The 60,948-nt window shown below is 40.7% G+C and overlaps 1 protein-coding gene across 1 annotated transcript; it reads left to right on the top strand.

The window, feature by feature from the left end:
• Positions 1–1,403: 1,403 nt before the first annotated feature.
• On the top strand, positions 1,404–44,733 carry rragca (Ras-related GTP binding Ca). Its single transcript, XM_078237818.1, has 6 exons — positions 1,404–1,899; positions 26,563–26,762; positions 36,928–37,042; positions 38,547–38,689; positions 40,621–40,769; positions 41,788–44,733. Exons 1-6 carry the CDS (start codon positions 1,510–1,512, stop codon positions 41,937–41,939), a joined length of 1,149 nt encoding a protein of 382 aa, XP_078093944.1. The 5' UTR covers positions 1,404–1,509; the 3' UTR covers positions 41,940–44,733.
• The last annotated feature ends 16,215 nt before the right edge of the window (positions 44,734–60,948 follow it).

The following is a 60,948-nucleotide window of genomic DNA, read 5'->3' as shown; positions in this document are numbered from 1 at the left end:
ATTGCAGCAAGGAAGAACTGTTCTAGAGTCAGTTGGTACATGTTCTCAGACTTTTGTATCTTTTTCCTGATGGTAGAGGGTAGAAGAGAGTACGTCCAGGGTGCATGGGGTCCTTGATTATGCTGGCTGCTTTTTCGAGGCAGTGGGAAGTATAGATGGAGTCAATGGATGGGAGGCTGATTTGTGCGAGGGACTGGACTTTGTTCACCATCAGAGAAGCCGTGGCATTCAGCTATCTCACACAGTCAATTTACAGGCAGTTTATTGCCTGGATTTAGTTAAATGATCCAGGGGGATTGTTGTACATTACAATCTCATATCTGATTGTAAACAAATCTTTTCTACCAGTCACATGATGGAGCTTGTACTGTGGCCACTCTGATTGGAATACACGTGCTACTCTCTTTCAGCTTCTTCGGTCGGGAAAAAGATACAAAAGTCTGAGGTCACGTACTCAAGAGCAGCTTCTTTGCTGCTGCCATCAGACTTTTGAATGGATCTACCTAATATTAAGTTAATATTTCTCTACATGCTAGCTGTGGCTAATACACTCTGCACCCTCTCCTTTCTCTATGAACGGTGTGTTTTGTCTGTATAGTGCGCAAGAAACATTACTTTTCACTGTATCCCAATTAATGTGAGGGATTGATAAAGTAAATGTAGACCAAATGTTTGCTCTTATGGGGCAATCTCGAACAAGAAGCCACAGGTATAAGTTGACAAGCGATAGATTTAAAACTGAGATGAGGAGGAACTACTTCTCCCAGAGGGTGGTGAACTTGTGGAACTCGCTGCCCATAGCGCGGTGAAGTCTGAATCGTTGGATGGTTTCAAGGATATTTCTAATAAAAAAAGGGATAAGGGGAACAGGTGGGGAGGTGGATTTGAGACCAGGGAGAGATCAGCCATGATCAGAGCAGGCTCAAAGGGCAGAATTTGCCTACTTCTGCTCCTAATTCCTATGTGAATAATAAATCAAATCAAATCAAATCAAATTCAAAAATGTTAGGGACTGAATCAAATGCATTCTTAGAAATTCAACCACTCCGGGACATCTGTCTTAAATCTGCCACCCCTTATCCTACAAGACCTTAGGATTTAACCACACCCAGTTATCTCCTTCCCCCTCTCTAGAGGCATCAATACTGTGCCAATCTACCTGGCTCCTTGGCCCAGACGCTCCCTCCACCTGACTCCCCCTAGCTGCTGCTTTCCTGGCCCAGGAAGGGGAAGGGGGTCAAAGGTCGCCAGCGCCAGTCAGGTGACGTTAACACATGACGGCCTCAACCAAACCTGCTGGACGGCTCGAGCCCTGATGGACGTGCGGGCCGACCAATGGCAGCCTGGGCTGAGGGGGCGGGCGGCAGGCGGGCAGCCAATGAGCGGGGGAGAGGCCGCGGCGGGGCGGGTAGGTGAGCCAAGCTTGGTTGCACGGCGCAGGCAGGAGGCTCGAGCGGCGGCGGTGGCCGGGAGCTGAGTGGCGGCTTCCCCCTCACCCAGCCCCGCGACATGTCCATCCAGTACGGGGACGAGGAGCCGCTGGCCGGCAGCTACGGGGTGGTGGACTCCTTCCCCAAAGACTTCGGCTACGGGGTGGAGGAGGCCGACATGGAGGGCGGCGAGTCGCAGTCGGACAGCAAGCCCCGCATCCTGCTGATGGGCCTCAGGCGCAGCGGCAAGTCCTCCATCCAGAAGGTGGTCTTTCATAAGATGTCCCCCAACGAGACTCTCTTCTTGGAGAGCACCAACAAGATCTACAAGGACGACATCTCCAACAGCTCCTTCGTCAACTTCCAGATTTGGGATTTCCCCGGCCAGGTGGACTTCTTCGACCCCACCTTCGACTACGAGATGATCTTCAGGGGGACCGGGGCTCTCATCTTCGTCATCGACGCCCAGGTAAACGGACTGCAGCCCCAATGCTGAGAGAGGACCGACCCCATTGCACCCAGCCTCCGGAAAACCCATGATCTCATCTGCTTAAGATGGGCGGGAGAGAGCTGATAACTTGTCCAGGTTTTAATCTCTGTGGTCACTGCGCACAGCTCCTGAATCTCCAGGTTTTAATTCCTTCCCCTGTGGTTACCACACACAGCTCCTGAGCATTTTTAGTTTTAATCTCCCCACCTCTGTGGTCACTACACAGCTCTGAGTATTTTCAGGTTATAATCTCCCCCCTCCTGCCCTGTGGTCACTGCACAGCTGAGCATTTTCAGGTTTTAATTCTTTCTCCCTTCGCCCACCCTGTCACTGCACACAACTCCTGAGTCTTCAGGTTTTAATCTCACCCATCTCTGTGGTCACTGTACAGCTCTGAGCATTTTCAGATTTTAATTCCTTCCCCCGTAGTCACTGCACACAGCTCCTGGGTCTTCAGGTTTTAATCTCTCCCCTCCTGCCCAGTGGTCACTGCACAGCTCTCATCATTTTCGGATTTTAATCTCCGCATCTCTGGTCACTGCACACAGCTTTGAGCATTTCCAATCGGCTTGCACTATATTGTTTTTACAAAAACCTCCCTTCCCCTCAACCTGCTTGCCCAAGTCACCAAAACATAGGGGCATGTTTTTATAAACATCTTTTAGAATCATAGAATCCCTACAATGCAAAAGGAGGCCATTTGGCCCATTGAGTCTGCAGGACCTCTGGGGGGTATTTTACAGAAGCCTGATCCCTGTAACCCCACATCTATTTTGTTAATCCCCCTAACCTACACATCTTGGGACACTAAGGGGAATTTAGCATGGCCAATCCACCTAACCTGCACATCTTTGGACTGTGGGAGGAAACTGGAGCACCTGGAGGAAACCCACACAGACACTGGAGAACGTGCAAACTCCATGTAGACAGTCACCGAAAGCTGGGATTTAACCTGGGTCCCTGGTGCTGTGAGGCAGCAGTGCTAGCCACTGTACCGTGAAATGTTTCTCGATTACCTGACTAAATTGAGGGAGCTTTGCAGTAAGTGAGCCCTAAATCGATCTGTTTTTCACCCAATATGGCACCACATGCTAGATTTATACAGTTCTGGTCTCACCTGTTCTGTTCCATTTGCAAAGCTGATGCATATGTTTATCTCATGACTTGCATCAGCTTTTCACAGGGTTTAGCAATTTTATTTTGATGCGCAGAGAAGACAATAGACCAGATACACTGCATCTTTAGTGTGTGTGAACCAAATTCAGCTTTGCATTGCTGCAAATTGTATTGCAACACAAGTGTGCAATTGCCAGATTAGCTTTTTTATTCACATGATGTGGATGTCACTGACAATTTATTGCCCCATCCCTCATTTATGTCGAGGTGTAACTTAGCTGCTTCCTTGAGCTGCTACATTCCAAGGGATGAAGGCACTCCCATAATATTGTTAGATAGGGAGTTCCAGGATTTTAATCCAGTGATGATGGAGTAGCAGTATACTTCCAAGCAAAGGGTGTGCAACTTGAAGGTGATGGTCCTCCTGTGCGCATGCTGTCATTGTCCTTGGGTGGCAGAGGTCATTTGGCTTTGGGAGGTGTTATTGAAGAAGTCCAGATAAGTTGCTGCAGTGCATATTGTAGATGGTACTCACTGCTGTCTCTGTTTACCAGCATTGGAACCTCTGAAATTTGGTGCTTTTTGTCCATTTTGGACCATGGGGGGGGGAGGGGTTTGTCTGTTGGGACAATTACCTGGGCTATTTGTTTTTGTGCATGGGGGTATTCCAAGCTAATTTCCAATTGGGTAAATGCCAGTTTTGTAGGTGTATTGATACAGTTTGACTAGAAACTTGGCTTATTCTGAAGCATAGATCTTCAGTACGGCAGCCAAGATGGTGTTAGGGTCCATAGATTCTGCTGTAACCACCACACTTGTCTATTTCTTGATGTCGTGTGGGGTGAACTGAATTAGTTGATGACTCGCACCTTTGATGTGGGGACTTCAGGAGAAGAGAGAGATTATCCATTCGGCGCATCAGCAGAGGCGGTTGCAAACAATTCACGTACTGGATTCCTCATTGAGAACAGAGAGATTCATGGTGCCTCCCTTTCCATTCGTTGTTTAATTGTCCACCACTATTCATGACTGTAGAACTGCAGAGCTTTGATCTGATCCAATGGTTGTGTTTTTTTTTACCTCTGTCTCCATGCTGCTTCAACTGGCTAACATGCATGTAGTTTTGTTGTAGCTTCACCAGGTTGGCACTTTGTTTTTAGGTATGCTTAATGCTGTTCTTGGCACACATTGAACCAAAGTCAGTCTCCTGGTTTGATAGTAATGAGAAAGTGTGGGATTTGTCAGGTCATGAGGTTATGTATATTTATTTTTATATATTATACTGGGGGGAATACAATTCTGCTAGACCTGTTCAAAATCCATCCTATTTAGCACAATGGTAGTGCTACACCACACAATGGAGTATTTTCAGTTTGAAGAAGGAACTTTGTATCCACAAGGATTGTGTGGTGGTCAGTTCCACTGATTGTCATGGATCAATTCATTTGTCACAGACACATAAGGTCAAGTAAATTTTTGTCCTCTGTGTTGGTTCTCTAACCATCTGCAGCCTGGCAGCTATGTTCTTCTGGACTCTGTCAGTTTGATCAATAGTGGTGCCACCATGCCACTTTAGGCGATGCACCTTACTCAGAGTGCATTATGTGCTCTTGCTATCTTCAGTGTTTCTTCCAAGTGGAATTCAACATGGAGTATTGATTTTTATCAGCTGAGCCAGGGTGTTCAGTATGAGGCTTTCTAGCCCATGTTTTATTTGCTGCCATGAGACTTCATGCAGTCTGGGCTTGATGGGAACTCCTGAATGTATGCCACTCTTGCCAGTTGTGGTGGACCTGTTGTTATTGATGCTACAGGACGTATTATGGGATGGTGATGGGAGGGCATGGCTGGAAGTTGTGATTCAGTGAGGATGATTATGTCAGGCTGTTGCTTAACTAGTTTGTGAGAGAGCTCTCTCGGCTTTGGTACAAGTGCCCAGATGTTAGTGACAGCAGTCTGGGTGTGCCATGCCATTGTTGTGTCCAAAGCTATTCGCTAGGTCAAGATAAGTGGTGAAATATTCTCAAGCAGATACTGTTTGCTCTATAATTTGATCAAAGGAAATTTAATACATTACTTGTGAAATGTAAAATTGCAGAGATTTCCTCTCCTATCAGCTGTTTAATATTAAAACTGGGAGATTGAACACAGACAACTTATTTTTATATCGCATAGCACATTTAACTTGAGAGAATGTCCCAAGGTACTCCATATAAAATGTAAGGAGGTATTAGGCCAAATAACCAAAAGCTTTGTTAGAGGTAGATTTTTGAGGGTGTCTGATAGGGAGGCAGAAATGTTTAGGGAGGGAATTCCAGAGCTTGGGCCCTAAGCAGCTTAAAGCCAGCCACCGCTGGTGGAGCAGTTAAAATCGGGGCTGTTCAAGAGGGCTGATGTCTACTAGGGTTGTGGATCTGGAGGAGATTAGAGATAAGGAGGATTGTGGAGGCTGAAGGAGATTACAAAAATGGAGGGTTGTAGGGCTGGGTGAGATTACAAAGATAGTGAATGGCGAGGCCACGGTGCGATTTGAAAACAAGAGAATGTTAAGATCAAGAAGTTGACTGGGAGCCAGTATAGGTCATCAAGCATTGTTCAAAGGTGAACAAGACATAGCGTGTTAAGACACAGGCATTAGAATTTTGGATGAGCTCAAGTTTAAGGAGAGTAGAATGTGAGAGGCCAGCCATGGTTGCTTTAGAACAGTTAAGTCTGGAGATAATTTCATGTTTGCCTTTGTTATCAGCCAATGAAGATGTGGACTCGGGTTGCATGTTGTCTCGGCAAGAGTAATCTCATCGGTACTTGTAGTTTCATGTGCTGAGCTAAAATTGTATATCTGTATCATTCTTTTCATATTTGTTTGCATCATGGAAGCCCAGTTGCTCCAAAAATGTTAACTAATGTATTATGTAACTGAAATCTCACTGCTTTAAGTGATTCATGACTGGCCATAAGAGCAGACCAGAAACTGGGAATTCTGCAACAAGTAACTCACCACCTGACTCCCCAAAGCCTGCCCACCACCTAAAAGGCACAAGTCAGAGAGTAATGAAATACTTGTGTGGATGAGTGCATTCAAGAAGCTTGACACCATTTAGGACAAAGCAGCCCACATTTAATGGCCCATCCACCACTTTAAACATTCATTCCCTGCACCACCGATGCACTATCTACAAGATACATTGTAGCAACTCACCAAACCTCTTTTGACAGCACCTTCCAAACCCACAACCCCTAGCATCTAGAAAGATGAGGGCAGCAGATGCATGGGAACACCACCTACAAGTTTCCCCCCGAGCCCCACACTAAACTGCCTTGGAAGTGTATCGCCATCCCTTCGTGCTCACTGGGCCAAAATGCTGGAACTCTCTTCCTAATAGCACTGTGGGTGTACCTACACAACATTGACAGTAGCTGTTCAAGTAGGTGGCTCACCTCCACTTTCTTGAGGACAGTTAGGGATGAACAATCAATGCTGGCCTAGCCAGCGATGCCCACATTCCATAAAATTAGCAAAAAGTGCAATGCTGTTGGTTTTACTGAAGGCAAATTGCATATACACACTCGTCAGGTAGGATGTGCTCAGTCCAGAAATAACCAGAATATATCATTGTCTTGTCCTGACACATGTAATTTATTTTTATTACGAATAAACCACCTGTTTATGGCAATTTTATTCTTACGTGCATGTAACCATGGCATATTTCCCCAAGATAAGAATGTTGCAAGTTGGTGCAACAGATGGTAGATAAAAGGTTTCTGCAGCAATTTGTTGTTTTTTGCATATATCTTTGGATTACTCATGAAGTTCAGTTTTTCCACTTGGCTCTCATGTATTAATTATTTTGACCTTTTTGAAGCAATGCAGTTTCTGCTAGATTTTGTCCTTCTAAAACCTAAAATTTCTATTTAGTTAATTTTAAGGAATGGGACATTTTAGCCTTTTTAAAGAAAAAAATTAACAAATAACAGAAATTACATTTGATCTTTACATTGTCTCCTGGTTTCTTTTCAATAGTGATGTCATGTTGCCTTGGTAGCAAAAGCAACACATTAGTTTTCACTTGTGCTGATGACACCCCACTCTACCTTGCCACCATCTTTCTCGACTTCTCCGTTGCGAAATATCAGATTGCTAATCTGTCGTCCAATTTTGGATGATCAGAAAATTCCTCCAATTAAATATTGGGAAGATTGAAACCAAGCTCCAAACTCAATTCAATAGTCAGAGACTCCATCCCCCTCCTTGCAACAGTCTGAGATGAAACCAGTCTGTTTGCAACCTTAATGTCTTTGCTTGACCCCAAGATGAGCTTTTGATGGCATATTCACACGATTACTGAGATCGCCTAATTCCACCTCTAACTCCTAAATTTGTTCCTGTCTCTGCTCATTGCCTCTACACTTGACTATCTGACTGGTCTCCCACATTATATTCTCTGTAAATTTGAGGTCATCAAAAACTCTGCCGTGTCTTGATTCACCAAGTCCTGTTTACTTATCATCCTTTCATTCACTGACTTACATTGGCTCCTGGTTAAATGCCTTGATAATATTCTTGTCCTTATTTTCAGATCCCTCCATGGTCTGGCCCCTCCCTATCCTTATAATCTCCTCCAGCCCCTCAACACTTCCAGATACTTGCACTTGTCAATTCTGGCCTGTTGAGCTTCTCCAATTTTAATGGTTTGTCTGAACCTTATGCTTAGTTCGTAAGCTCTGGAATTCCCTCCCAAGCTCACTTTTCTCTTTAAGACACTCCTTAAAATGTGTCTCCTTGACCAAGTCTTTGGTCATCTGATTGAATATATTCTTATATGGCTCAGTGTCACATTTTGTTGTATAATACTCCTGTGAAGCACCTTGGGATATTTTATGATCAATAATATTTTTATATCAACTTTATGGTTTTCTCAGACTTTTTTATTTCTATAAGAGTGTAAATGATTGCTTCTGTTAACAATGATATTTGCACTGAATTTTCTGCAGTGAAGTGAGGGACTTGTACCTCATCATCAATACTCAGGCCACATTTGCTAGTCCTGTTAAGTTGCATCATTTAATATGTCACACATTTACCCTTTATCAAAGTCACAACTTGGTCTTGATGTGTCTCAGCATGTCATCAATATTTTCCCTTTTGTATTTATACTTCCTGCTTAGCTATGGTGCCCATCATCATGCAGCTGTGCAGGTAGGGGAATTCTTTCATCACTTTCAGATCCTCTCTTGGTTTTTAAAATTAAGGTAGTAAGAGCTGTGAGAAGTTGTTGTAAAACAGCTTTTGCTGAAACATGCAGTTGTTTTAACCGTTAAACATTTTCAACATGTGGGTCCAAGATTTGGAATATATTGGACTGTGTGATCTGTTCCTAATGGTACCCTAGGCCTCTGACCATATTCTGAATCTGAAGTGTAGATGGTAACATGAGTTACCAGGTCTCATTGCAACTGGACATTTCATCAGCTTTCTGATTGTTTGGGCCTAATATTGCACCAAAGTTCATATGTTAGCCATAAAATGTAGTATGGTCCAATTGCAAGTCATCTCGTACATCTAAGTAGTTTCTTTGTCCATAATTCAAATTATCCATCAATTTGAATGAATTGAAGTGAATAACACAGGAACTTGGGAACCTTGTGCTAAAATGAGTACTTGAATCAAGAGCAGATTATAATATTGTCAGTGTAAGTTTGACCCTTTTGTGTCTAGCTTTTATTTGTATTTGCTTGTACCACTATTCCATTCAGTCCCTTTTGAGACAAGCTAGCAATCAGAAGATACACTGGCTGCTTTAACTTCATACAAGGAGGTCAGTGATGTGAACAGCTATTATAAATGGTTGTCTGTCTCTTGCACTGCTTTGCAAATGGTGCCAGCGGTGGAATTGAACTGACAATGCCAATAACGGGGAATTGGAAAGGTGTGCCAGGACAGTGCATCCATCTGGAGGTTATATTGGAATTTTGTGATCTCTGATGACCACATTGAATAAACATATGTAGTTACACCTGGCTACGTCTATTCGCTGCTTTCACCGATTTGGCAAACGTTTCTTTGTATAATATCTTTTTAATCCACATTGTATTACATGTGAAACCTGAATAATTGATTCTAGCAGCAATAAATTACTTTATTCTTTTACTCTTTGATGTTGTTGCACTTGTTGCGTGAGTCAACATTATTCCAGTACTATGAATCTGAGTTTGTGGCTACAGGAATCTACCCTTCAGGGAGGATACTAATTTATTGAATGAGTTGATTCTTGTGTTTATCAAAAATTCATCATGCTGGTTTGTGTTGCTGCATGAAAGTTGCAGTATAACATTCCTGACTTTAGAAAGTAGTAGTGTGAGATCACTTACAAGAGGCAGTCACACAATTCCAATTGGGTTAAAACATTGTCTAACCAACTAGAGACCAGAGGCAACCTAAATGAGGGTAAATGTGTTATCTTATTCTATAAGGGCATAGTTCTGCTTTGTTGAATTGAAAAGCAGGAAAAACTGAAGTTATTATAATTATCAAAACCCCTCCCCCATCCACTTTGAATATTGTTTAAACTAGGAATGACATTTCAAGCAATACTTGTCTGGGTTATTGAGACAGATGATGTCATTGGGACATATGACTTGGGAGCAGGGGCAAGTCATTCAGCCCTTCAAACCTGCTCTGCCAGTCAATAAGATCGTGGCTGACCTGGTTGTGTCTCAACTCCACTTAGTCTGCTCTCCATGCTGAAGCCATGATGGGGTTTAAAAACAAGGATGAGAATTTAAAAATCAAGACGTTGCTTGACTGGGATTCAATCTAGATCATCAAGCATGGGTGGTAGGTGAAAGGGATTTGTTGCAAGTTTAGATGCAGGCAGCACACAGGTTTACGGAGGATAGAATTTGGGAGACCAGCCAGGAATACGATGAATAGTTAAGCCTAGAGGTAATAAAAACACACGAGGGTTCCAGCAGCCTATCAATTGCAACAGGTCCGAGTCAGCAATGTTGCAGGGGTGGAAATGAATATATGGTTAAAGCTCATCTCAGTGTCAAATATGAAAGTAATGTTGCAAGCAGAATGTTTAAGTCTTAGGCAGACTGCTGCCAGGGAGAGGGATGTAGTTGATAATTAGGGAAGAGTTAGGAGTGATGATTAATATCAGAGTTGTCCTAACAAGCAATTGGAGAAAATTTCTGCTTACCCAATACTGGATATCAGATGAGCAGTTTCATAATTCAGCAACAGTGGTGGAGTGTGACAGATGGTAGTGGGGTCAAGCTGGATGCCATCCGTGTACATGTGATAACTATAACCCTATGCTTTACGGTGGTGTTGCCGAGGAGTTGCATTTAGATTAGAAATAAGAGAGGTTGAAGACTAGATCCTTGGGGGACACCAGTGGTTATGGTGCATGAGGAGGAAGAGAAGCCATTTCAAGTGATTCTCTGGCTATGATTAGATAGATAAGAATGGAACCAGGTGAGAACAGTTCCACCCAGCTGTATGACTGAAGATGCAATGGAGAAGGATGATGTGGTCAATTGTGTCAAAGGCTGCAGAGAGGTCAACAAGGGTAAGGAGGGATTATACATCTTTTGAATCATGGGATATAATTTGTGACTTTGATAAAAGCTGTTTCTTTACTGTGACAGGAGGGGAAACCTGATTGGAGGCATTTTAAAAATGGGGTTTCAGAAAAGGTTAGCATTGACTTTGGTGTTAACAACATGTTCGAGGACTTTGGAGAGGAAGGGGAGATTGGAGGTGGGGTAGTAATTTGCAAAGACTGTGAACAGGAGTTTTTTTTGAGGAGAGGGGTGATGGCAACTTCTTTTAAAAGAGAGAGGAACCTCTCTCAGCACCTAAAGAGAATCTTTTACAATATCTGCTAACATCGGGACTGAGGGGAAGTTAGGTGGTCAGCAGTTCAATTGGGAATAGGGTCAAGGGGGCAGGAGTTTGGGTTTCTTGGATAGTGGATGTCTAAAGTAGTTGGTCGCCATATCCTTTCAAGTCTGCGGCCTTTGGATTTGCAGTAGTGGTGATGAGGGCTGTACCAGGGAAGAGGCCAGGGTGAGAGCACCAAAGAAAGCAGCTGCAGACTTGGTGCAAAATCTTAATCATATAAATGCACCTTTTGTGGGCTTGCAGCCTGCTCCTGGGCTTCTGTTTAATATCATTGTGTGCAAAATCATGAAGTTTTCTAGGTATTTGTAAATTTACAGTTTCACAACATCAGATGTATAACATTTCCAGAGCACAGTGTTGTATCTAAGTCAGTGTTGGAAAAATGCTTAGCTAACTGGAACTCGTTATCTGCCTATTAAGTCAGTCTTAATGGTGAGACTCTTGGAGTCGAAACCTTATTTGAGATTTCCTAAATTGAAAAGCAAACATTCTGTCCTACCTGCAGGCACAAAACTGAGCTAGTATGGAGATTTATGGCTGAACATCCTCCTGTTCTTTTTCTATATCCCTCCCACACTTGCGCTGAGCGCTTTATTTTTTTGCAGTGCAGTTTACAAAGAGTGAGGTGCAGTGAACTGCCTGGTATGGTTTTCTCTAAACTGGAAAGAATATAGAGGTCAGCATAATTAATACAAATGCTGAAGATTTGAAATGCACTAATTAGAAGCTCTTCAGATAAAGCGCATATTTGACTTGAAGCAGAAAATATTAATTGTTGCTATCTGTTTAGGTTTAGTAGTTAACTAGTTTAATTCATTTACAATTGTACTTGTATGAAAAATGACAATTTTCTTTATTGAGCAAGCTTTGTACTTCAGTACAATGCTGCTTTAAGTGAGAATTACAATGAATGTTAGCTGCACAGGTTGGCAGGATTTGCATCACTTGGGTGTTGAATAATCATATCCAAGAATCAAAATTTGTAAGTTGATGCTGTAAGTTTTATGGTGATAGTGGGCAGTTACTATGGGTATATATGCTGGTTTTTAATGTTTCTGTAGAACGTCTAAAATTTTAGCTTTATTCTATAGGCACTTGGGGTATCTAGAAAACATTTTAGCTCAAGGGTTGTAAAAGCAAGCTAATTGCTCATTTTTGGCTAGGAATTGGTTACTTTAGAGCTAATGAGATTTTATTTGCGCAGAAGATTCCTAGGGAAGTTGATTGAGGGGGTCATGCAATAATGTGATTAATGTGCAGAGTTGGGTCTGCAGCAGAGAAAGAAGCTTTTGCAGTTTAGAGTTGCAGGTGAAGGTCTGTTAAAGTCAGAGGCATGTGCAGACTGTTCCTGAGGAGTCTCTCTCCACAAAATCTCTCTGAAAGCTTTAAGACTGTTAACACAATTTAACAAGTATGCCCGGCTTTGCTAGCTATTTATTTAAAATGTGGCATCGATCTATGCATGAATGGGACTTATTTACATAGAACATAGAACATTACAGCGCAGTACAGGCCCTTCGGCCCTCGATGTTGCGCTGACCAGTGGAACCAATCTAAAGCACCTCTAATCTACACTATTCCAATATCATCCATATGTTTATCCAATAACCATTTGAATGCTCTTAATGTTGACGAGTCCACTACTGCTGCAGGCAGGGCATTCCACTCCCTTACTACTCTGAGTAAAGAACCTACCTCTATTGGAACTGAAACAGTCATAATCTAGAAAGTAAAGTTGCTTCCCCTCATTTTTAAATATTGTTCAACTGTTAACAAGCTGTTTCATTTTGTTAGTTATATTTAAACTGTTATTAAATAGAATTTGTTTTACTGTAAAAGATCCATACTTTTAGTGGAATCACTCTGTAAAACCTTCCAGCAAGCAGCAAGGGCAGGAGAGTTTTCTTACAGAAATATCCTATCCTAATATTTATGCCAAAAAGAGAAAAAATGTTGGTTGAGCCTGGCTTCCTAATATAACTTGGGGTTCTGGTCCAAGACCCTAACTTTTTTTGTTTCAAACTTATTTAGACCAATGTTGCTTCAATTAATGTATGGAACAAACATCCATTAACATCTTCAAAATGTTAATTCAATTTACATTTGACACTATTGGAAGGAAAATGTGGATCCAGTTTGTTCTTTGGGGAGGTGCTGTATGGAAGCAATTTAGCACAGATTTTGCTCTTGTGCTGCTGCTAGCTCCTCTTTCTCAACTCTCCCCTTCTTTACCCTGCTACCATGCCCTATGAAGACATTGGTGACCATTGACTTGTGCTGGATTGGCCCATAATTATGCTTGACAAGGTACTGCATAATTGCCTTTACCTTCTGCAGTATGGCTGACCAGAACACACACCTGCCCTTACTGCTTGCTGGAAGGATTTACAGGCTGGTATTTGACCTGTTGGTTATGTTAAGAATACATCATCCGTGGCCATCAAGCATGAAATGAAACTTGAACCCTAAGACTCTGCCCAGTGGTGGGGACGCTATAAACTGTGCCACAAGATCTCTGCCATTCATGCTCACACTACCAAATATACTGAGCTGTGAATGATTTTACTTAATATTGGTCCATATGGTGAGTTGTATAAATCTTGCACCGTGAGGAGCCAATTTTCAGAGTTGGTAATGAAATCCAAGTGAGAATCAGAACTGACGAAGAGCAAATGTGGCATTTTAAAGTTTATCTATAGAAATGGCAATTGTAGCCTTAAATTATGTTCTGACACCTTTTGAAGCTTTTTGTTTTCGGGTATCTATCATTTTTTGCCTGAACCATTAATTGGCCATGAGTGATTTATTCATACTTAGATTTTTGTAAATGTGGACACATTGGTATAATGTGTGTGTAACCAGAAGTAAACTAGTGATTTATTTTTACATTCTGGAAGTACTTGGTGTTACAGGACTCCATATAAATGCAATTAATTATTTTTAATAGCTGATTTGAACTTTATTCCAAAACCTGTAGCTCAGTAAGGGAAAAGTCTCCATCACCAAATCATATTTATTCTATTTAGCTGCAAAGCCAGCTGCTCCAGTTCCCAATTTCTTGTATCCTGAACTTGTGTACTGTATGAAACTTCCTAACCGCACTGTTTCTCATTGAAATAGGATTTTTGAGCTTTTTCCCCCAAATAATTGAGAACATGGAAAATTAATTTAAAAGCTTTCCAGTTTTATATTCATCTTATTAACTAAATTTATTTGATTTAGAACACGTGCTTTATTTTTTTTTCTCATTGGATGTGGGTGGTGCTGGCAAGGCCAGCATTTGTTGCCCATACCTGATTGCCCTTGAACCGAGGACAGTTAAGAGTCAAACATATTGCTGTGAGCCTGGAGTCGCATGTAGACCAAAAGGATATAAGTGGACCAGATGAGTTTTTCCAATCGATGATAGTTGCCATGGTCACCATTACTGAGACTAGTTTTATATTCCAGATTTATTATTGAATTTAAATTCTACCAGCTGCCATGGTGGGATTTGAACCTATATCCCCGGAGGATTAGGCTGTGTCTCCAGTTTATTGGTCCAGTGACATTACCACCACGCCACCATATCCCTCCTGAATTATTTATTATTTAATTCTTATTGTAGCTGATGTTTTTCTTAATGTTTTCCCAAATGATTTGAAAACAAGCTGGAAGGTAAATGCAAGAAACTTTTTGAACTAAAATTTCACGTTAAAGCTGTCATCACTCACATTTAAACTTCAGCAAGACAGTTAACGAATGGTTTCCTTTCTTTCTACTAAAAGTTCCAAGACGGTTATTGTTTTTGCTGTGCTACCTGAGGGTAATGTCAGTAAGTCATAAATAACAAAGAACAATTTTTTGTTCTCGCTTTTTGAACAGTGTGCCAACTTTTTCAAGCAGAATATCAAATGGGCTGCATGTGATGAATCACTTCGGGCAAACAATCGCAATTAAACACCGTGAATGACTGCATCTTTTTCTTTTCACTAAAACATTTGCATGTTTATTAAACAAACATCCACACATTCCTTTAGAATGTCACTTTAGATGCAAGTTTATGGCTTTATATTTGCAACAGCTATTTGTTTCATAACACCACTGGCCAGTTTCTTCGTCAGGAGTTTGCTTCTGCTTTTCCTAGTCTTTCATTATTGATGTCACCCTCACCAGTGATAACAAACATATCCTTGTCCTGCCAGATGTTACCAGGAATCTTAACACGTTAATTTGTACGAATAGTTACACACCTATGTGCTATCAAATAATTACATCACAGTTCCTGAAATTCCTCTCGGTAGCATCTTGGCATACCTATTTGAACTTGATCATTAACTCCTCCACACCATTTTATGTAGGGTACGGTAAATGCTAAAGGGAAAAAGGCTTCCAAGCACCCCCAACTGTGGCAGTCTGTTACAGAAGTCTTGATATTACCAGTAAAGTTCCATCCCTCATTGTTGGAAAGAAGTGGCTGCAATCTTGACCTCTGAATGACAGCACCTGAGGGGAAATGCACTAACTTGGCCATAAACCAGCTGGCTGTCAAACATCTAAAGCATGCTTTCTCAAGCACACACATGACTAAACACTTGTGTCAAACCTGGTCGACCTCTTGTTGAGACTAGTTGGTTAGTTGTGACGTGCATAATCTACCGGCCATATTTCATGTCAGCAGGGTCTTTTCCTCCTCTGAGTAGGTGTGCCTATTTAATGGCACAATGCAAACTGCACCTGAATACAGCACTGATCGAGGCGACATGCATAGCAGAGCCTCGTTTGTGCACTTCATTAAATTTCAAAACTGGCAATGGTCAACTCTCCTACTTGAAAGAAGGACCATATCATAAGACCATAAGACACATCCGTTGTTGATTCTGCTTGGGGTGTTGTGCAGTGGTGGTTGCTTGAGCTGGCTCTGTAAACTTGTAACACAAATGGGGCTATTTAATCTAGACACTTTCCATGGCAGCACAGAAATAACAGAAGTTAACTTGTTGATAGACATCATCTTTATAATTGCCTTAACTCTGTTCCCAAGTGTCAGTAGGAGTCAAACCAGTCGCTAGACTGTGAAATCTTCAAGCATTTAAATGTCTGCTTGAAGTGTGATGGATTACTTTTAATTGTTGAAATAATAAAAGTTATACCTTTTTTGTGGGTGCTGTATTTCTTACCATATGATTAAAGAACTCACTGGTTTGAAAGAGTGACCAGCTCTTTGAAAGATGACCAGTTGGAGAGTGTCCATATTTTTGCTGTTTTAATCAGGGTCGTCTTGAAACTGTTAAAATGATCTGAAACAGTTGGTGCATTTTCTCAATTGTGCTGAGAAAAATCTGTAAAAAGATACATAATTTATGGATAAATGTTTGCTACCGTGCACTGCTTAAAGCACTCATCTGAAAAGGGTTTCGCAACTATGTTTACTAAAGGAAGGCTGGATATTAACTTGTTTGTCTCCGCATTACTCTCGATAGAAAATATGATACTGTACTTAATGTTTTAATGTATTACTCATTCATAGCAGGAAAAGTTTCCTAAATGTGCCAAATCTTGCTTTGTGTCTGGTTTTGTAGTAGTGTTGCGTGTTATATTCTTTAATGTTGCCTTCTGACACAAACTGCGTGCAAAAGAACTGGCAGCTCTGTTCCACAAAATTATACTCATCTGTCTTTAAAAAAATGCAATCCTTAAAATCTTCTTTGCTTTTCTTGGAGCCTCTGCCAGGCTTTTAAATCTGACAAGATTTCAAAAAAGATTCTTTGGGTCCTTGGTAACAATCCTCTTTTTGGAGCTAAGATTTAGCAGCGCACAGTAAATAACCCTGCTATTTAAACATTACATAGTAACACAGATATTGTATGGCTTAGTATTAACATCACTTCTGATTTAGTGTCTAATGATTATTGGATTTTGTGTTGATATTCATATCATGAGAAATTTAAATGTAAAACTTTACATTTTTCCATTTCTCTTTTGTGAACAAAATATGTGCAAAAATCACAGCATGTGGGCGTGTTGGTGGTTCCTTGTGTTCTAACCTCTCTTTGCTCCTATACACTCTTATCCCACAGTACAATAAAAAATCCATCCTCCTTCACCACCCCTCCCCCCACCACCAAAAATCCAGACAAAGCCCTTGCACCTTAACTACCCCATTGCCCTTAGTTTGCTGGTCTGGCCTTCTGCCCTACTATTCATCGGCCTCTGGCTTTGTCTGGCCAACCAGCATCTTCTCCCTTCTGTGCACTTGCCCTCCCTGCTGTTGCTGCTTCACTAGCACCTGCCAGCACTGTTCAAAATCCAGAGCTCAAACTTCAGTAGCTGAAGATTCCAAACCCTGCTGAAGATAATATGAAAGCCAACAAGGAAGTAGCATTTTCTAATCCTTTAATGCCTGGCTAATTTAAGCATCAGACAAAATCTCTCCATTGTACGTTATATAAGATTGTTTGTTTCTTTCTCGATGACTACTGTTGTGCCAAGTTTGCTTATTCAATATTCATTGAATCAGCCCCATTTCTTTATTTGCTATTCTAAAACACAAGCACACTCGTATAGCTGCTTTGAATAAGGCAAATGCTACATTGTTTTTGGGACAATCAAAATACCTTGAAGCTTCAGCTTTCTTACACAATGAAACAATTTATTTGGGAATGTCCATGCCATAGTCAGCACAGTCACCACATTTGGAACAACATTAACACTTACCATTAATGACAGCATGGATTATCCTTTAGCATGTACTGCATTTGCTTCTTTTAATATACTTGTCTCGTTATATTGGTTCCTTGGGTGCTGCTATGGGTTAAATGTAATGGATGGATATTTTGGTATTGGTCAGTATTTTTTGGGTTCAGGGCATATGCAGAATCTGCCAATGGGAGGTCAAATGGGTAGTATAGAGGTCACACTAATTTAGACTTTGGTTTGCAGAAACAGTTTGGACTGAACAGGGCAAGTAATGGTTATGTCACGTGTGACATGATGGTTTTAGTTCCTTTGTTCTGCTGGTTCTGAAATAAGCCTTGAATTAGGCTTGTGAATAAAACCCATCCCATGATCCATTTCTGGATAAATCAAATTACCGAGATTCTTGAATTATAGCAACAGATAAGGTCCTGTCACTGATGGCTGTCCATAGTGTTAAGGATATCAGATTAGAATATTATGCAGTTGAGATTATTTCCAGGGTCAGGGTAATGCAAAGCAGAATCTATATTAAGAATCTGCCATCAGTACAACTCATTTCTGTTCTAAATTGATGTCCATGTTTGTAATGGAAACTGCTTATGCAAATTTGCCACACTGTAATTGTACCCTACCTCTGAAATGAATGCAGTGCCATCACTGACCAAGTATGATCATAGTATTTCAATTGTAAATATATATAATAGAAATATAAACATAAGAGCAGACTCATTGACTTTAAAATTGGGATTGAATAATATCTGTGCATCTTGGTTTAATTACCCCCATCCTGAATTCCCTGAATATAACACTTGGTCTTCACTCCCTCTGTATAAAATATTACAGCTTATCAGAATCATTGAAAAGCTGAAATTAGTGATTATGTTCTGATAAATTTAATTTATCAGTTATTAAATGTATGCAATTTATTGTCACTGACAAATGAATCCTACAGATTAATTGCATAATGCCTGAGGTGTTTGCCTATTGTCTTGAACACCAAAAGCCCAGAATTTGCTAGAGTGGGTATTTTGTGAGATGCCACACTTGTTAGATTCCTTCTTGTTAGTTAATAGTGTTGGATCCTGGTGAGTGAGTGGTTCAACAATATCTCAACTGGTGAGATTTAAAAATAGAGAAATGACGAGAAGGAAATGGGGTGAACATATGAATTAGGAGTAGGCCACTCGGCCCTTCGAGCCTGCTTGCCATTCAATAAGATCTGATTGTAAACTCAACTCTTCTTATCCCCGATAACTTCCATTCCCTTGCTCGTCAGCCAATCTCTCTGTCTTTGCCTTAAAAAAAATCAAAATATTTGGGTCATTGTACCTTTAAAAAAGGTTTTTTAAAAACCTGATTTCTGCAGCTCACAGCTTCAGTGATGTCTTTGTTGCTGGTTTGACTATGATGAGTCCTATTATTGCTGCTTAAGTAGTAAATGGGGATGTTTGTGTTTACTCTGGGATTAGCTTTACGATCTTGCATTGTTAGGAGGACGGCCATGTGTTTTTTGACAGGATTTGTTTTCCCCGGTGAGTTTCATTTTCAGTTCTGAGCTGCAGTAGGGTTTTAACAGGGATAGCAAGCTGAACAGAAGTCTCTCCGTTTTATTTGGAAATTCTGTTGGTAACCAAGGTTTTACCTTCCTGAAGGAAACAATTTGCTGTTAATTTGCCTAAAGTCCCTGATATTCTGGGTAACTGTCTTGGCTTCAAACTGTTCTGAGTCTCGAACATTTGTTTGCAGAATTCAACTAACCGCCTCAATCCCAGTATCAAGTGAGCATTAATCTGTGCTGTGTTAAACCTGTGAAAAGGTTATTTTTGTCTATGGGTTGGATTATACATATTGTGGTTGTTTTGTTTCTTGTTTGTATTTGATAAAAGTTCTTGCTAATTTTCTTACTATACATGTTAACTATGTTCTTAAATAAACTTTGTTGGATAAAAGCTCCCTAGTGGGTCATTTGAACCATACCTGAAATGAAGCATCCCATGCTTATCCTAGTGAAATTCCAGATGCAAAGCTTATGATTCAGGTGGCTTTCATAAAACACTTGGGAGTTTCTGACCTGAACCGTAACAGTGAAGTAGAGTTAAAACTCAGAAATTTAGACACAAAGATTGAATGAGAGGGAGAAAAGGCTTAAAAAGAAAGCTAGTTCACGTTTTAAAAAATCTCTAGAAATATATTAGTACCTGCAGGAATGAGACTGCACAGTTTCAATTGTGCTCTTTCTGTGCCAGGAGAGATTAAATCGGTATTGCAGGAACAAATCTTGTCATTAAGCACTTTAAGTACCAATTCTAACTTTGTGGTGAGTTTGATTTATTTTAAGTGCAAATGCAGCAAATTTCAAAGTCATGGGCAAATTGACAACCAGCTACTGTTTTGGCAAGGCCAAAGGCGGAACAGCACAAATCGTTCAGCAATTTGCAATTCTGTATCTCTTTGCCACAGATTTGCTTGAATTGCACATTAGTAATAACGTACATTTCAAACTCAGTTGTTTTCCTAACAGATTCTGGGTTTATATTTAAATTATTGCTCCTGCAATGTAGTTTCTCGATGCTGAACAGTCATTTGCAATTTAGCTTGTGGTAAATGACACTTGCAAGATTTGAATCTGATGATTAATTTTTAATACCTGGCTGTCCCTTCTGCTTTCCTGGAAAGTAATGGGCTTTAATAATCCTGTAGGCACAATTCTTTTGCCAAATAATTTGGCCTCCATTGGAAAAATGTGTACATTTTGTATTGCTATTTTTAATATACCTTTGCATCAAAGAACACGTCCACAAAACTAAATTATTTTGAAGTTTAGTGGATGACAAAGCATGTGTTAGAATGTGAAGTGTCCAAACTATGTTGAATTTCCCTTCTCACCTGATGTGGATGAGGTTAGTGACAAAATCATAGGTGCTGTTTCTGTACATTTGTCCTGTCTAATTAGGAAAGTAGTAAAAAGAATGGGATTCGGTGATACAATGGGATAGGGCATTGACACACCAAACTGTTATAGTGCAGAGTTCAGGATGTGCAAGCTGTTCCCACACATTATGCCAGCAGCTAGTTGTAGAGAAGTATTTGTAGAGACTTTAGAGAGAATCACCTGCCTGCTCTTTCAGTGAGCGAGGAATGTGTGTTGATAAAAAAACCTTAAGCAGATGGAGATTAAAAGGAGATAAGACTCTTAGAAAAGGTACAAAGTTGGTCGTACATTTGTTTAAAGGAGCAAATTCATCTTTGTATGTTTATAACATTCTTGTCTCGGTGATCAATCTATTATTGGATTAACAGATAGCACTTCAACCAAAAGCAGGAATCATTTTCATTTACAAGCTGATTAAATGCTGTATTCTCCTATTCTGAAAATGATTCTCTAGCAATGTTGAATACGGGTTTTTACTAAATGAGATTTCCACTCTTGTCAAATTCAAACCTGATCTATGAATACTTGTAAAGATGCATTAGTAGCATGGTGCTGCCAAATGAGAGGAACATTCGTTTACTTAAGAGTATTTTGGCTTCTCCATTTCCCTTCATATTCCTACCACTATTAGAAAGGCAGCACATGCAGCACAAAGATGAACATAGAACATAGAACAGTACAGCACAGAACAGGCCCTTCGGCCCACGATGTTGTGCCGAGCTTTATCTGAAACCAAATCAAGCTATCCCACTCCCTATCATCCTGGTGTGCTCCATGTGCCTATCCAATAACCGCTTAAATGTTCCTAAAGTGTCTGACTCCACTATCACTGCAGGCAGTCCATTCCACACCCCAACCACTCTCTGCGTAAAGAACCTACCTCTGATATCCTTCCTATATCTCCCACCACGAACCCTGTAGTTATGCCCCCTTGAAATAGCTCCATCCACCCGAGGAAGATGCTACAAAGTATAAACAAATGTGACATGTATACACCCAACCGGCATCGCTGAATACAAATACTTGAAGAACCCTAACTGTTCAACCTTTCTAGTTTGGTAGGGGCAGGGAAATTGAGGCTAATTCAAGGGAGATAGGATCTGCAAATTTGGAGATATTACATTTAGTTCCCTCATTATTAACGTATATTGTGAATAGCTGAGGTCCTAGCACTGATACCTGCGGTACCCCACTATCTGGGAAAAATACGCATTTATTCCTACTTTTTTTTCTGTCTGCCAACCAGTTTTCTATACATCTCAATATATTATCCCCCAATCCCATGTGCTTTAATTTTGCATGCTTATTTGGCACTTTGTCGAAAGCCATCTGAAAATCCAAATAAACCCTATTTACTGGCTCCCCCTCATCAAGTCTACTAGTTATATCCTCAAAGAATTCCTGTAGATTTGTCAAGCCTGATTTCCCTTTCATAAATCCATGCTGGGCAACTAGGGATGGGCAATAAATGCTGGCCAGCCATTGATGCCCATGTCCCACGAGTGAATTTAAAAAAAAAACCATGCTGACTCTGTCTGATCCTGCCACTGTTTACCAAGTGCTCTGCTATTAAATTGTAATGGACTCTAGCATTTTCCCACAACTGTTGTCAGGTTGACTGGTCTATAATTCTCTTGTTTTCTCTCTACCTCCCTTTTTAAGGGGTTATATTAGCTACCCTCCAATCTGTGGGAACTGTCCCAGAGTCTATAGAATCTTGGAAGATGAATACCAATGCATCCACTATTTTCAGGGCCACTTCCTTAAGTGCTCTTGGGATGTGGATTATTAGGTCCTTGGGATTTATTGGCCTTCAATCCCATCAATTTCCCAAACACACTTTTCCTACTAATACCAATTTCCTTCAGTTCCTCCCTCTCTCTAAACTCTGTTCCTCAACATTTTGCATTGGTCAACCATTTCTTTGTTCCTGATAAATTCCTTTGTTTTTGACTGTAAGAACCCACATTTGTCTTCACCAATCTTTTTTCTCTTCACTTACCTATATGAGCTTTTATAGTTTAAATGTTCTCCTGCAAGCTTACTCTTGTACTCTAATTTCCTCTTACACAATCCCTTTGTCCTCCTTTGCTGAATTCTAAACTGCCCTCAGTCCTCAGATCTGCTGATTTTTCTGGCCAATCTGTAAGCCTTTTCCTTGGGCCTAATACTATCTTTTCCTTTTAAGCCATGATTTGGCCACCTTTCTGGTTTTGTTTTTGCGCCACACAGGAATGAATCATTGTCACAGTTCACCTATGTGTGAATTTTTGTCTATCCGCTGTTATTCCTTTAGTAACATTGTTCAATCCATCATAGCCAACTCATACCTCAACATCATAGCTTCCTTTATTTGCATTCAGGAACCTCGTCTCAGGATCAACTACGTCACTTTACATCTTGATGAAGAATTCTATCATATTATGGTCACCCATCCCCTCGTGGTGTCTCTCAACTAGATTGCCAATTATTCCTTTCTCATTACGCAATATCCCATCTAGGATGGCCTGTTCTTTAGTTGGTTCCTCAACGTATTGATCCAGAAAACCATCCCATATACATTCCAGGGATTCCTCTGTTATTGTTATTAATTTGATTTGCCTAATCTATATGTAAAGTTGCCCATAATTACAGATGTTTTTTTTATCTCGCGTCTCAAATTTTCAGTTTAATGCCATTCCCAACATTACCACTACAGTTTAAGGGTCTTTATACAGCCCCACTAATGTTTTTTGCCCCTTGGTATTTCTGAGCTCTACCCATACAAATTCCACATCGGAGCTAATATTCTTCCTCACTATTGTGTTAATTTCCTCTTTAACCAGCAATGCAACCCCCACCACCTTTTCCTTTGTCTGTCTTTCCTAAACACTGAATACTCCTGGATGTTCAGTTCTCATCCCCGGTCCCCTTGCAGCCATCTCTACCTAATCCTGACTATATCACTCCTGTTTACATCTATTTGTGCGATTAATTCATCCACTTGATTGCGAATGCTCCCCATATTAAGGCATATGGTCTTGAGGCTTGTCTTTTTAACATTCCTGGTCGCGTTCCCATTATTTTTCACTGTGACCCTGTTTGATTCTGGTCTTTGATTTCTCTGTCTATCGCATCTCTCATTCTCCTTTCTGTTTTTTGTTTTTGTCTGTTTTCCCCCTCCTCCAACTCCTTGCATAAGTTCCCATCCCACTGCTATTTTAGTTTAAACCCTCCTCAACCACTCTAGCCAATACTCCCTCGGGGCATCAGTCCAAATCCTGCCCAGGTTGTAATGGTCCCACTTTCCCCAGAACCGGTCCCAATGTCTCAGGAAGCTGAAATCCACCCCCTCACACCAACTCTTCAGCCACATGTTTGTCTGATATATCCTGCCATTTCTGCTCTGACTACCATGTGACACTGGCAGTAAGTGCCTAAGATCACTACCTTTGCAATTCTACTTTTCAACTTAGTTCTTAACTTCCTATATTCTGCTTTTAGAACCTCATCCTTTTTTTACCTCCGTCCTTTGTACCAGTGTGTACCATGACCACTAGCTGTTCACTGATCTCCTCCAGAATGTCCTGTAGCTGCCCTGAGAAATCCTTGATCCAAGCGCTAGTGAGGCAATATACTATCCTGGAGTATCTTGCGGCCACAAAAATATGTACCTAATCTCCTGACAATTGAATCCCCTATAGCAATTGCATTCCCAGGGCCACTCGGCTTCTAACCTCACTGCATCCTTGGTTTAAACATGAACAAAAAATCAGAATTTCAAAGGTGAGATAAGAGTGACTGCCCTTAACATCTAGGCAACATTTGACAGAATATGGCATCAAGGAGCCCTAGCAAAACTGGAGTCAGTAGGAATCGGAAATCTTTCTGAAGGTTGGAGTCATACCTAGCACAAAGGAAGATGGTTGTGGTTGTTGGCGAGCAGTCATTTCAGCTCCAGGACATGACTGCAGGATTGTCAAAGGAGTGTCCTCATCTCTCCCATCTTCATGACCTTCCTTCCATCATAAGGTCAGAAGTGCGGATGTTCACTGATTGCACAATATTCACCATTTGCGATCTTCAGATGCTGAAGCAGTCCATGTCCAAAAGCAGCAAGACCTGGAAGCTATCCCGGCCTGGGCTGACAAGTGGCAAGTAACATTTGCGCAAAAGAAGTGCCAGGCAATGACCATTTCCAACAAGAGGGAATCTAACCATTGACCCTTGACATTCTTTGGGATTGCCACCACTGAATCTTCCATTATCAACGTCCAGAGGGTTACCATTGACCTGAAACTTAACTGGACTAGCCATACAAATACCATGGCTACAAGAGCAGGTCAGAGGCTAGGAATCTAGCAGTGGGTAACACTCTCCACCTGACTCCCCAAAGCTTGTCCACAGTCTATAAGGCAGAAGTCATGTGTATGATGGAATACTCTCCCCTTGCCTGGATGATTACAGCTCCAACAATACTGGGGAAGCTTCGCACCACCCAGGACACAGCTCATTTGCTTGGCACCCCTTCCACAAACATTCCCTCTCTCCATCACCGCACGGTAGCAGCAGTATGTACCATCTACAAGATGCACAGTGGTTAGCACTGCTGCTTCACGGTGCTAGGGACCTGAGTTTGATTCCCAGCTTGGGTCACTGTCTGTTTGCACATTCTCCCTGTGTCTGTGTGGGTTTCCTCCGGGTGCTGCGGTTTCCTCCCACAGTCCAAAGCTGTGCAGATTAGATGGATTGGTTGTGCTAAATTCTCCCTCAGTGTACCCGAGCAGGTGCCAGAGTGTGGCGACTAGGGGATTTTCACACTAACTCCATCGCAGTGTGAATGTAAGCCTACTTGTGACTAATAAACTTTACTTTAGGAATTCACCAAGGCTCTTCAAACCCAAAACCACTAACGTTTAGAAGAAGCATCTAATACATTGGAATACCACTACCTGGAAGTTCCCCTCCAAGTCACTCCCCATCCTGACTTGGAAATATATCGCCATTCCTTAGCTGTCGCTGGGTCAAAATCAAATGGGAAATTCCCTCCCTTAGCAGCACTGTCAGCGTACCTACACATGGACTGCAGTGGTTCAAGAAGGTAACTCACCACCACCTTGAGGGCAATTAGGAATGGGCTATAAAAGCTGGTGTAGCCAGCGAAGCCCACATCCTTTAATGAATAATTTTTAACAAGTTGAATAGCTCAGTGTAACTGAAATGGTCATTTGAGTGAGTGCTTTTCTATATGTGGAAATTAAAAGTGAGTGACTGCCTTTAGGGCAGAGCAGGAAAGGGGAGGAATATAATAAAGAATGCCCTTGAAATATTTTGTTTTGTTTCATATGTTTGTGTTGTATATTAAAAATACATGCAGTTTATCTGATGCAAATTTGATTCATGCTGTAACATTGTGATTTTCAAATCTGGTTAAGGGTACAACTTTAAGTGACTAAAAACATCTAAGCTTAGTTGAAAGTTCACTTTTCAACCAAAAGGAGAGACTGGTTATCAGATTGACAAAAGAGGAAGGGACAGCAAGTGCTGTCACCTTGAAATTAATTTAAATTGAGATTTTCTTACAATGCCAGGACCCATATGCTACCTCCAGCTGCAAAACAATAAATCTCAATTGCTGCTACTGCCAGAATTGGCATTTTAGTCTCTGGGAAAAACATTTTACCTGGTCTGAACATTGCATGAAATAGTTAATAATAAAATCAACCAGAATCTAAGCTGCTTTTCTTTCTCTTCCCCTACCACCACACCCCAGACCCTGCTCCCAAACAAGAAATGAAACAAAAATGTGTCATTAATAGCCACTTCAGTGATTGGAACTGTTGCCTGGTTAATTGACAGAAAAATCAGATGTTAAAAAATAACAGTACTATGAATGCTGTTTCACGAAAGCAAGCAAGTTTGTTCTTTATTGGTTTAAAAACCTTTTTTTGTTGCTGATGGTGTAATGTAGTTTGTGTTGTCCTCCTTGCTAATGTCCGCTTACTGGTGAATGTTGTGTCCTTGGCAGGATGATTATATGGAAGCTCTAGCAAGACTTCACCTGACAGTATCCAGAGCATACAAAGTCAATCCTGAAATCAATTTTGAAGTATTCATCCACAAAGTAGATGGTTTGTCAGATGACCACAAGATAGAAACCCAAAGAGACATTCACCAACGCGCCAATGATGACCTTGCTGATGCTGGTTTAGAGAAACTCCACCTGAGGTAAGCGTTGTAGATGCATTACTATCAGACTTGTTGAAAGATACGTTTCCCTTTAGGAAAAAAATGCATTTATATTGTAATTAACTATTGATATGAAAGAAAATAATTTGACCAATTATCACACTCTTGGTATTTTACTTCAGAATTGCTGCCTCCAGCTTTTGGCTGCTCTAAATCCTAAGGCATTTTTAATGTATTGTCAATCCACTCTGCTAACAATATGTAAATTGTCTAACAGGTTCTGGGGAGGATGAGCTAATGAGTTGCAACTTCCCAGAAACTTGCTGTTCCAAACTTGCCTCACCTTTACTGTGTTAAAAATGCAGTTAATTTAAGTCATAATTGTACCTTTTTAACAAGGCATGTAAACTACAGCTTCATTCCTACAGGTGGTAAATTGTTCTTAGTTTAATCCTTGCTAAGCCAGATATCCAATACTAATGTAAAAATGGGGAACAATACCCACCAGTGTCATGCAGAGAAACACATGACCTGAGACTAGAATCATCTGTGGAGTGTACAGAAACCGGTGTAGAAGCAAACGTGGACTTGGCTCATAACTTGGGCTATGTCCTGTATAATATAGTTACGTTTTATTAATAAACACTTAATGCTCAACTACACAAGACTCAGAACCTCTTTGTACGACATACTGAACATACAATGTACAACATGGTGGCAGCTTACAGAGAAACCCAGAACATCAAAGATGCTGGAGCAGAAATCCAAATGTTGGAAAACTAAAGGGACAGCATCCTGATCCGATTGAAAGCGGCTGAATGGAAGACATGGAGATCATCTGAAAAGAGCTCCTTTGCAGAATTGGAAGCAGAAAGGCAGAGAAAAAAAAACTCTCATGGAGATCCATTGTGAATGCCCACAGTGTGCAGAGTCAAAGGACCTAGCAGAAGTGACTATTTTTAAAATTGAAATTTTTGTTCAGTGCCATTTAAAAATTCAGAGTTGCCCATTTCCAAAATCACAGCCACAATTGGGGGATTATACCATAACCAAATGGCAGCTGAAACTGTAAGAGAAAATAAAAAGCAGAAGGTTTAAAAACTTAACCAAAGCTAGGATTCCATTGTAAAACACCCAAAAATCCTCCAATATTTGACACTAGGAAGTGCTATCCAAATAGTCACAATCTGAAATCCGCTAACAGCGCTGATCCATTTTGGGTAATGAAAGCAATCCACAGCATCGAATCACCATACTGTCCAGCTAGCAAAGCAACAAAAGGGCAGTGATACTCCAGATCAAAGAAGGCAATATACAAACTGACCACAGGGAGGGTGGGGTGACCCTTACAATGCTTCAGAGGCAAACTACCTTGCAGGCAAGAGCAATGTCCAGCAATCTGTGCAGTGGTTCAACTGTAACTGCCTGGGACACTGAAAGCTAGGCATAGCTAAGACACTCGGATGGGCAGAGGATCCAAAGACAATATTTTGAGATTGGGGTACCACGTCAGAAAGAGACTCTACCATGCTTTTTGGGTGAGGACAAGGACCCTGGATTTTCATGTTTGGAAATGTAGACATTCCCAAAAATGGTCACCTCACCAAATTCAAATTAGGCACGGGGGCAAGGTCCTCTTGAGAAAGGAACCATGGCTGTTGACACACCACCTGCTGCTACCCACAATACATCTCTACAGATGCCAAGCTCCCGGGGTTAAAGCTACATTGCAGGTGACACTCCAATACAAAGATAAGCATATACAAGTGATAGTATTTGTAATCCACAATCAAAAAATTTCCCTTTTGAGCAGAAAGGTCTACAAACATAAGAAATAGGTGCAGAAGTAGGCCATTCAGCCCCTCAAACCTGTTTTACTCTTCAATAAGATAATTGCTGATCCATTTGTGTTAAAAGTTCTACATTCCCATTTACCCGATAACCTTTAAATCCCTTGCCGAACAAGAATTTACCTACCTCTGCCTTTAAAAATATTCAGTGAGCCCACTTCCACTGCTTTCTGAGGCATTGTTCCAAAGTCACGCAATCTTCTGAGAAAGCATTTCCCCTCGTCTCTGCCTTAAAAAGGCGACTCCTAATTTTAAAACAATGCCCCCTGGTTTTGGACTTGCCCAAAAGAGGAAACATCCTTTCCACATCCACCTTGTCAAGGTCATTCAGGATAGATACTTCAATCAAATCACCTCTCTTCTAAACACCAGTAAAAACAATCCCAGCCTATCCAATTTATCCTTGTAAGACAAACCCGCTCATTCCAGGTATCAATCTAGAAATTCTCCGCTAAACCATCTCCAACGCGTTTATACCCTTCCTTAAATAAGGAAACTAAAATCTCTCCAATGCTCTGTACAACTGAAGCATAACATCTTTACTTTTAATATCCCAATATCCTCAGCTCTCAACACTGATTTCAGCAACTTTAGACTGACACCTCTCTCTCCTCCATCTTAAAACCACTTTTTTAATATCCTATACATTTATTGTCTTGGTGCAAAAGCCCCTGACTCTACCCCTAATGAGGCCATCTGTCACTTCTTAAGGTTGCTACATCTTGCTGCAATCTCTCCCAGCTGCTGTTTAATATCCAACGCATGTTCCACCTTTAGTTCTGATGAAAAGTCAAATGGACTTAAAACGTTAACTGTGTTTTCTCCCGACAGATGCTCCAAGACCTGCTGAGTTTTTCCAGTTCTTGCATTCTCTTGATTCAAATTCTAGTATCCCAGTGTTTTGCTTATTTTAATTTTATGTTCAATTCCCCTCATAATAAAGAACAGCATTCCATTAACTGTCTTGATTACATGCTGAACCTGCATAGTAACTTTTTATGACTCGTGCACACGAGCGCCTAGATCCCTCTACAGCTCAGAATTCTGTAGTCATTCTCTGCTTAATGATACTCTGCTGTTTTTATTCTTCCTGCCACGTTTTCCCAAATTCTATTCCCATGTGCCAGATTTTTGCCCACTCAATCTACCTACATCTATCCACAAATTCACTGTCTTCAGCAGACTTTCCAACTATTTTTGTATTATTGGCAAATTTGGCTACCATGCCTTTGCTCCCCTCATCTAAGTCATTGATGTAAATTGTAAAATGTTGAAGCCCCTGCAGGACTCCACTCATCACTTTATACCAATCAAACAAAGACCAATTTATGAATACTCTGTTTTCTGCAATAATATCTGATGTGGCACCCGATCAAATGCCTTTTGGAAATTTTAAGTACAGTATGTCTATAAGATATGTTACGCCTTCGAAAAAAACTTCAATAAATTGGTTAAACCTGATTTCCCTTTCACATGCTGACTTCCTGATTTTACCTTGGGTTTTTGTAAGTGCCCATATGACAGACATCAAGCTAACTGGCCTATGTTTCCTGCCTCCCTTCTTGAAATAAGCGGTTATATCTGCTACTGTGGCGACTTCAATCTCCTTTAGAAAATTGAAGTCAACTAGCAAGGGTCTGGTTCCAAATTTAAAAATGTTTCCCAAACTTTGGTTTGGGGTGACTGAGGACTGCATTCAGTATTACATTTAATGGAGGATACCAAACCTGTGTGCCTGTTCACACCACAGAAAATACCGTACCTGCTCACGAGGCAAGTGTGGCAACAATCTCTTCCATCACTTAGCCGACCAAATGGTGCTCTGGCATGGTCCCAATTCCAAAGTCAAATGGGTCTATCTGTATCTCTGTCAACCTGACACAATTCAGCAAGGCAGTAACAAGAGAAGCCTGCTCAGTGTTCTCGGTAGACAACAGCTTGACCAAGCTCTCCAAAAACAGCATTTAACAGCGACTTCTGGCATCTTCCACTAGATGAGGAATCTCAATTGCAGAGTACGTTTATTACCCCTTTTGGCAGATTCTGTTTCAACCACCTGCCATTCAGCATTACTTCAGTACCGAGATTTTTCAAGGCACGATGTTGGTCATTTTGCAATGCCTGGACGGTTTCATCTGCCATAACGGTGATGCTTTGGTCCACAGGATCATGACAGAAGGCTCATGTGTAGTCTAGCATGCTTCCACGAAGCAGGTTGACCCTAAACAAGAAATTAGTTCTCCATGACCTCTATTTGGTGTTTAGGACAAATTGTATTGCAAACGCCAGAACAAAACAAAAGCTATTGGTGATTTCCCAATTCCATCTATTCCAGACCTCCAGAGATTCCTGGGCATGGTGAAGCAATTAGCAAAATTTTTATCTAACTTTGCAGAAATACTGCAACACCTTGTCACAAAAGGCCAGGCATGGTGCTGGGACGTGCACCAGAAGCAAGTGTTTCAGCACATCAAAATGATGCTGCTTTCATCTGATTATACTGGCTCATTCTGACCCATCCCTGCCCACTACTACAAGAGGCCTAGGGTTAGTTTTATTTCCAGAGCAACCAGGTGGATGTTGCTAACCGGTATGTTAGGCATCCGGAGGACTGTCAACCAAAGTGTATGCTGTCAAAAAAGAAGCTCTCGCATTTACATGATCTTGAGGTGTTCTCTAATTAACTCATCTGCCTGAAAGTCACCATTGAAGCAGATCATAAACCATTGGTCTCACTACTAGACATTGAGGAACTTGTACAGATGCCCCTCAGAATTCAGAGATTCTATTTGTATGTCGGCGATTTGCATAAGAGATGGTGTATGCTCAAGGGAAATGTCAAATTACTGCAAGCACACAATCCATGGCCATGTTTGACCTTCCTGCAACACATGATGCCAACCTGGTTTAAGGAGCTCGAGTCATACTCCCAGTTGGTGAGGAGACAACTGCCGGCATCTCAGAGAAACCAGTAAATCCACCAGAAGAAGTTGCAATGTGTGAGGAGTGAGCATCCACCATTGCTATCAACAAGAGTGGCTACCGCAGAGGCCAGGCAGCAGCAGCATGACAATTTGGTTTGAGCAGCAGAAACACTTCACCGTGTTATGTAACTGCTGGTATACAATAAATAGGTGGCTATTCCAGTTTGCCTACGGCTGGAGATTCTCAAAATTCGCCAAGGCCACCTGAGCATTATAAAATGCAGAGCGCGTGCCCAATCTACAGCATAGTAGTCCCGCCTTTGGTTGAAGTTTTCCCGAAACTGGTTAATGAGTTCCCACGGAACTGGTAAAAGTATATCGGGCTGTTGAAGTAATGTTCACAAGCCTGACCAGGGAGAGCCCCTCACCCCCACACCGTTCTCTACAAGACTGAGAATGGTTGGGAACCAATTTGTTTGTCTTTAATGGCAAGTCCTCTCTTTGTGGCTGATCACTTCGCCTGTTGGATTGTGACGAAGGAACTACACACCAACAGCTACTGAGGTAGTTATGAAATCCTTGAAGGAAGTGGTGAGCCATGGTCTCCCAGACCCCATGGTGTCCAATAACAGCACATGATTCGCAAATGACTACCCAATTTGCCATTCGTTATGGATTTCAACACTGTACTAGCTCCCCCATGGTATCACCAGTCACACAATAAAGCAGAAAGGTGCGGACGCACCATTAAAGCTCTGCCAAGAGAGCATGATGACTTCCCTGTGGCCCTTTTAACTTGTAGGTCCAGCCCACTGCAACGTGGATTAGCCCCATCAGAGCTCCTGATGGGCAGAAAACTCTGCCCCCAGCTCCCACTGTTGCCAAGGAAACAGATCCCAGGAGTGGCGGTCAAAGACTACCGAAATATTCAGGAATGAGAACAGTCCTATGGGCAGTGGCAGGCTTGTGTCTGCAATAGAAAGTTACAGCCAAAATCATACGTCATCCATACACTGGAAGACATGATCTGGAGGAACAGGAGGCGCCTCCTCCCTCGAGGCAAATCTCCTTCTATACACTTGAGCGACTTAGAAGGCAAACAAGTGTCAAAAACACAAACTACAGTTCAAACTCCGAATCAACAAATTAACAGAGCCTATCACTTCTCCAAGTGTGAACAAAACAAGATCTGAAAGAATTCATATCATCTGAATTTACAAAGTCAGATTTGATGGTGGGAGAAGGGATAGCAAGATTGTAATGTAAATATAATGGGTACAGACTTGGGGGAAGGTGTAATATAAGGGTGTCAGGGTTAATGTGTGACTGGGAAACACTACTGCCCACAGTCTGGTGTAAAGAAACACATGACTTGAGACCAGAGTTGGTTGTGGACTAGACAGAGACTTATATAGAAGCAAGCATAGCTCACAGCTTGGGCTATATCCTGTATAACAGTTTTTGAGTTTAAATAAACATTTTCAACCATACAAGACACTCCACCTCTTTGTGAGACCTATTGGACATAACAGCAGAGATTTTAAAAGGTCAAATTTTAAACATTTGCCTGCCTTTTCCTTCTCTTAATCCAATCTTCCCCTCTTGCTCTTTCTGTATCTGATTTATCTCTAATTCACTGTCTTCAGTCATCCCTCTTTCTTTCTTGATCCTTAAATTTCATTGGTTAAGCATATAAACTGATGGGCCCACCATTCACTGACGTCCTGATGCCCTGTTGCTCTCGCTATGTTGCTAGCAGCTCGCTCTCCCAGCAAATAGTTACAAAAAGGATAGAGTTGAATTGTGCAGGAGAAGATCAAATGCTGGATGACCTAGGTTGCATTTTTCAATTACAGATGCTGCGAATCTGAACGGTTTTTAAAAAAATTTGGCATCTTGGTGTCAGTTATTGCTCGTGACAAGAATAATGAATCGTTTTCATTAGTAAACGGAACACCCTGTTTCATAATACTTCCTCTCTCACTTAGCATCAGCCAATCTTGAAGTAACTTGCATGCACTAGGTTTAGTTTTATCTTGCTTATGCAGGTATAGCTTTTTTTAAATAGCCTCAATGACCGCTTTAGGATAATTGCAGCCCAGGTCTTTTGACCAGACTTTTCTATGTTTCCAATCTGTAATGTTTTGTGCTACCAGCACACGGAAGGAAAAGATCATCTCTCCTGAACAACTGTTTATTCCTTTCCAGTTTGTGACAACTCCATACTTCTATACTATTATTAAAATAAGTTTATGATGCAATAGCCTTAAACTACAAAACTAAACACCATAGTTTTAATTCAACATAGAAACTTGGAGTAGGAGTGAGCTATTCGGATCTTTGAACCTGCTCTGCTTTTCTGTATGATCATGGCTGATCTAACTCAACACCATACTCTTGCACTCTCCACGTACCCGTTGTGTTATGAATGTGCCAGCAGGTCCAAAGCCACCAGCATTTCAAAGACATTTCACAGGATGTGAATCCAAATAACGAGGTTAACAGTTGTAGACAGCCCAAAAAAAGAAATACTTCTTGCTATTAATAGGAAATACTTTGGGTTAGACCAGTGGTCCCCAAAGGGTGCGGCGCGCCACACTGGTGCGGCAAGAGAGGATGGCAAGTGTGGCGGGAAGATTCGAGGACAATCAAAGAAACATCTAAACATGGTTTAAACAAGCATTGTTTTATACTTTCTGGATGTCCCATGATCATATTATAAAGTAGTTGTTTTCTATGTTATGAATCGAGCAAGCACTGCTAGGAGTTGTTTGTTTTTGTTTTTGAATATATTTATTATCAATAAAAAATTTGGTGTGGCCCGAGCAAATTTTTATTCCGAAAGTGCGGCCCAGTGAAAAAAGTTTGGGAACCACTGGGTTAGACGATGGTAACATTCAGGGTGGACATACATATGTTAATGTTAGAACCAACAGTAGTCAAATATGCAGAGTATCTTCAAAGGAAAACAATGATACAATTGGTAACCGTTTTGTAGAACTAAGAGGCAGTATCCATTTAGAAGCCTGAGATGCAGAGTCCAGCTTGCAGCCTGTAAGCTGGTGCTGGTTTGCAGACCAGAAGCAAGCGTGCAGCGTACCTTTCGTGGAGGCAGTTTAAACCCATATCTTCACTGAATCAAGAAGAGACATTCCCCAGATTAACTTCAATTGTATATAGTGTGGTAACTATAAACTGGCCTTTACTTATAGATCTATTGAATTGGATGTTGTTTGGGAAGAGGGAAGTCCTGAAAGAGTTCAGATTTTGTCAATGTACTTTGGATCAGAAGGGTAATTCCTACTTAAAATGTGGGGGTGTGTTCAGTATCTTGTATGTAACTGTCCTAGGTCATAGTCCTGTCCATGTATGTGTCATCTTTATTGTAATGAATAGTCTATAAAATCATAGAATCCCTACAGTGCAGGAGGATCAAGCCAGCACCTACAACAATCCCATCCAAGCCCTATCCCCATAACCCCCATGTATTTACCCTGCTAGTCCCCCTGATACTAAGGGGCAATTTAGCATGGCCAGTTAACGTAACCCGCACATCTTTAATGTAGGAGGAAACCAGAGCACCTGAACAAACCCAAGCAGACTTGGGGAGAACTTGCAAACTCCACACCGATCCAAGGCTGGAATTGAACCTGGGCCCCTGGCGCTGAGAGGCTACAGTGCTTTAAGTGTTATACTACAACTGGGCTGGTTGCTGTCCTCACTGGGTATCATATGTGGCCCCTTACACCGTTCCTCTAGATAAAACTATACACCACAAACTGGTGCTTCCAAGTTGGGAAACCCTCACAGTTAATGTCAACCGGATTCATGACACTTTGTAGTTTTAGAGTCTAGAAATCTACTTCCTCAAATATACTCAGTGACTTGGCCTCCACAGCCTTCTGTGTTAGAGAATTCCACAGGTTTGCTCCCATCTGAGTGAAGAAATTTCTCCCCATCTCAGTCCTAGATGGCCTACTTCACATCCTGAGACTGTGACCCCTTGTTCTAGACCTACCCAGCACCCCTACATCCAGTCGAGACAACCCTGTCAGAATTTTTTGTTCCACACATTAAATGTTTATTCTTGTAGCTCTTTCATCCATTTTAATTTCTGTCCTTTATTTTGTATAAAGCATTAGTTTACTTTTAACTACTTTAATCTATTTACATACCTGTGAAAGAAGAGACCATGCTAAATTGGTAAATTTTGGCAGTTCCTGGGGACCAATTTTGCTTTTAACCAGTAAACTTGTTTATGGCGCTAATTGTGGCAGTATAAGGATATCATGTTGTCCATCTTTCTCTGGATAAAATGATGCATAGAGATCTGTTTCTTGAAATTTCCCATGATTGCAAAAGCATTTGTCTCAGGTAACTGGTGCTCCTTATCCTTTTCAAACATTCCAACAGGGGAGCTATGTCATTTTTACAATCTCTCTCCATGACTAAAGCAACATTAGTAACTCATCATGTGAAGAGTGAAACCTGCTAATCATGAACTTGAATATACTGCATCCACAGTAAATTTACTTTGTTACATTATAGCCTTGTGGTTAATTCATATTGTAAACCATTGGCTTCAGAACTGAGCATTCTGGTTTACAATTGCAAAGCTCCTGAGAGGCATATCAAAAAGGAGAGGCACTCTTTGCTGGATGGGCCAGCTACTACTAACTGAACAACAATTATTTTTAAAATTCTGTTAACGGGTGGAGGCGTCGCTGGATGGCCAGCATTTATTGCCCATCCCTAATTGCTCTTGAGAAGGTGGTGGTGAGCTATCATCTTGAATCGCTGCAGTCCATGTTGTGTAGGTACACCCTTTGTGCTGTTGGGAAGGGAGTTCCAGGATTTTGACCCGTGACAGTGATGGAATGGTGATATATTTCTAAGTCAGGCTGGTGAGTAGCTTGGAGGGGAACTTCCAGTTGATAGTGTTCCCATGAGTTGCCCGTGGCCTTTAAGTTGGTAGTGGTCATGGGTTAGGAAAGTTGCTGTCCAAAGAGCCTGGGTGAGTACCTGCAGTGTATCTTGTAGATGTTACACACTGCTGTCACTGTGTGTCGGTGGTGTAAGGTGTGAACATTTGTCAATGGAGTGCCAATCAAGTATACCTCTTTGTGAAGCAATTTCTTGTACAAACTCTAAAATCAAATCTAGTCCAGGTTCTTGAGTTGTAGTTTTGTAGGGATTTGATCATGTGCACGCTACAAAGAGATTAATTGTGCAGACTCAATTTCTAGATTATCTTTGTAGCTGCTTTTTAAATGAAGGACAATATAAGCTAAACTATGTTGGGTTAAAATTGGCTTAATTTATATGAAAAATTGTCAGTTTCTTCAGTTGCATTTTGCTGATGCGCTTGTGGACATGTTGAATAGTTTTTGACTTTGTAGAATTACTGATTGTTACCTTCCCTTCCACCAGCTTTTACTTAACCAGCATCTATGATCATTCAATATTTGAAGCATTTAGTAAAGTAGTACAGAAGCTTATCCCGCAGCTACCAACACTGGAAAATCTACTTAACATCTTTATATCGGTGAGTACCTAAATTGAAACTGCCTCAACACAGAATAGATGATGAAAGATAATACTTTTTATGTACTTAAATCTGTCGGGGCATTTCAATCTCTGGTCAGTAGTCTAAAGCTATCTGTTTTCACACTGAAGTTGATCAATTATACCTGGATAGTTGTATCATTTTGTGTTAGTGGAGTACCAAACCTGCTTCACAACAATTCAAACAAGGTGTTGCAGTATTACTTGGGAGTGAAGTCACAAAGATCATTCTGTAATCTGCAGCAGTTCATTTTCAGATTGTTGACTGACTGACGTTCATTCAGAAACTTGAGCAGCAGAACTGCAGTAAGGGGGAAATCTTGCAACTTGATCCCTTCTACTGAAATATAAATTAAAAATCATAGAATCCCTACAGTGCAGAAGAAGACCATTTGGCCCATTGAATCTGCACCGACTCTCCGACAGAGTAGGCCCTCTTTCCCCCACCCTATCCTGTATCCCAACACGTTTACCATAGCCAATCCACCTAACCTGCACATCTTTGGACTGTGTGAAGAAACCCACATAGACATGGGGAGAAAGTGCAACACTCTCAAAGCTGGAATTGAACCCAGGTCCCTGGCGCTGAGCTGGCAGCGCTAACCTTTGTGCAGCAAAATGGTGGTCCGAGTAGATAATTGGTTGAGCTGATCTAATTAAATCTGTTTAAATTTCCTGATTGTGGTCTTCCAAAATGGGACCTGGCTGGATGATTTAAGGTGGATTGCCTTGGACCTAAAGCCTGGCCATCACATTATTGAGATATCTGGAATGTTAGCTCTTACTTGCCCAGCAAAGTATTTATTGGAAAATGCAAACCACAGTTGACCACCTTAAATATTTGTAAATGATTGCTTCCCTTTCTCCTCTTTTTTTTTCCCCCCCCTCCTTCCTTCCTTCCCTACCACAACAAGTTGCATCAATTGAAAATTTGTGGGAGATCTGAATTTAATTTAGTGGGTGTCATAAGTTATTTTAAGAATGTGCAAATCTCTGCACATTTTCAAAATCCTGTAACACATTTTCTGTACCTGAGTTTTTTTCCCCCTTTAGTGCTATTTAGAATATGCTTAAAATTATAATTGTTGCCATCTCCTGGTAATTGTCACCTTTGCACCATAAATAATTTTCCAAAAATTTGAATTGAGCAGCATCAGTAACACTGCAAAGTGGGAATTTAGTAGTAAGAATTGAATTATTAGATAATTTGAATCAAATGAGTTGGACTACAGAGGAGTAGATCATGGCATCCAAATAATGATTGCGGGGGAAACTTAACCAAAATACAAAGAATATATCCCGATTGCCTGTATCTGTCTGCATCATAACTAAGGCAGTTTCTGGTGTATGCTATTGCACTGTCTGCTGTAACAGTCCAAAGGGAGAGGGTCAAGGTTTTGAATGAAAACCGCTCTTAAATCAATAGTTTTTTTTTCAAAGCATGATAAACTAGGTGTTTAAACTGTTGATTTTTTTATCTGCAGAATTCTGGGATTGAAAAAGCCTTTCTTTTTGATGTAGTCAGTAAAATCTATATTGCCACGGACAGTTCTCCTGTAGACATGCAGTCATATGAGCTGTGCTGTGATATGATCGATGTGGTGATTGATGTCTCCTGCATTTATGGGTAAGATACATTAATAAATATATAGTTCTTAGTACGCTTCTGTAGCCTCTACTATGATCCTGATTAGTTTCTGTTTACAATGTCACAAGAAATATTTACAGCTTGAGGAATAAAAGATGAAATCCAATAGTTTCTTTTCCAGGTTGCTAGCGTGCACAAGCAGCGTGGATGAGATTGAGTAAATTGGTCCTCCTGGCAATCTTTGTTGTGATGTGATGTTTTCCTATAATTCCAATCGTAGAATGGAACAGCACAGAATTGGGCCATTCCGTTAATGTGCCTGTATCAGTTCTCTGAAAACTCATCCAATTAATCTAGTTCCCTCGTCCTTTCCTCATGGCCCTGTATATTTTCCCCTCTTGAAGTATTTATCCAATTTCCTTCTGAAAGTTATTGAATCTGCTTCCACCACCCTTTCAGGCATAACGGTTCACTCACTGGTGTTTAAAAATACATATCATCTGTTCATCTCCCTTCTGGCTCTTGTGCTCGTTACCTTAAATATCTATCATCTAGTTACTGACCATTCTGCCACTCCCTCATTTCCTGCCCTAATGGTGCAGAAAGCTCCTCTCAAAGCTGCACATTCTAATTGGCTCGGGTGATTAAAGAATCCTGCTGTGATGTGTGTTGATAACTGTTTGAAGCTGCATTTCAGACTCAGCAATAAACTCTTCAGTTTTCCACTGTTCAAAGCTGAGTGTTGCAGCTCATCTCTGGGTAACAGGTTTCCACTGGAGTGGAGGTCAATATCCTAGAGCCGTACACACAAGGGGGCCATTCTGCTCCATAGTGTTTGTGCTGGTTCTTTGAAAGAACTATCAAATTAGTCCAATTCCTCGGCCCTTTCTCCATAGTCATGATGTGGAGATGCCGGCGTTGGACTGGGGTGAACATGGTAAGAAGTCTCACAACACCAGGTTAAAGTCCAACAGGTTTATTTGGTAGCATTACTCCGAAAGTGCTCCGAAAGCTTATGGTATTTGCTACCAAATAAACCTGTTGGACTTTAACCTGGTGTTGTGAGACTTCTTACCGCTTTCTCCATAGCACAGAAAGCGGTTTATTTTCAAGTACTTCTCCAAATTCCCTTTGAAATTTATTGCATTTGCTTGTCCATTTTACAGGCAGCATGTTCTAGATCACAGCAATTTATTTCATAAATGTTTTTCCATCACGTTGCTTCTGTTTCTTCAGTTTTCTTAAATCTTTTTCCTCTAATTACTGATGCTTTTGCGACTGGAAACTGTTTTCCCCTTTTTGTATCAAAAGCTTTCTAGATTTCAAACACCTCTGCTTAACAGTCCCTGCTCTAAAGGGAACAACCCTAGTTTGTCTAGTTGCTCCATGTATGTAACAGAGGTTCTGTGTCCCTGGTGCCATTCTAATAAATCTCCTCTGCATTCTCTCAAGCTTCTCATCCTTCCTGAGGGGTGATGCTCAGAATTGGACACAATACTCCAGCTGGGGCCTAAATTTATTCGGGTTTAGCATAATTACAATTTCTTAATTTGTTTTTAAAAAACAGCCTTCTCTACTTGATCTGTTACTTCAACCCTGCCTCCTAATTCTTCACGTCTTCTTTCCTCTGCTTTTGTTTTTAAATGAAATAAAAACTGTCGCAGCATTTGTTCACTTTTGCAGGTTATGGTAAATGTTACGATGGCACTCTTCTAATTCGTGGTGGAGCATCTACTATATCCCAGTTTGAAAAAATGATGCAATATTTCATACACAGAACTTTTCTAGCAGACTGCATATTCTGCCGTCTAGTGACTGAAGTTATACACTGCAGTATAATTTAACTTGAGTTTATTTTTGTGAATCTGTCCTTCCTCTTTTTATAACGGTCATTGATGCTAAATTGCGTTCTAGTGAAGCAGGAAGAATTGATCTATGAAAGTAATGCATATAATAAATTATCTCTGCAGACTTAAAGAAGATGGCACTGGGAGTGCATACGACAAAGAGTCTATGGCAATTATCAAACTCAACAACACAACAGTCCTGTATCTGAAGGAAGTGACTAGGTTTCTTGCTCTTGTGTGCATTTTAAGAGAGGAAAGCTTTGAGAGAAAAGGTAATGTAAACTAGGATCTGTTTGGGTACACAGATCAAATTTGATTTATTATTGTCACGTGTATTGCAAGAATTACATTTATTTATTGAAAATCCCCACCCTTTCAACCTCTACTGCTCATTCCCTTCGGGCTCTTGTGCTCATTATTACTGTTGCTACTAAGTAAATATGCTAAATTTTCCCCCTGCATTATTTATAGAGATCACTTTCCTTTTCTGCTTTGTTTATCAATCTATTTGGGGTTGCACTTGTTGATTCGTGGCTGCTGATTCTAGGTATACATGTATCTTTCATTATCATTTTCAAAGCTTTTCCACTTGACTTCCACTGTGGTGTTGCTGATAGAACATTTTGAGTTTAATGCTGTCCAATAGCTTGACTGTTAATGGAGTTTACTTTCAGTATTTTATCCAGTAATTACCTTTTTAAAAAAAAATGTGAAATGAAACATTCACCACATCAACAAAACTGCTCTGTTGTATCATAATGCTCCTTAGGAAGCGCACTGAAGGACCAACCCATCCGTTACCCATGCCAGAAATGCAAACATGGCCATACCATATGAATTATTGGGAGAAACGTTTACAGTGACAATGTCAGGGTACTTACTGACAGCTGCTTGCCTTAGTCTGGATGCAAGGATTTCCTGGCTTGGATGCAGGCCATACATGCCATTTTAAATAACTTCGTGTACATTTTAGGGGATTTGAAGTATGTCGTTGTAATATTTCAGAATTGCAATAGTTAAGAATATTGAAGTGTTCTCCACATTTAAGAGTTTCTTAGTGGCTTTGTTATTTTGAAGAACACAATTCAACATTTATAACTCTTACTTGTATGAAGCTGAGCTTAATTTACAACACTCTTAAAATCAGGATTGCTACCCCTTTTTATGTTGCCTATATATCTTGGCAAAATTATTCTACCTCCGTCAGGAAGTCGTGTAGCTGTGATTGAAAAATGGATTAAAGTGGAAAACTGGAGACATGTTTCTCAGTGTATCTGCTTTCTGTTACAGGTTTGATAGACTACAATTTCCATTGTTTTCGTAAGGCCATCCATGAGGTATTTGAGGTTGGAGTGAGTGCTCACAGGCCAAGCAGCCACCAAGTGAACATGCAGAACATGAAGACAGTGACTCACAATGGCACACCCAGAGCTGCTGTGTAGCCAGCCATAGGATGACTGTGCCAACCTTCCTGTGATTTAAGTCTGATGACACAGCAGTAGACGAAACAAAACGCAAGCAGAGCACAACAGGACTTGCATTAAAGATTAGAGTGGTGCCCTTTCTCTTGATGAGAAGAACATTGTGTACTGAACTTTTGTGGATTAACGCTAAGCGATTCTGTAAGCTGTATCTGTACACTGGGAGGTCTAGCTGTGTCAGTACAGTGGTGGCTTTGCAAAGTACCACACCCACAATCATGCCAGAATAATATTTCCATTGGTTCAGCCTTTTGATCTAATTTGTACTGTTGTACAAATAGAATAAGAGAACGACCTTTCCATGGCCTAAATGTCAACAATTGATTTATTGTTCCAAATGTTGTCTGCCCATGACCCACCCACCCCACATCACAACTTTTCTTTTTGAATCGTTCCTATCTAAAGGTTTTGGTTTGTGGACCCTAGGTGAAAGTTAAGATAATTGTAGTAGTATATGCTGCTACTGCCAATGTTAAAATAACTACAGTCACCTGCTCTTCTGTGAAAAGACCAATTATTGTTTTGTGAAGGATTTATGCAGGGCCTCAAATGGGGATACTGTCTGCATAAATAACTTTGTCTTGACAGTTCATGTAGCATTACTCACTGCTTAGAATGGTCCAGAATGTGTGCGCTAGTGCTGGTACTAATATCATTCCTACAGTACATTGCAGATTGCAGTTTGGTCCCCTTTCAATTTCAGTGGAGCCAGAACATTTGAAATATTGCTTCACTGCAAAAGCTTAATGCCAAAAATGCATAAATGAAATAATAAAAAGCTTGGATTAAAATGACTGGAGGATGGAGTGAAGGGAAACGGAGGCCCTGAACCAGTTGTGTGGTTTGGTGTGGTAATTTTCAGCATCCTGCAGTTACATTGCAGATTCCTGCAGGAAACTGTTGTCAAAAGCTTATTTAACTTTAATCTAGTTCTGTTTACAAGTCGTACAGAACATTCAAATACATGCCAGTAATGAAGTGAATTGAATGCGAAGCCATTGATCTCTGCTGAATAATAGTTTATTCAAAATACTACCAATAATGACCATGGATAACCACTTGGCTTCCATCATCAATTAATGATACAAAGTGAATTGAGTATTTGCTTTTCATAAAAGGCAACTGCACAATCGCATGAAAAAAGTTAACTGGTCAATCAAGTAATACAGGTGAAAGAGGGAGATATTTCATTGAGGATAGTAGTAATACCAGCATGTGTTTAAATGATTATACTATATGGCAGAGCCTTACACAACAATATTGCATATCCGAATGCACAAGAACTCCCTATTATTACTACTACTAGTACTGTGTTTCACTCTCCCTTATCAGTACATCTTTAAATGCCACTGTATATTTTACTTGTATGCGTTCAGTGTGATTAGAACTGATACCAGCACGCTCTGCAGGTGATTTTGAGTGTATGTTGTTGACTTGCTTCAGTATTCACTTAAACCCTCCATATTCCTGATCTGATAACTTGATGCCTTTATATTTATAGCTTCTTTCTTTCACAGACCTGTTTTAAACTTGGGTTATCAATAAATCTGTAACTGGCTTCAGATGTTTTGTTCTTTTCATGGAATTCTGAATCTGCTGAAAATTATTCTACAAATGAAGAACATCTAAGAATATCAAAGTTTGTTTCATTTAGCTGGGCCAGCAAATCCCAATAATTTGTTTCATTCAACCTTCCTAGTGGTCAGTGGAAAGAGACAGCACTGTTGAGAGAATGGTGTGCAAACATTTGTGAATGTTGGATCTGAGATTTGATTTGGTAAATCTGAAATAAAATTATATTCACATGATCAGATCTGCTAATACTAGTTCAATAAAATAAATATTGGAAGTCCACAGAACTTTGGGACGTGTATGACTGAAGCTTGTACTTGTATTGCCCCAACTTGGGTGACTGCTTATCAGACAGATTATATTTAAAATATTCTACAATTATCAATAGATGAAGCACAAAGAAACAGATTGTGTTGCTAATGACTCCTTTTTTTTAAAATGAAGAATTTAGATTATTGCAAGCTTTTGGTAATCAAACTCTAGCGTATGAGACACTGCTTCCATACTCAACAAAAGTTTCATTTTGATAAAAATGACCAAGTTCTAAAACAGGTGAGGGGAAAATTTCATTATGACCTGCAACTACCAGTCGACATATACACCCTTAAATGAGGTTATAGTTCTATCCATCTAAAAGCATTCTTGGCTGAGCCTTAGCCTGGAATATTGATCTGTGAGCTGATCTTGACCTGCCTTGCAACTTGTTGATGCATTGTTGGTTAGATGTGATGTGTGAGGTGTTTTCCTGTAGAGGAGGGAGAAATGATTGGAGGGTGTGGCTAACCAGAGTTGCAGTGACACACCTAATGTCTAATTTCTGGTGTTGGCAGAGGCTTTGGTGCTTTACGCATGCCTTCCCGCATGCCTTCCCTGTCGTACAGTGGTGGGCAATACAGGGCGACCCAGAGATGGGAAGACTTTTTTAAGAACTGCTTCTGTATTGGCTTCCGACACCAAAACGGAGCCTGCTTGGCGCTATCAGCTTCTTTGAAATGCACTCATTTAGCCCTTTCACCAAGCTGATTGTTATTGCAAAGTTGCTGTTATGGCTGTTTTTTTTGAGATTCATTATTGTGTAATGAGACTATATATACACAGCCTACTGAATCCTTGTATTGTCTACAAAAAGAAAATACACATTCTGATGTCAGGATGTGTGCTGGAATAAACCTGTAATTTTTCATCACCGGTGTTGCAATGTTTTCTTCCCCTTTTTTTTCCTCATTTCCCCCCCCCCACCCCCCTCCCCTCCGACCTAGGCAGTCTGTTCCTGATCTAAAATCAGATTATTTTTCTTTAAAGCCATGTTGCGTGTGGTTAAAATATAAGATGGTTGATCAGCCATGATCTGATTGAATGGCAGAGCAGGCTCAAAGGGCTGAACTTGCCTACTTCTGCTCCTAATTCCCATGTTCCCATGAAAATGGCAAACTATAGTTATTGGTGAATTGAAATTACAAGACAGTAATCCTGTTAAATGTTCAGATCACCTCGTAAATGATAGCAGCATTGGTTCTTTATGTTCATCAATTGAAGCCCAAATTGGATTCTCATTCTTTGGCAGCCATTTTATGCCAGAGGGCACTTTGTTTTACTTTTTTAAAATCACCATTTTAAAATTGGCTTTTGATATCAGTTATATTTAATGTCTGGGTGTCAAAATATCAAATATTTTTATTGGACTAGTGATTTTAAAAAAAAAGTAGACAGTTCTCTGGATTTGGGATTTTACTTCTATTGGTGGTGGCATTATATATGCATGTATTAGTGTGATTATTAGAACGAGTCCTCGTGTACCATTAGACCTCTTAACATCAGGGTGCAAATTGTTCACAACACTCAAAAGCATTGGTGCGTGGGATTATCCTTCTTGCTCTATTCATTTTTGTAGCACTGCAATTCAAAAGAAGGCCTTTCACAATCCAGAAATACTGGATCTGGGGAGGAAAGAAAGGCAAGCTGCAGGAAACCAATGTGAGCCACACAGTTTTTTCAGGACCTGAAGTAACGCATTCTGCCTTCGGCGCTTTGAAACCTTTGGATTTGTATTACTTTGAATTTGAAACTGCTATATATATATATATATATATATATATATATATTATATATGCCAAATTGTAGCTGGTGTAGCAAATGAGATGGATGGAAGTTTAGACATTTGGTCTTGTTCTTTTGATTAACTGAAGTACTTCTACAGTGGGGTGTTGAACTCTATTTACACGGGCCTGATCTTGCATCCAGTTAATGTGAGCCACGTTCAACAAAAGGTTTTCGAGCATTCTTGGCAGAAATTAATGTTTCACCCATTTTTTTGGACATCTACCAATTTCTGGGTGAGGGGTCCTGAATCTAATCTGTGCCATCCATGCTCCTTGTTGCATTTCCATGTCCCTAGTAGCTGCCTGAAGTCAGTATTGAATTGATTTACTAGGTAGCAAGAGGGTCCTGTTCCTGTTTCAGGACACTTTTTTAATGCAAAATATGTTACGTGTACTTAAAAAAAGGATCACTGTAGGTGACTGAGGTGGTCGGGGACAATGCCCCTATTTGCTTCCCCTTAATGTCCAGCAAAGCAACAGGCTCAAATTTGATCCCACTGTGTTGGGCGATCTATCTGGAGGTGTGACAATATACCTGTGCATCACTTGTTTTCAAATGAGGTCCGAGGCCTAATTTTGGATGAGTCTCAGGACCTCGAAGATAAATTTAGTTGAAAAAGGAGCATCAGATTCCGGGTAGTTTGTGGCTAGGAGAGGAACTGCAGGAACAGTTCTGCAGCTTGTTGCAGCTCGTCATGTGCTGTTCCCCTTCTCTTCCTGCCTGACATGAACAGTGGTGGTTGGAACTTGACATATAAAATTGGGGTTCTCGTTTCTTTCAGCACAGTGAAAGTTCTCATACTTTCTATTCCTCATTCACATGACAATGGAATCAATTTTTTTCACTTTATCCACAGTAAGTCACTACATTTCATTTGGCCTTTTTTTTTTGGCTGCTCCCATTGTGGTGTTGCTGCACCAATCTCTTGCAGGAAATGTTCAGTGCCATACACAAACAATCCTTCCTGCTGCCTCCGAAAAGCAGCCAGCATAATTAAGGACCACAAGCACCCCGGATATACTGTCTTCCACTTTCTTCCGTTGGGGAAAAAATACAAAAGGCTGAGGTCATGTATCAACCGAGTCCAGAACAGTTTCCCCTCTGCTGCCATCAGACTTTTGAATGGACCTATCTCGCACTAAGTTGATCTTTCTCTGCACCCTATCTGATTGTAGCACTGCATTCTGCACTCCTTTCCTTCTCGAACAGTATGCTTTGTTTTTTGCACACTATACAATACTTTTTCACTGTATACTAATACGTGACAATAAATCAAATCCTACTAAATCCTAGTTCTCTCCCCTCCTGCATCCATCCCCAATTTCCCAACTCTTATTCTCTTGTATCCTTGTCTCTCCCTTAGCCCTCTATGGCCCCCCTCCTCTGAATCCTGCACTCTGTAATACTGATTGGAGTGGAACCTCGAACTGTTTCAATGTACGTTGGATTAGACTTTCGGCACCAGCCTCCCAAGAGATTCATGCAGGAGTTGATGATTCTATTTACAGCTTTCTATGTTCATCAGGGTGAAACCTTGCAAATTTTCTTCTGGTTTTTCCTGAGTAAGTAAAGTCAACAGTTATAAGCTCACTCGAAGCAAAACAAGTATATAAAGGTGAGTGAAGAATCTGCATGTGATTTTTCAGCATTCTGACTGTCTTATTTCAATTCTAGAATCACTGGCATTTACCATTCCAAAATTTGGAGGGAGAGCAAAATGTTTTTGTACAAATTCAAAGCATATTTTCTATTTATTAATTGATTAAAACTCTAAAAGCATAACTTTTGTATTGGGATTGAATATTACAATGTTCTGACAAAAAAAATGCAGTAACTTTTTAGATTGTGCACTAAAATTCCAGTGGCCCAGTGGTTAGCACTGCTGCTTCACAGTGTCAGGGACCCGTGTTTGATTCCTGGCTTGGGTCACTGTGTGGAGTCTGCACATTCCGTGTCTGTGGGTTTCCTCCCAATGTCCAAAAAGACGTGCTGGTTAGGTGCATTGACTGTGCTAAATTCTCCCTCTGTGTGCCTGAACAGACGCTGGAGTGTGACGACTATGGGATTTTCACAATAACTTCATTGCAGTATTAATGTAAGCCTACTTGTGACTGATAAACAAACTTGAAACTTTAAAACTTTAAAATTGAACATTTTTGTTTCGGGGGGGGTGCTTTGGGCTTGAGGAACCAGCAGAGGGCAGAATAGGCACAATAGTTAACATTTTGTTCGAAACTGAGCATTGGAAGCTTCTAACGTGAAATAGTTGATTCTAAGATTTGCAGACTGCAGTGTCTTTGTATTTCATGATTTCACTGACAATTGGAAAGACTCATCTCCCTTCATTGAGGGCAACTTCTTGTGAGTTGTTGACAATATTTCAAATTCACCAAGCTAAATCTTCGTAGGATATATTCAGCTCTGTGTGGTGTTTTTTGATATCAAAGCATTAGAGGTACAGAATGCTTTCTCAATGTTTGTTGAGCATGCCAATTATCATTACCTTCATTTTGTGGATGTCTCATTTCATAATTTTACTTTGTAACATCTTTTTTCATGAAAATAACTGACAGAGCTGTCATCTTTGTCCGCAGAATTACTCAAACCCACACTCCAATGAAATTGATGGCATGGAATCAAATCAGCTGGCTGATTCATGTTTACTCAATGAATACAGCTGAATCCAGCCTAAAACAATGCCCATTGTGATTCTCTCCCAATTTATGGGCCTGAAGTAAGATCATTTATAACACGTTGTGTTTTACAAATAGCTGTTTGGTGGCACTGAATTTGAGTATTGCTGAAAAACTTTGACAATGTGTCTCTTTGTCTTGCACTCAATAGGATAATCACAAGACTACCAACGTCGGGAAACAACTTTGTACAGTATGAGAAGAGTGCTGATTGGTTGACCAGTAGACTTTGGTAGAGACATTGCCATATAGAATGCACCATTTGATGTTGAATGACAATTAACTGTCGAGATTAAAAAATTTTTTTTAACCAAATAGATTGACACTGGCCAAGGCATTGTCCTGAGGAATGAACCAGCAAATGGCTGTTGTTTTGTGTAGCTGAAACAAGCGCAATGTGTCTACATGTTCTTTGCTGACTGCTCTGGCGAAGGGTCGTCGGGACTCGACATTGACTCTTCTGTCTCCACAGATGCTCGGTAAGAAGTCTTGCAACACCAGGTTAAAGTCCAACAGGTTTATTTGGTAGCACAAGCTTTCTGAGCACTGCCCCTTTATCAGGTGAGTGGGAGTTGTGTTCACAGTTGATGTGCGCGATCTTCTTGGAGATCCTCTCCACTTGGAGCCGGCAGTTTGTGGTGTCGATGGTAGCCATGATGTGGAGATGCCAGCGTTGGACTGGGGTAAGCACAGTACGAAGTCTCACAACACCAGGTTAAAGTCCAACAGGTTTAAACCTGTTGGACTTTAACCTGGCGTTGAGACGACTTACTGTGCTAACCCCAGTCCAACACCGGCATCTCCACAGATGCTGTCAGACCTGCTGAGATTTTCCAGCATTTTCTGTTTTAGTGACAGCCATTTTCTGGTTCAATAGTTGTTAAACATCATTGTTAAAATGAGACCTTTAAAGATGTGTTACTTTTACTTTCCTCATCGACATGGGCGTGCCAGCTTGTTGCCTTGAGTGAAAGTTTTTCAAGGCTGTAACTAATTTGAAAGGGGAATTATTTTTTCTGGTTTGAATATAGTAATTGCTTTAATCGGAGCATTTTTGGCAGAGCCAAGAGTTTCAAAAATAAAATTGGAATTGGGGTTGGAATTGTAATGAGTTTATTTGGAAGAAATTACTGAGATTATCAGAAGACCAAAATTTGCACCAAGTTGGCTGTTCAAACTTTGCTTGGGGATGGGGGATTGCATTTTAAAATGTTCCAAGGCTTCAGCATTCTGTCTCGTAAATTTCTAAATCCACTTTCATTGCAAACTGCATTTTTATATGCTTCAAATAAATATTTGTCAGAAAGATGAGTTCAGGTAAGTACTGCTGCACCTTTTAATCTAATGTTTCGCCTTTTCGTCAATGATAGTTCAATTTTGCTTTAACTTGTCAGTCAACTTTTTTCAATCTTTACTTCTGAGGCCCATCAACAAATAGTTTGTTGACTGATGATCAATACTTTCCCTAGTCCTAGGTGGATACTAGATTCATTTGTTCACTAGCTAAAGTTTGGGATGAAAGTTAATTATTCACTTGCTACCTAGATGGGGGCACTCTGCTAACATCTTCATTTACAAGTGTAAGCAGAAAGTTTCTACTTGTACACAAGCTTTCAAAATGCTGCATGCTCCCTTCTGTGCTACATTTTTTATTCAAACTTGGGACATAGGCATCACTGGTTATCCAGATTTATTGCCCATCCCTAGTTGCCCTTGAGAAGGTGATGGCGAGCTGTCTGAAATGCTGCAGTCCATGTGCTGTGGGTTGACCCACAATGCTATTAGGGAAGTCCAGGATTCCTAAGGATGTCTGTGGATTATTCCACCTCTGGAAATGTTTTAAAAAAGAGATAACACAATCTGGTTCAATTTAAAACATGTTTAATTGATAAATATTTTTTTAAATGATCGAGGTGAACAAACATTTGAGTAATAATAGGACGCAGCCAGAGACAACTATAATAAAACTGTGGTTTGTTATTGATTTTCTGAATTACTCCTTGCTGAACTTTTGCTGATATTTTGTGAACACTGCCCAATGGCGTTCAGACCTCAAGCAGGTGAATCCAAAGAACTGATTTGATTGTATTTAACGTACTGTATCAGCAGGTGGCAGGCTTGGTCAGATCTTTACAGCGGAGTTGGCCACTGACTATGGCAGAGATTGGCAAAGGATTGTTAAATTGTTTAATTTAACCTCGCAGCCATTCTTATCCTATAAAAGTTCTATTTGGATTTTCAATAAACATTATTGTAATTTGATCCAAAATCAATTTATTGCAACAAAAGTCCTGAACTTAAATATTAATCTGAATTCATTTAGTGCAGCTTTTAATTCAATTTCATGGACTTGAAACATTCTCTCGTGCAATGTCAGTAGAAATTAATACAGAACTTTAGAAATATTGCCATTTATTAAATATGTTCATATTAAAACAATTGAAATTCTATGACTCGGATTTTTCAGCTCATTGCAAGTATCAGATCAGTGTTCCTCGCCGAAAAGAATGGATCTAGCCTGATGTATTTTTTAATAGGGAAGTGAAATTGTGGTCCTTGAATTATATATGAAATATCACTAGCAAAGAAAACAAGGTGGGATATGTTGATTAACAAAGCATCGTTCCATGATTTGCACCCAGTGCTGTTTTCTGGTGAAATCTAACCTCCTGACAGATATCTACATTCTACTCCGCTTATTATTGCCGTACTTCATAAAGATTAAAAAAAAAACAATTTATGCCAAAAAGTATTAGGAAGTCCCCGAGGTCTCATTAAACTGGTGACATGACATTAGAAGGCAGCATCCATAACTGATGTTCAAGCAGCTCTCCTGCAGCTGGTCTGTAGGAAACCACTGACTGGGCACGCCTTAGGTTTGTAGAAGCTGTATTCTATTGATGATGCTCATTTGTTTTAATTGCTTTGAGATGATGTGGGCAGTCTGAGGTGGCACAAAGTATGCTGCGAAGCAATTCCAAAAAAAAGGTAGAGTTCATTTGCTGATCTACCCGGCAGCAACATCATTTGCTGATCAAATAAAACACTTTTTTTTCATGTATTCAAATGCCTGGTAGCAACATTTCTTGACAAAGTAGGAGTGTCATCTTGAGCACTTGGCATATGAAAAGCCAAGGCGAGAAATGACACTTCGATTTTGTCAAGAAAAGCAGTTCCCAGGCATATAGTTTCCAAATTATTTTATGTTCGACACTTACATGTTGGTTTGAGAAAGCTAGCAGAATCACACAGCATGCCAATCAGTAGGGGAGGAGTGGGGTGGGGTGGGGTTGGGGGGGGGAGGGGGGGGGAAAGCTTTTTTAAAAGAAATTGTGTAGTTGAAAATGGGAAAGACTAAGTGGAAAGCCGGAGGTCACTGGAAACAAAAATTCATGGAAAAACACTCTAGGTCCAACAAGTCCAAAAAATATATAGGTTTACAGAAGTGGATGCTTCCCTCAGCAACCCTTTCTCCAATCTCCTGCCCCCACACTGTCACCGTGAGACGTTCTTCATCTGAACCCAGTGCTGATGTCTGAGGGATTGCAACCTCAACTGTTCTTCCTCTTTGGAGCTTTTTAAGAGTAACTAAAGGCACAGGAACCCCCCAGTTAGATTCTTGCTCTCTACTGAGTTAGCTGATTTCAGAAGCAGGTTTCAGCATCTTTGGATGGGGGGAGAGGGCATTATTCTATTGCTACAGGGGTCCCTATTGAAAGTGTGTATGCAGAAAATTATCTGGACCATCCACATAGATACTGTGGCCCTAAGAGCCATTGCTATTCTGTGGTGAATGATACATATTTCTCAAAAGCCTTTCCACCATTCATAAGGCACAAGTCAGGAGCTGTTGCCATATTCTGCACTTGTCTGCCTATACTTAAGCTTAGTAAGGAGTCTAACAACACCAGATTAAAGTGCAACAGGTTTATTTGGTAGCAAATGCCACTAGCTTTCGGAGCACTGCTCCAAAGTTTAGGGTGAGGTGGGTGGAAATGATATTTACAGAATTACAAATTTAGTCTTTCTGGGGGCTTGATCTGCCGCTGCGACCGTCGTAGTGCCGGTTGTGGTGTTGGTTCAGGTATACGCCGGCATTTCCACTGCATGTATACTTAAGCTTGCCACCTTCTAGCACAAAGCCTGTTTGATTAACGCGCCATGCAACACACATTCACTCCCCCCGCCATCAGTACAGAGTGCCTGCAGTATGCAGCACTGTAGCAACTTACCAAGGCTTCTTTCACAGCAATTTCCCAATCAGCAGGTCCCCAAACAATCAGGGTAATAGGTGCTTTAGCAATCCACTGCTCCAAACCCCTCTCCACCTTCATGGAAATATATCACTTCTTTATTGTTTCTGGGTTAAAATCACAGAACGCCACCTAACTGCACAGTGGGTGTACTTACTAATTTGGACTGCAACAGTTCAAGAAAGCAGTTCAACACAATCTCAAAGGGAAATTGTGGATGGACAAGAAATTCTGTCCTTGCCAGGAACAACCAATTCTCTGGATGAATAAGTACGTTTTAACTGACAATACGAGCAGGCTCCTCTCTGATGACTGACCCTATGGCTGAACAGTTTGTCCACAATTGATCCCAGTTAATATCAACAATGAATATTTGAATTAATTATTGAAGGGTGTTTGGTGCCTGTGAAACTGTCCAGCACTGTCTCTACCTTTCTCCATTTTCTCCTCTTCGCTGCCTCTCCTGAAGATAAAGTTTACAGATTACTTTACAGGTTAGGTTGATTGGCCAGGTTAAAAAAATTGCCCCTTAGAATCCTGGGATGCGTAGGTTAGGGGGATTAGTGGGTAAAATATGTGGGGGTAGTGCCTGGGTGGGATTGTGGTCGGTGCAGACTCAATGGGCCGAATGGCCTCCTTCTGCACTGTAGGGTTTCTATTCTTCTATTCTTCTTCATTAGATTTTCCAGAAGAATCATAGAACTCCTACTAGTCTGCACCTACTCTCCAACAGAGCATTTTACCCAGGCCCTATCCCCCTAACCCCATGTATTTACCCTATTAACCCCCCATACCACATCTTGGGACGCTAAAGGGCAATTTAGCATGGCCAATCCACCTAACCCACATGTTTGGAGTCTGGGAGGTAACTGGAGCATCCAGAACAAACCTATGCAGACATGGGGAGAACGTGCAGACTCCACACAGACAGTCACCCAAGACCGGAATTGAACCCAGGTCCCTGGCGCTGTGAGGCAGTAGTGCTAACCCCTGTGTTACTGTGCAGCCCAGAAATAAGATGTCATCTCGTATTGCAATTCAGAATTCTCTAAACTATCGTTCAGCATCAGTCCAATGTAAGATCTTCAGGCCAAACAAGTAAGATTTTTGTTCATTTTGATTGTGGTATGTGTGAATGCAGGAATACTAGGAGGTTGATTTAACAGGGTGGGAGCAATCATTCAAGAAATCAGTAATGAAACTTTAGTAATGTCTGTACAGTTGAATCCTGGTTTCCTGAGGAAGCTCTGTGCGAGTAGTGATTATATTCCGATCAGCACTCCTATTCATTGCAAAGCAGTGCACCACAGCCCATTCAATCATCCATTCAGCAACTCCGCCTATAAACAGAAAACACTGAACAAAATGCATAGGTTGGACAAACGTGATTAAACTTGTAAAATATGCTACTGTCTCCAGGTAACTATATTTCATGGACAAAGTATTAAAAACAGGGTCAGCGGGGCAAACACTTGCAGACCAGTCAAAGGACATATTTTACATTTTCAGCTCTGCGTTATAACCACAGAGATAGTCCACATTGTCGATGGCCCCATACAGCATTTCCTCAGAGTGACTTCAAAACAAACTGATTTTTCGCCTTTCATGCACCATGGCGCACCACTCCAATATTTTGTTGCGACCAACAGCCATATACTGACTGGTATTGCTGAGTGTTTTATTTCACAAAACAGTAACCACACATTGAGGAGAACACTGGAATTAAATCGAGATTCTAATTCTAAATCTAAGTTCTACCTTCATTTGCTATTGCCTGCATGTGAGACACTCTTGAAATTTACATTTGACAAGCGCGTAAAGACAAGCTCATGCAGATAAATAAGGGATGGGATTGGTCACAAATACAGGCAAAAAATGAAAGTTCGTTCTTTTAATTTTATTTTGATTTAAATTCTTATGAGTTAGAGGTTTGATTAAAATGAAAACAAAATATCATCTTGACTTTCAGCATAGTGCTCTACACGCGATGGATTATTCTTTATTGTACACTCAGGCAAAAGCTGCTCCTGCTTTTATGCACAGCAAGATCCCACAAACAGCAAGTGAATGATTAGGTTTTTTTGATCATGGTGTCGACGGAGCTGGAAAAACCCTTGCTCTCCCACCAATAGTGTAAATTTATACTTGATCAGGCAGGTGGGATCTCGGTCTAACGTCTCATCCAAACAAAGGCTCCTCTGACAGTGCAGCACTTGCTCAATGCTGCACAGAAGTGACAGTATTGGAGCCCATCTCAAACATGCCTGTTGAGCTAGAAAAGGGTGGTAGCAGCCGGCTGCCCATTCAACACCAGCTTGATTCTCCTTTCAGTTGACTTCAAGGGAAAGGGAAATCGGAGGGGGTATAAAATGGATGGCTATTCCACTTTCACTCCGTCTCCCAACTGGCCGGCACAGTTACAATTAACTCCTTAACTTGCCTGTTCATCCTTGCCTTGGGGCTTCACAATGTGAAAACATAATCCAAGTGGATGATGCCCATCACCTGAACCTCAAGATTGCATTGGAGCCTTTAACTTCTTGGTGGATATGTAAATTTGTGCAAGTTTACAAATGATTTAAGTGAGTTGTGAACTCTTGAGTGTTTGAATCAGCGAATAGATTGGTTACAGCACAGGAGGAGGCCATTCGGCCCATCACGCTTGTGCTACCTCTTTATAAGACCAATTTAGTTAGCCCTGTTCTTTCCCCATAACCTTGAAATATAGTATTTGTCCCTTTTGACAAGCACAACTTAATTCAGTTCCTCAACTTCCACTGCATTCCAGATTGTAACCACTTAGTGTGTAAAAAAAAGGTTCTTTCTATGATGCCTTTGTATCTTTTGCCAAGCACTTCACATCGGTGTCCTTGACCCTTAACTCTATCTACTCTGTCTGGGATCCCTGATGATTTTGCATTTCATCACACCTACTCTCAACCTCCTCTAAGGTGAACAACCCCAACTCCTGCTTGCTAACCATGCAACTGAAGTCCCTCATCTATGAAGCAATTCTCATAAATCTCTTTCTCAGCCTCTCTGATGCCTTGACGTCCTTCCTAAAGTGTGATGCCCAGAATTGGACAGTAATATTCTAGTTGAGACCTGACCAGTGTTTGCTGAACATTTATCCTCTTTGTGAGTGCCCTGATATAATATCGTGCACGTAATGTAAAATAAAGAAATGTAACATCCGCTAGAGTTGCAAACACTCAAGGCAGCCTTGAGTTACTAAACGGTGGAATTTTCTAGATTGTAGTGAAATGCACTCAGTACATATCAGTATCCGCAGTGTTAGTGTACAAAACCTGTTTGGTGCACCCCAAGGTTTGGTGTCAGTGGCTTCTTCTGCTTATCCCAGCAGCCTTTAAACAGTATGAAAATATAACATTTTCTGGCAAGTTAACCCCCAGCCTTGACTTGAGTTGGGACAAATTAGCAGCCCAGCTCCAGTCATTATTCATTATGTCATTATGTGTTAGGCACTTAACTCCTGTACTACATAATTTAGATCTAATAAAAAATCCATGACAGTATTCTTAGCCACTTCATTAGGTCACTAATTTCTTGTAAAGAATTGTACATTAATCCTTTTCACAGCTCCTTATAAAATGGCATATTGTTATTTTATGCTGGTAATGGGATGCTCATGCCCTGCACCCATTGCATGCCTAAGAAGCTTTTCCATTAGTGTTCAGCTAATTTCACTTGGAATGAAACATATTGCATGTTCGCAGTTCTTTAGCTGTTACTAACCAACAATCTTTTCAGCAAAACCTGCATTTTAGACGATGATTTTGATGCAACTTTTAATAAAATAAATTTTGACTGCTTGCACATAGTTTAATGAGGCGTTTCTTACACACACACATTTATAGAATTGGTTGATGGGTCAATATTTTGCAATTGTTGGGTCATCACTGACGACTTGGCACTTATTTTAGAACTAACACTCAGAAAATGCAGCTCTATGTTGGGCTGGATTTTGTGGTCCTGACTCTGGCGAACTCAGGCATATCCTGCACTGCACCCTCTGACTAACTAACTGCTTTGTAAAGTGGGACATGTAGTTTGTTAATTTGGGCTAATTGCCCACAATGGACGCTGACCTCTTACGTTTTTTTCGAACTGCAATTATTGCAACTGCACAGAATTGACTCGGGAGAGTTTTGTTCCCCCCTGTTGTGTTCGGCAGCTCTTGAAGGAAGGTGACTGCAGGAGGAGGAACCTTCAGAGGTAAGTACTGATACATTAAATGCTGAATCTTATTTGTTAATATAACTTTCCAGCATAACTGATCAGACTATTTAAATGGATGTTATTTGTAACATTGTTTATTTATAACAAGATTGAAGTGATTCTTAAACAATCTTTAAATGTATATGACCTTTTTTATCTATTTATCTGACTTCTTTGATGCTTCAATGTAAAAGACTCTTTTACAAGATTGAATTGATTTTAAATGTTTTAACTTTAACAATTATCTAACTGATTTAATATAAGGTTCTTTAAAACAAGACTGGTGATTTTTAAAAGATTTTCAAATGTATATCTTTTTAAATCATTTATCTGACTTGATGTTTCAATGTGAGCGACTCTGACAAGATTGAGGTAACTTTTTAAAAATCTGATGTTTTACAATCCTAACGTGTGTATGTCATTCTAAGATGACTTCAAAATAACGGAGGATTGGGCTTGATTTTTTTAGCTTCCGTTATCATCGGAGCTTACAAACATATGGTTGGCTGGCATGTTGGTTCCTTATCTCTACCTCGCCAGTGGGATAGGGGGGCAGTAGGGCCAATTTAATTGCCTTGAAATGGCCTCTCTATGGCAAACCGGCCATGTGGCTGGGCAGTGCTCCACGCAGGCTCAGATATCCTCCGTCTGCCTGGTTGCTACAGCAATCATAGACCGCCCTGCTCCCACCCCCAACCCTCCTTTTCCCAACACTGGGAGTCTAGTTGCCACACCTACATTTTAATTTAAACTCCAAAAAGTTGGAGAGGGAGCACCTCCATTTTGATTTCGGTGGCACAATGGTTAGCACGGCTGCCTCACAACTCCAGGGACCCGGGTTCAATTCCCGACTTGGGTCAATATCTGTGTGGAGTTTGCGTGTTCTCCCCATGTTTGCGTGGGTTTCCTCCCGGGTGCTCCGGTTTCCCCCCACAGTCCAAAGATGTGCAGGTTAGGTTGATTAGACATGCTAAATTAACCCTTAATGTTCCGAGATGTGATAGGTTAGAGGGATTAGCAGGGATAGGCCTGGGTGGGATTGTTGTTGGTGCAGACTCAATGGGCCGAATGGCCTCCCTCTGTACTGTCGGAATTCTATGATTTCTATCGTACACACTCTATTGACTTTCCTTTCACACTGACCTGACCTCACTGGCTTCTGATTGGCCTTCGAACTTCGAGAGCCTATCAAGGACAGTGAGCCCTGTTCTCTAGGCATTAATTAGTCACCCTGGGGAACATCATGATGAATAACCGTTTCCCCCACACCGGAACGTTTGGTCTATATTTCAGCCAGGCAATGGGGTCAGGGAAAGTCCTGTCCTATAGTCCTAACATGTACTGCATTACCTTAACAATTAAGCCTTAGATGGAGAAACATGTCTATTCCACTCTGTGCGCATAGCTTCTGTTAAATGACAGTCTAGGGTCAGAGTGTGTGGATAAAAGCAAATTATTGCGGATGCTGGAATCTGAAACAAAAACAGAAAATGCTGAAAAACCTCAGCAGGTATGACAGCATCTGTAGAAAGAGAATAGAGCTAACCTTTCGAGTCTGGATGACCCTTCATCAGAGCTTTTTATTCATTCGCGGGACATGGGCGTCACTAGCTAGCCAGCACTTATTGTCCATCCCTGAGTGGCATGCGAGGCCATTTCAGAGGGCAGTTGAGATTCAACACATTGCTGTGGGTGACCCAAACTAGGTGGGTTTTTACGACAATCAACAATGGTTTCATGGTCATCAGTAGATTCTTTTTCATTGAATTCAAATTCCATCATCTGCCGTGGCAGGATTTGAACCCGGGTCCCCAGAGCATTAGCTGAGTTTCTGGATTAGTAGTCTAGCGATGATACCACTAGATTACTGCTTCCCCTAGGACGAAGGATCAGCCAGACTCAAAATGTTGGCTCTAATATTTCTCCACAGGCGCTGTTGGACCTGCTGAGATTTTCCAACATTTTCAGTTTTTGTTTCAGTTGATGGGGAGTCGATTTGGGAGGAAGTGACAAATACCAAAGGAAGCAAGAGAGTGGTAGGAATGTTGTATAGCCCCTAAAAAGTAGCTATACTAGGAATGAATTTATCTCAAGAAATAACAAATGCATGTGAAAAGACCATTGCTTTTAATCATGTGCGCGATTGATTTTCATATAGATTGCGCTAATCAGATTGGACATGGTAGCCAAGATTATGAATTTATAGTGTATTTGGGATAGGTGTTTTTGGAGCAATATGTTATGGAGCAAACTAGGGATTAGGCTGTTTTGGATTTGTAATGTATAATGAGGTAGGTTTAATAAATTATCTTAAAGTTAAGGATCCCCTAGGTCCTAGGAAATAGTGATCAGAGTATGAAAGAATTTAACATTCAGCTTGAGTGAAAAAATTGGGACCAAATTATCAATCAGCGTTAAACTTAAAGGGGAATTACGGAGTTATGAGGATTGACTTGGCCATATAGATTAGTAGGTAAGAAAATAGTGGCAGACATTTAGGGAGACAATTCATAGCACCCAGCAAACATACATCCCAAAGAGGAGGAAGAACCTACTATGGATAACCAAGGAAGTTAAGAAGGGTATTAAGTTGAAAGCAGAAACATATAAGATGGTAAAGGTTAGTGGTAGACCAGACGCATAGGATAGATTCAGAATGTAGCAAGAACTAAAAACAAATCAGGAAGAAGGAGAAGATGAACTTGGAGCAAGCTAGTAAAACATAAAAACAGACAAAGGATTTCTTTAAGTACATTAAAGCATTGGCCCCTGTGCAAATGAAACTGGGGAAGTAATTATGGGAAACAAGGAAATGGCAGAGGAGTTAAGTAGATGTTTTGCATTGGTCTTTTTTGTAGAAGATACAACAAGCATCCCAGAAATAGTAAAAAAGCACGGGGAGGAATTAAATACAGTTACCATCACCAGAGAATTAGTTTTAGGCGAACTAATGGGGTTGAAGGCTGACAAGTCCTCTGGACCTGATGGTTTGCACCCCAGAATCTTAAAGGAGGTAGCTACATCTTGACTGCATTGGTAGTCATTTTCCAAAAATTCTTGGATTCTGGAACTGTACCAAAGAATCGGAAAACTGCCAATGTGGTAGCCTTGTTCAAAAAGGGAATGAGGCAAAATGCAGGAAACTACAGGCTTGTTAATCTAACTTCAGTTATTAGAAAAATATTAGAATTGATTATTAGGGAGAGAATAGCAGTCCATTTGGAAAGCCATAATCTGATCAAGCAGAGTTAGTTTCATGAAGGGCAACTCATGTCTGACTAATTTACTGCAGTTCTTTGAGGAGGTAACAGCCAGAGGAGAATCAATCAATGTTGTATTTAGTGTAGGAGTTCATAGTGTTGGAGGTAATATTCTGGCATGGATAGTGGATTGGCTAACTAACAGGAAGCAGCAAGTAGCTACAAGGGGGACTTTCTCAGGTCGGAGGGTAGTGCCAGTGGAGTGCCACAGAGATCAGTGCTGGGACTGCAGCTCTTCACAATATATATTAATGATTTGGAGAAAGAACGAAAACACAATGGCCAAATTTGTGGACGATACAAAGTTGGGAGGGCAGGCAGCTTGTAAGGACGATATGAATAGTTTATACAGCGATATTGACAGGTTAAGCGAACGGATGATTCCGGGTATGGAGGAGATTGCCAAATGAGGAAAGATTAAACAAGTTGGGTCCTTCTTGCAGTTCAGAAGAATAACAGGTGATATGTGTTGAAACATAAGATTCTTAGGGGGTTAGACAGGGTAAATGTTGGGAGGATGTTTCCACTCATGGGAGAGTGTGGGACCAGAGGGCACAGTCGCAGAATAAGAAAGTGCTCATTTGAGATGGATTTGAGGAAGAATTTCTGCTCTGAGTGGTGAATTTTTGGAATTCAAGGAAGCTATTTTCAAGTCTGAGATCCATAGGTTTTAAATCAGGAGGGGAATTAAAGGTTACAGAGAGAAGGTAGGAAAGTGAACTTAGTGAGTGTTAAATCAGCCATAATCTTATTAAATGTCAGGCTTGAAGGGCTGAACGGCCTCCTCCTGTTCCTATTTTTCATGGTCCAATAAGGAGTCAACAAAGAATCCCGTAGGCTGATCAGGAAGGCA

Source organism: Mustelus asterias, chromosome 21 (assembly GCF_964213995.1).
Source record: "Mustelus asterias chromosome 21, sMusAst1.hap1.1, whole genome shotgun sequence".
NCBI classification, from domain to species: Eukaryota; Metazoa; Chordata; class Chondrichthyes; order Carcharhiniformes; family Triakidae; genus Mustelus; species Mustelus asterias.
This window is presented reverse-complemented; position numbering and strand designations above follow the sequence as displayed.

Excerpts from the sequence above, each read along its gene's own strand:
- rragca (XM_078237818.1), top strand. The coding sequence starts at position 1,510 with ATGTCCATCCAGTACGGGGACGAGGAGCCGCTGGCCGGCAGCTACGGG. Across the intron at positions 26,763-36,927 it reads TTAGAGAAACTCCACCTGAG|CTTTTACTTAACCAGCATCT; the intron begins GTAAGCGTTGTA and ends CCCTTCCACCAG. Across the intron at positions 38,690-40,620 it reads GATGTCTCCTGCATTTATGG|ACTTAAAGAAGATGGCACTG; the intron begins GTAAGATACATT and ends TTATCTCTGCAG.